This window comes from Setaria viridis, chromosome 8 (assembly GCF_005286985.2).
Source record: "Setaria viridis chromosome 8, Setaria_viridis_v4.0, whole genome shotgun sequence".
NCBI classification, from domain to species: Eukaryota; Viridiplantae; Streptophyta; class Magnoliopsida; order Poales; family Poaceae; genus Setaria; species Setaria viridis.
In genome coordinates, this window is record NC_048270.2 from 10497514 (window position 1) to 10569602 (window position 72089).

A 72089-nucleotide genomic window follows, 5' to 3' on the forward strand; every position below is an offset into this window, starting at 1 on the left:
AACCCTGTGTGCGCAGAGAAGTGTTCCCTTCGGGTGGAACTGCCTAGGGAGACGGTAGAGCCTGAGTCCTGTGTGAGCGTGGCTGGGGACGGTGAGGCTGCAGGCCGGGCTGGCCTGGTTCTGAAGCGAGCCAGCGAGGCATGCGGTGAGTACCGAGTAGGACTGTCACAAGCATAGCAGCACGTCCGGCTGAATCTTCGGTCTCACCAACCCGCAAAGATCCTGAGAATAGACTTAATTAAGGAATATACCTAATCACGCACCCGCGTGTGCTCGTATCCCCTGAATGCGACTCCGAATAGTAGCTCAATAGTGCGTAATAGTGAGTGAATAGTGGCTGAATAGTGCCGCCACCCGTAGGTGCTCCATCCACTCCCGGTGAGTGCTCGGGCACTATTCATATTCCCGAATTTGAATAGTAAGCTGAATTTAAATAGTGCCGCGAATTTGAATAGTGTTCGCCGAATTTGAATAGTACTATGAATAGTAACTCGAAATTTGAAATCCGAAATTTTTCAGGGTCGCTCGTTCCCTCGCCCTCGATCGAGATTAACATACCAGTATTGGACGAGGGGATAATACGATCAAGGGCGAGGGAACTAGCGACTCCGAAAAATTTCGGAATTCAAATTTCGATTACTATTCACAGCACTATTCAAATTCAACAAACACTATTCAAATTCGCGGCACTATTTAAATTCAGCTCACTATTCAAATTCGGGAATATGAATAGTGCCCGAGCACTCACCGGGAGTGGGTGGAGCACCTATGGGTGGCGGCACTATTCAGCCAATATTCACTCACTATTGCGCACTATTGAGCTACTATTCGGGGTCGCTTTTAGGGATACGAGCACGCGCGGGTGCGTGATTAGGTATATTCCTTAATTAAGCCTATTCTCAGGATCTTTGCGGGTTGGCGAGACCGAAGATTCAGCTGGTCGTGCTGCCATGCTTGTGACAGTCCTACTCGGTACTCACCGCATGCCTCGCTGGCTCGCTTCAGAACCAGGCCAGCCCGGTCTGCACCCTCACCGTCCCCAGCCACGCTCACACAGGACTCAGGCTCTACCGTTTCCCCAGGCAGTTCCACTCGAAGGGAACACTTCTCTGCGCACACAGGGTTCTCCTCAAACGCCGCTACCAGGGCTAACACGAGAACGAGACACGCAGAGGTTTCTCCTCTAGGGTCCCTAGCGTAGAGACATCGCCCCATAAGAACGAGCTTAAAGGAAGCCAGGGTTGCTACCAGGACAGCTTAATCCATTTCCAAGGGTCAAGCTTACATGCAGCTTTCCCTTTCGGGAAACCCCAAGCACTTAGCACAAACCTTGATTACCTTACAAACCGAGGGACGAGCTCCAACGGCCTCCCTTTATTCTAGTGGTGGTAGTAAAGAGGTGGAGTAATACAGCGAAGATTCTAAAATATGGTGGCTAATTCTATCTCTCTCAGAGAGTGGTGGTGGATGTCTTCATGAGTGGAGTGTGGGTGGAGGTCTTCGGTGGTGGAGTGTGTCTTCGTGATTCTTGGTGATGCTCTGGTTGTGGTCTGGTTGATGTCGTAGTGTGGTGCATCCAATGCTTCACCCGGTACCTCCTTTTATAGTCGCGGAAGAGGCTTCTGGAGTTGCTTCGAGCTTAGGGCTTCTGGTGCCTTCAACTATTCTCCTCTTCTGTTGCCTGGACACTTGGACGGGTCCGCGCTCCTCAATAATTGTCCTGGGTACAGTAGAGTTGCTGTTTATTCTTTTTGCCTTGTCCTCTATCGCGCACTGTCTCCTCGTGATATTCTGGATGCTGCTCGAGCGACTCCGAAAAATTTCGGATTTCAAATTTCGAGTTACTATTCACAGTACTATTCATATTCGGGAATATGAATAGTGCCCGAGCACTCACCGGGAGTGGGTGGAGCACCTATGGGTGGCGGCACTATTCAGCCACTATTCACTCACTATTGCGCACTATTGAGCTACTATTCGGGGTCGCTTTCGGGGATACGAGCACGCGCGGGTGCATGATTAGGTATATTCCTTAATTAAGCCTATTCTCAAGATCTTTGCGGGTTGGCGAGACCGAAGATTCAGCCGGTCGTGCTGCTATGCTTGTGACAGTCCTACTCGGTACTCACCGCATGCCTCGCTAGCTCGCTTCAGAACCAGGCCAGCCCGGTCTGCACCCTTACCGTCCCCAGCCACGCTCACACAGGACTCAGGCTCTACCGTCTCCCCAGGCAGTTCCACCTGAAGGGAACACTTCTCTGCGCACACAGGGTTTTCCTCAAACGCCGCTACTAGGGCTAACACGAGAACGACACACGCAGAGGTTTCTCCTCTAGGGTCCCTAGCGTAGAGACATCGCCCCATAAGAACGAGCTTAAAGGAGGGCAGGGATGCTACCAGGACAGCTTAATCCATTTCCACGGGACAAGCTTACATGCGGCTTTCCCTTTCGGGAAACCCCAAGCACTTAGCACAAACCTTGATTACCTTACAAACCGAGGGACGAGCTCCAACGGCCTCCCTTTATTCTAGTGGTGGTAGTACAGAGGAGGAGTAATACAGCGGTAGATTCTAAAATATGGTGGCTAATTCCTTCTCTCTCAGAGAGTGGTGGTGGATGTCTTCATGAGTGGAGTGTGTCTTCGTGATTCTCTGGTTTTCTGCTTCTCTGGTGGTTCGTTGTCTGATGTCGTAGTGTGGCTCTGATACCAGTATTGGAAAACCGCGGTCGAGAGCGAGGGAACGAGCGACTCCGAAAAATTTCGGATTTCAAATTTCGAGTTACTATTCACAGTACTATTCAAATTCGGTGAACACTATTCAAATTCGCAGCACTATTTAAATTCAGCTCACTATTCAAATTCGGGAATATGAATAGTGCCCGAGCACTCACCGGGAGTGGATGGAGCACCTATGGGTGGCAGCACTATTCGGCCACTATTCACTAACTATTGCGCACTATTGAGCTACTATTCGGGGTCGCTTTCAGGGGATACGAGCACGCGCGGGTGCGTGATTAGGTATATTCCTTAATTAAGCCTATTCTCAGGATCTTTGCGGGTTGGCGAGACCGAAGATTCAGCCGGTTGTGCTGCTATGCTTGTGACAGTCCTACTCGGTAATCACCGCATGCCTCGCTGGCTCGCTTCAGAACCAGGCCATCCCGGACTGCACCCTCACCGTCCCCAGCCACGCTCACACAGGACTCAGGCTCTACCGTCTCCCCAGGCAGTTCCACCTGAAGGGAACACTTCTCTGCGCACACAGGGTTCTCCTCAAACGCCGCTACCAGGGCTAACACGAGAACGACACACGCAGAGGTTTCTCCTCTAGGGTCCCTAGCGTAGAGACATCGCCCCATAAGAACGAGCTTAAAGGAGGGCAGGGATGCTACCAGGACAGCTTAATCCATTTCCATGGGACAAGCTTACATGCGGCTTTCCCTTTCGGGAAACCCCAAGCACTTAGCACAAACCTTGATTACCTTACAAACCGAGGGACGAGCTCCAACGACCTCCCTTTATTCTAGTGGTGGTAGTACAGAGGTGGAGTAATACAGCGGTAGATTCTAAAATATGGTGGCTAATTCTTTCTCTCTCAGAGAGTGGTGGTGGATGTCTTCATGAGTGGAGTGTGGGTGGAGGTCTTCGGTGGTGGAGTGTGTCTTCGTGATTCTTGGTGATGCTCTGGTTGTGGTCTGGTTGATGTCGTAGTGTGTTGCATCCAATGCTTCACCCGGTACCTCCTTTTATAGTCGCGGCAGAGGCTTCTGGAGTTGCTTCGAGCTTAAGGCTTCTGGTGCCTTCAACTATTCTCCTCTTCTGTTGCCTGGACACTTGGACGGCTGCCCGCTCCTCAATAATTGTCCTGGGTACAGTAGAGTTGCTGTTTATTCTTTTTGCCTTGTCCTCTATCGCGCACTGTCTCCTCGTGATATTCTGGATGCTGCTTGGTATGGTTTTCCACGCCCGAATGATTGACGTCGCAGACTTCAATCAAAACATCATGGCATGTAGTATTATTCTGCCCCGGCCGAATTGTTGTTAACACCTTAACAACAATGGAGACTTATTCCCTTGTGTGACAAAATATTCTTTTATGCGAGCTGTATTTCTTATTCTTCTTCTTCAATATCCGGTTCCTTGGTTGCCTCTTTTCTTGGTTATTCTTGGCTATCTCCACGGAAATCCATCATATCATCATCAGATATGGGTACTTCCATTTTCAACTCATAGTCTTTTTGCATATTTTTGAATTTCTCATCTATTTCAAGCCTTATTTCTTTCATTATTTCTTCTTTTAAATTATTCTTCCATTGAGGAAATAATGATTCAAGTTTTTCCTTTATCTTATTGTCAATATATTCCTCATTTGATGAGTCTGCTTCTTTCTTCAGAATTTCTTTATATGTTGGAGCCTTAGATGAACCTTCTTCTTTGATATTTATTCCAGATGGGCTTGGCTTAAGCTCTCTTATTTTTTTATATTTTTGGATATATTCCTTAGCAGCAGGTTCTAAAAAGTAGTTTACTCCTAACATATTTCTAGCATATGTAAGAGCTTGATCAATGTCAGTATATTTCTTCCATAGTATTCCTCCATCTTTATCTTTTTCTATTTTTTGTGCTATTACTTGCTCAAATGATACATAAATTCCAGGATTCTTTCCTTTATATATCACATATATGGCCTTTTTCTCTATATTTTCGGGTGACTCCTTTGGTTGTATTAGCCCATTAATTGTATGGAAGTATTCAGCTAGGCTATTTAAAATAGCTAGCATATATCCCTTATCTTCTCGTTTATTGTTGTATTGATACCAAAAATTGTCTAAAATGCATTCTTGTACTTTGTCTAGTACAATATGATCCCTTGGTTTAAATTTATATGTGTTTGGAGGAAATATTCTTAGCTTATTCTCTGCTCCAAAGCAGAAACAGTCAATCCCTGTTGGACTCACTCCCTTCTTCATTCCTGCAAAATAGATGAACGAGAAAATATATCAGGAAGGGTATTATCCTTTCCCTTTATATGCTCAAATATTACTTTATATCCATTCCCTGTAATTATATCTTCAAATAAAACCCATCTTCTAGTTGAACTTTTCTTACTATTAATTTTATTGCAGTATCTACATATAGCTTCGCAATCTGTTCGCACCGTGAACTCTTTAAATCCTAGATATAGTCTGAAAGCATTTAGCGCATTAATAACAGCTAAAATTTCTCTATCTGTATTATTTATTGCCTTTAGTTTATATTTCCCTGAAGCATACCTACATATTTTTTCTTCTGTTTTTGGGGAGTATTTATGAGGCTTTTGCTTTAATATAGCACCCCACCCTATTTCAGATGCGTCTGTTTCTATAATAAAATAATAGTCATCTAGAGGTAAATCTAGAGGTTTTAATTCTTTCACCTTTTCTTTTATGATTCTTACTAGCTTTATATCTTCGGAATTAAAATGTTTTTGCCCGTTTTTTCTTAATTTCGCATATAATGGCCCAGCTAGTTTTGCTAAATTTTCTATGTAATTTCTAGCATAATTTACTATTCCTAAAAATTGCTGCAAGGTTTTCTTATCATTCATGACATCAGGAAATTGCAAAATTTTCTTTGCAATATGATCTTGTAAATAAATTTTTCCCTCTCCTATTTCATGGCCTAAGAAATTTCTCTTTTCTTTGCATATTTCCATCATCTTTTTAGAAAGTATTAACCCATGCTGCTCTACCTTTCTAAAGAACGTTTCCAAATGAGCTATATGTTCTTTATAAGATTTTGAAAAAACTAATAAATCATCTATATAAACCAATATGAAGTCTTGATTTTCATTAAAGATATTCTGCATTTTTCTTTGAAACAGAGCAGGGGCATTTTTTAGTCCTAATGGCATTACCAACCATTCAAAATGACCTTGAGGACATGTGAAAGCAGTCCAACCTATTGATTCTTCTGCCATTTTTACTTGCCAAAATCCAGCTTTTAAATCAAATTTTGAGAAATATTTGCTTCCTTGTATTCTATTTATCCATTCTTGCTCATTTGGGATATTATATCCGTCATCTATTGTATTATCATTTAATCTTTTATAATTAATAACCATCCTTGACTTTCCTCTAGCTATTTCAGCATGATTTCTAACTATAAAGGCTGCTGACCTATGGGGACTTCTGCTTTCTCTTATTGCTCCTAACTTTAGTAATTCTTCAATATGCATCTTAAACTCCTCTATATCTTTAGGTGTCGCTTCTATCGGACTAGTCTTAATTATATAATCTGGATTTATTATATTAAGCTTGCAAACTATACCATTCTTATCCCAATATTTCATTGGTATTTCTCCTATTATTTGAATTTCTTCTAACCTTTGTACTATCTTATCTATGTCTTTCTTAGATTTTATATCTCTATACCAGTTTGGTGATAGCGATTGCAAACTAATACACTCTATGCATGTATTTGCTATATGGTATTCTTCTATACTTTCACCTAATTCTTCGTCTATATTATCAACATACTTATTATCATCATACTCTTGAGTTTCTATTTTAGCTTTTCCTTCATTAGAGCTTATAGTTTCTCGTACTTCTGTTATGTATGGAATATTATCTTGATATGGGATGAATGTAATCCCTTGCTCATGTATAATTGTTGTTTGTAAGGAATACTGTAAAAACCTTAATCCTAATATCATATCATCATTTATCATGGATAAGTCCCTTATTGTGATCTCATCCATTATATATTTTGTATTATTTATTTGTATCTCAATATTATAAGCTAACTGGTTATGAAGCTTTTTTATTCCTGACATATCAGTAGATATTTCTACTTTATCTTGATCTATTGTATGTACTATCTCTGGGCATCTTGCAAAATATTTATCATGTATAATATTTTTTGTACAACCAGTATCTACTAATGCTAATATTTTATAAGTGATGGTAGGTGTTAATTTTACTTTTACAGGTATCCTTATTCCTACAATTTCTTTAAATGGTAATCTAACTATGTATTTGCTGCCAAAATTAATTATAGCATCTTTTAATTGTATAGCCTTATCATTATTTTTATCAACTATGGCTTGATCTTTAAACTCAGTGTTGCCACTAACATTTCCTTCAATCTTATTATTATTAAATTCTATTTTACTTAGATCTTCCAACTCAGCTTCTAAGATATTTACTCAATTTTCTAAATTTCTAACTCTACTTGCTAGTATTTTATGTTCTGCTATTATTTCTATTTCTCGTCTCCATTTCTGATTAGCATTCCTTAAACATGAAGCACATGCTTGTTTTAAACATACACTACAAGTAAATCTATTATCTTGACTAGGATAATATATGCAAAAAGCACACTTGATATTATAATCACCTCTTCCTTTTATCCAATCATGCTCACAATCTCCTGGATCCATTAATTCAGTTCTAGCTTCTTTCAAATCACTTGTTTCTTCGTCTTTTATTTCTAGCGCATCCATAGCATTTTCTATGTTATGTATTTCCTCTTCACCAAGAGAGTTTATAAAATCATTGTGACTCTGCACATTATTTTCTTCTTCTTCTTCATAGCTTTCTAAAGGATAACTTTCATTAACCTTCGTTTGGGCTTCTTTATCAATAGTGGAATCTTTCATGATATCATTTTGCGGAACTTCTTTTGCTTTATGGCTTTTAAGGTCTACTGACTTCACCTTAGCTTTTTGCTCTTTTATTAATTGAGAGTTGATTTTTTCGTCATAAAGATCTTTATCCTTTTTTAACTTATATAACATCCTAATAAAATAAACTTCTTTCTCTCTAATAGCAGGCCATTCACTCAACATAGAGGTATTATATTCATGAGGTATTTTATTTAACTTTTGTTCATAGTGATGAATCTTGCTAACTAAACTTTCCATTAAAAGCAAGAACACTTACTTAAGGTTGTAACAGCTAATTCAAATATCTTGACTAGATATAGAAAAACCCTCAAAAACACAAATTTTAACAACCTCGGCTCTGATACCAGTCTGGGAAATCACGATCGAGGGCGAGGGAACGAGCGACTCCGAAAAATTTCGGATTTCAAATTTCGAGTTACTATTCACAGCACTATTCAAATTCGGCGAACACTATTCAAATTCGCGGCACTATTTAAATTCAGCTCACTATTCAAATTCGGGAATATGAATAGTGCTCGAGCACTCACCGGTAGTGGATGGAGCACTTATGGGTGGCGGCACTATTCAGCCACTATTCACTCACTATTGCGCACTATTGAGCTACTATTCGAGGCACCACACTACGACATCAACCAGATCACAACCAGAGCATCACCAAGAATCACGAAGACACACTCCACCACCGAAGACCTCCACTCATACTCCACTCATGAAGACATCCACCACCACTCTCAGAGAGAGAAAGAATTAGCCACCATACTTTAGAATCTACCGCTGTATTACTCCACCTCTGTACTACCACTACTAGAATAAAGGGAGGTCGTTGGAGGTCGTCCCTCGGTTTGTAAGGTAATCAAGGTTTGTGCTAAGTGCTTGGGGTTTCCCGAAAGGGAAAGCCGCATGTAAGCTTGTCATGTGGAAATGGATTAAGCTGTCCTGGTAGCATCCCTGCCTTCCTTTAAGCTCGATCGTATGGGGCGATGTCTCTACGCTAGGGACCCTAGAGGAGAAACCTTTGCGTGTGTCGTTCTCATGTTAGCCTGTGTAGCGGCGTTTGAGGAGAACCCTGTGTGCGCAGAGAAGTGTTCCCTTCGGGTGGAACTGCCTGGGGAGACGGTAGAGCCTGAGTCCTGTGTGAGCGTGGCTGGGGACGGTGAGGCTGCAGGCCGGGCTGGCCTGGTTCTGAAGCGAGCCAGCGAGGCATGCGGTGAGTACCGAGTAGGACTGTCACAAGCATAGCAGCACGACTGGCTGAATCTTCGGTCTCGCCAACCCGCAAAGATCCTGAGAATAGGCTTAATTAAGGAATATACCTAATCACGCACCCGCGCGTGCTCGTACCCCTGAATGCGACCCCGAATAGTAGCTCCATAGTGCGCAATAGTGAGTGAATAGTGGCTGAATAGTGCCGCCACCCATAGGTGCTCCATCCACTCCTGGTGAGTGCTCGGGCACTATTCATATTCCCGAATTTGAATAGTGAGCTGAATTTAAATAGTGCCGCGAATTTGAATAGTGTTCGCCGAATTTGAATAGTACTGTGAATAGTAACTCGAAATTTGAAATCCGAAATTTTTCGGAGTCGCTCGTTCCCTCGCCCTTGATCATATTATCCCCTCGTCCAATACAACCAAGGAACCGGATATTGAAGAAGAAGAATAAGAAATACAGCTCGCATAAAAGAATATTTTATCACACAAGGGAATAGGTCTCCAGTGTTGTTAAGGTGTTAACAACAATTCGGCCGGGGCAGAATAATACTACATGCCATGATGTTCTGATTGAAGTCTGCGACGTCAATCATTCGGGCGTGGAAGACCATACCAAGCAGCATCCGGAATATCACGAGAAGACAGTACGCGATAGAGGACAAGGCAAAAAGAATAAACAGCAACTCTGCTGTATCCAGGACAATTATTGAGGAGCGGAGAGCCATCCAAGTGCCCAGGCAACAGAAGAGGAGAATAGTTGAAGGCACCAGAAGCCTTAAGCACGAAGCAACTCCAGAAGCCTCTGCCGCGACTATAAAAGGAGGTACCGGGTGAAGCATTGGAGGCACCACACTACGACATCAACCAGATCACAACCAGAGCATCACCAAGAATCACGAAGACACACTCCACCACCGAAGACCTCCACTCATACTCCACTCATGAAGACATCCACCACCACTCTCTGAGAGAGAAAGAATTAGCCACCATACTTTAGAATCTACCGCTATATTACTCCACCTCTATACTACCACCACTAGAATAAAGGGAGGCCGTTGGAGCTCGTCCCTCGGTTTGTAAGGTAATCAAGGTTTGTGCTAAGTGCTTGGGATTTCCCGAAAGGGAAAGCCGCATGTAAGCTTGTCCCGTGGAAATGGATTAAGCTGTCCTGGTAGCATCCCTGCCTTCCTTTAAGCTCGATCGTATGGGGCGATGTCTCTACGCTAGGGACCCTAGAGGAGAAACCTCTGCGTGTGTCGTTCTCGTGTTAGCCCGTGTAGCGGCGTTTGAGGAGAACCCTATGTGCGCAGAGAAGTGTTCCCTTCGGGTGGAACTGCCTGGGGAGACGGTAGAGCCTGAGTCCTGTGTGAGCGTGGCTGGGGACGGTGAGGGTGCAGACCGGGCTGGCCTGGTTCTGAAGCGAGCCAGCGAGGCATGCGGTGAGTACCGAGTAGGACTGTCACAAGCATAGCAGCACGACCGGCTGAATCTTCAGTCACACCAACCCGCAAAGATCCTGAGAATAGGCTTAATTAAGGAATATACCTAATCACGCACCCGCACGTGCTCGTATCCCTGAAAGCGACCCCGAATAGTAGCTCAATAGTGCGCAATAGTGAGTGAATAGTGGCTGAATAGTGCCGCCACCCATAGGTGCTCCACCCACTCCCGGTGAGTGCTCGGGCACTATTCATATTCAAATTCGCGGCACTATTTAAATTTAGCTCACTATTCAAATTCGGGAATATGAATAGTGCCCGAGCACTCACCGGGAGTGGATGGAGCACCTATGGGTGGCGGCACTATTCAGCCACTATTCACTCACTATTACGCACTATTGAGCTACTATTCGAGGTCGCATTCAGGGGATACGAGCACGCGCAGGTGCGTGATTAGGTATATGTTGGGATACGAGGTAGGCTACATTAGCGTAAATCAAAATTTCTACCGCGTATAACCAGGAAGAACTGCCGTATAAGGATCACGGGATTACCACTCGACGCACTACTGGTGCGGAAGATGTAGATATGCGTCGATGCAGTGAAGACGATCACGTAGTCGTACGTAGTCGATCAACGTAGTCGTACGTAGTCGATCACGTCCAGCAGCTCCTCAGCAACTCGTCCACGTGCAGCAAGATCGCCTCCGGTACCGCGGCTCGTCGTCGGCTCGTCGTGGCTCGTCGGCGGCTCGTCGATGGCTCGTCCAAGTGCTGCAGGCGCAACACCTCCAAGGTATCCACACGTGCAGGGAGGAAGCGTCGCAAGCCGGACTGCTAGATCCGCAAGTTGCAACAGGCGAGGGCGTGGGAGGCGCGGCAGGTGTGTTTCGCCAAAAGGTGTAAACCCTAGGGCGCCCCCACCCCTCTATTTATAGAGGTTCCTGATGGGCCTCTGGATCCGAGGCCCATTAGTACTCCTAAACCTAATCCAACTCGGATCAGATCCGAATTGGGCTTCCAGCCCCTTAAGTGTGTGACCCTATGGGTTCGGATACGTATAGACATGGCCCGAGTACTCCTACTCGGCCCAATAGTCGGTAGCGGCCTCTAGCAAGACGTGCCAACTCCTATACGCACACGAAGATCATATCAGACGAACCATCACAACATAATATACATGCTATTCCCTTTGCCTCACGATATTTGGTCTAGCTTCAAGCCGACCGCTCTTTCTCGATCCTGTGATTCGGAATCCCTTTGTAGGTTAACTCTTAACCGTACGTAGCATGGCCATGCATTTTCGGATCTGATCACTCGAGGGGCCCAGAGATATCACTCTCAATCAGAGAGGGGCAAATCCCATCTTGACTGACCATGTCTCATAGCATGCTTCTTGACCAACCCGAAAGCTACCTTTATAACTACCCTGTTACAGCGTAGCGTTTGATAGCCCCTAAGTAGGTCGATCCACATCTAGAATACATGCGACAGTCTCAGGTCTAAGGACAAAGCGTATATGTTGTTTAAAGAGAGAACTACTTCTCGTGTTGGGTCAGTCCTAGCACATGTCTCCACATGTGTCCACATTATTAGTTCAACATCTGCATGTCCATGACTTGTGAAACATAGTCATCAACTAATACATGTGCTAGTCTAATATTCATGTGTGTCCTCACATGAACTCCGACTAGGTACAACTTTAGAATAACCATACAAGTAAAGAGTTTCACATACAATTCACATAATTGCAAATCAATTCAAGTAGCCTTCAATGGATATTCAATGAACACAACATACAAATCATGGATACAAATGGAATATCATCATCTCTATGATTGCCTCTAGGGCATACCTCCAACAGCTCCACCACCAAAGACCTCCACTCATACTCCACTCATGAAGACATCCACCACCACTCTCTGAGAGAAAGAATTAGCCACCATACTTTAGAATCTACCGCTGTATTACTCCACCTCTGTACTACCACCACTAGAATAAAGGGAGGCCGTTGGAGCTCGTCCCTCGGTTTGTAAGGTAATCAAGGTTTGTGCTAAGTGCTTGGGGTTTCCCGAAAAGGAAAGCCGCATGTAAGCTTGTCCCCTGGAAATGGATTAAGCTGTCCTGGTAGCATCCCTGCCTTCCTTTAAGCTCGATTGTATGGGGCGATGTCTCTACGCTAGGGACCCTAGAAGAGAAACCTCTGCGTGTGTCGTTCTCGTGTTAGCCCGTGTAGCGGCGTTTGAGGAGAACCCTGTGTGCGCAGAGAAGTGTTCCCTTCGGGTGGAACTGCCTGGGGAGACGGTAGAGCCTGAGTCCTGTGTGAGCGTGGCTGGGGACGGTGAGGGTGCAGTCCGGGCTGGCCTGGTTCTGAAGCGAGCCAGCGAGGCATGCGGTGAGTACCGAGTAGGACTGTCACAAGCATAGCAGCACGACCGGCTGAATCTTCGGTCTCGCCAACCCGCAAAGATCCTGAGAATAGGCTTAATTAAGGAATATACCTAATCACGCACCCGCGCGTGCTCGTATCCCTGAAAACGACCCCGAATAGTAGCTCAATAGTGCGCAATAGTGAGTGAATAGTGGCTGAATAGTGCCGCCACCCATAGGTGCTCCACCCACTCCCGGTGAGTGCTCGGGCACTATTCATATTCCCAAATTTGAATAGTGAGCTGAATTTAAATAGTACCGCGAATTTGAATAGTGTTCGTTGATTTTGAATAGTGCTGTGAATAGTAACTCGAAATTTGAATTCCGAAATTTTTCGGAGTCGCTCGTTCCCTCGCCCTGGATCGTATTATCCCCTCGTCCAATACTGGCTCTGATACCAGTCTGGGAAAACCGCGGTCGAGGGCGAGGGAACGAGCAACTCCGAAAAATTTCGGATTTCAAATTTCGAGTTACTATTCACAGTACTATTCAAATTCGGCGAACACTATTCAAATTCGCGGCACTATTTAAATTCAGCTCACTATTCAAATTCGGGAATATGAATAGTGCCCGAGCACTCACCAGGAGTGGATGGAGCACCTTTGGGTGGCGGCACTATTCAACCACTATTCACTCACTATTACGCACTATTGAGCTACTATTCGGGGTCGCATTCAGGGGATACGAGCACGCGCGGGTGCGTGATTAGGTATATTCCTTAATTAAGCCTATTCTCAGGATCTTTGCGGGTTGGCGAGACCGAAGATTCAGCCGGACGTGCTGCTATGCTTGTGACAGTCCTACTCGGTACTCACCGCATAACCACACTACGACATCAACCAGATCACAACCAGAGCATCACCAAGAATCACGAAGACACACTCCACCACCGAAGACCTCCACCCACACTCCACTCATGAAGACATCCACCACCACTCTCTGAGAGAGATAGAATTAGCCACCATATTTTAGAATCTACCGCTGTATTACTCCACCTCTGTACTACCACCACTAGAATAAAGGGAGGCCGTTGGAGCTCGTCCCTCGGTTTGTAAGGTAATCAAGGTTTGTGCTAAGTGCTTGGGGTTTCCCGAAAGGGAAAGCTGCATGTAAGCTTGACCCGTGGAAATGGATTAAGCTGTCCTGGTAGCATCCCTGCCTTCCTTTAAGCTCGTTCTTATGGGGCGATGTCTCTACGCTAGGGACCCTAGAGGAGAAACCTCTGCGTGTGTCGTTCTCGTGTTAGCCCTGATAGCGGCGTTTGAGGAGAACCCTGTGTGCGCAGAGAAGTGTTCCCTTCGGGTGGAACTGCCTGGGGAGACGGTAGAGCCTGAGTCCTGTGTGAGCGTGGCTGGGGACGGTGAGGGTGCAGACCGGGCTGGCCTGGTTCTGAAGCGAGCCAGCGAGGCATGCGCCTACTGGCCCGGCTCCGTCCGCCGCCCCGGTCCTCCTCCGTCCCTCCGCCGCCACCGGGGACAAGGATGGAAAGTGATGAGGAGGAGCCGGAATAAGCCACTTTTTTTTGCTTCCGGTGGGTGGAGAAACGTAGAGACCGCATTTTGCGGGGCTTCTACTGGTTTTCGCGGGTGAGCCGTTTTGCCTTCTCCCGTTTGGCACGGCTTCATCAAAAGCCACCCTAGAAGCCGCTCGATGAGCCGTGCCAAAGGGGCCCTAAGATTGTCTAAAACCTGAGGTTAATTTTTCGTCCTACGGTTGCTCGCTCCCCGCGCCCCGCGCCAGGCCGCCCTCGCCACGTGCCTCCGCCTAGCCGCGCCCCCCTCTCCCCGCGCCGTCGGGTGAACCACATGCGCCCGCGCAGGCCCGAGCTGCACGCCTCGCCTCCCGTGCCACATGCCACCGCCTGGCTGCGTGCGCCCACTCCCCGTGCCCTAACCAACGGCCCGCCGCTGGCCTCCTGCCACTGCCACCGCACCAAGCCGCCCTTCGCCCGCAGGACCTTGGGAGAGAGACGATCGAGAGATAGGTTGTGCCAGCCTCTGGAAGCAGTATGGAAACATAAGCGGCAACTTTGTCTTTTCATTGGGCTTCTGTTCTTTTTCTAATTGCTTTATTCTGCGTGCAGGTAACAGAGTTAAGGATAAAGGTAAATCGGAGCCTTCGAAAAGCAGGGTAAAATACACAAAATCAAAGATAATAGATAGGATAAAAGTTAAATGCACCGAGGGTACTTGAACTTGTGGGTTGTGTCATGTAGGTATATCAACTCTGAAAATGCATTTTTGTCCCCAAACTTGCTAACCATGGTAAATAGGTCCAAATCTACTCTAAAACGCATCTCTCTCCTCCAATCCCTCTCATCATTCCTATTAACGCTGCCGTGGACCCCTCCCTCTCATTCTCTCTCTTTCTCTCTCTTATCCCCCACCGCCCTCTGCTCCCTCCTCCCGTGCCGCTAGCCGCCCCATCGCTCCCTTTCCACCGGCCGACGCACCTCCCTACCCCCGCTCCGGCGGCCACCGCGCCTCCCTCTTCCCCCGCCGCCACCGGCCGCCCCCTCTCTCCCTCCTCTCTCTTCCCTAATCCCTGCGTCGCCGGCTCCTGGTCGGTGGCGGAGGCAGGGGTGCGAACGCCGCCGTGGTAGCGCAGGTGCAAGCGCCAGAGCCTGTGCTACCTCCTCTCTCCTCCCGCGCCGCCAGCCACCCCACGAGCCCCGGGTCCGCGGCGGCCTTGTGGTCGCTCCGCACGGTGTTGTGCAGCGCCATCTCCCCGTGCCTGTTCGTGGCCCGGGCCAGTGCGCGCAGAGAGGAGGACGAGGTGGAGAAGGTGACGAGGGGCGCGACAACCTTGTGCACCCCGGCGTGCACCACGAGGTGGAGCGGGGTATCGAGCGTGGCATTGCACGGGGCGAGGAGGCAGGGGGCGCGGCGGAGGAGGAGCGATGCGAGGTCCACGTGCCTGCCCATGGCCGCAACATGGAGGAGCGTGTTCCCCCGCCGTGGTGGCCGACTTGAGGTCCAGGGCGGCAGGGTCCGCCAGGAGCGTCGTGACGAACCGGCGCTCTTCGCCGCTGCGCGCCACGCGAAGCAGCGCGGGGCCCATGGTCGGCAGCGCGGCAGTAGCAGGCAGCGGGCGCAGGGTCAGGCAGGGGGACACGGTGGTGGTGGTGGGCATGGACGGCGGCGAGGCCTCCGCTGGCTCCGGCGAGGCCATCGTGCGAGCGAGAGTCGGTGGTGGACCAGGGGGAGGGGGGAGGCGGCCGGCGGCACGGAGTGAGGGCGGAGCGGACAGCAGCGTGGGAAGGGAGGAAGGAGCAGTGGCCGATGGCGCAGGAGAGGCAGCACCGGCGGCTACGCACGGGGAGGTAGTAGAGGTCGGTGGGAAGGAGAGAGAGAGAGAGAGAGAAAGAGAGAGAGAATGAGAGGGAGGGAGGTCCACATCAACGTTGATAGGGATGAGGAAAGGAATTAGAGGAGAGAGATGCGTTTTAGAGTAGATTTGGACCTATTTGGCACGGTTAGCAAGTTTGGGGATAAAAAATACATTTTCAGAATTCATATACCTACGTGACACAGTGCCACAAGTCAAGGGCCGCCGGCATTTAACTTATAGGATAAAATAGGGATAAAATCACAATTAGAATTCAAAACAGGGCAAGAACACGATAACCCCTTCCTTTAGTAATATATTCTTTTGAATAGAAATTCCATTAAACGTCTGACACGGCACAATAGCTGGCCACCATGATTTTGACGCCTGCTGGCGCTCCGTCCCAAGTGAGCGAGGTCAGAATTACATGGGGACATAAGAGGTTAGAGCCCATTGCCGCTAGAGTATGTGCTACCTTATTTTACATTCACGAGGGCAAAAGCTACAGAAAAAAAACTAGAAAAGTTAAGAGTGACAAAAAAAGTTACATACTATATAGCGTTTTATTTCTACGATCACTCCACCAGTTCGTGCCAAGCTAAAATATGCATTCTTTTAGAGCCGCTTTCACCAACAAAGAATCCGTTCCCAGCTCCAACATGCTGTATACCCCGCTCACTTGCTGCTTTGATCCCGGACCAACAGGCAACAGGTTAACAATTCAGTGGTGCAGACCGGGTCCGGTTTTCTGAAAGGATGCATGTGGGCTGGTCAACCCGTGGCATTGCCCAACTGAACTGGGCCTCCAAGACTAGCGCCGTCTGCAGGCCGGCCTCGTAGTTCATGGCGGAATGGCTTCCTGCTTCTTCGGCGCCGTGCCGACGGCGGCTGCCACAACGAGGCCTCTCGAGGAGTAAGGAATTTTTTTGTTTTCATATTTTTTTTTTCGAATTTGCAGAAATAAATAGACGATCCAAATTCGCAAAATGCACCCGTACCGCCGAATGAAACGATGATAGCTACGCTACTGCCAGTTGAAATGGCGGTTGGAGTGGTGGACCTAGCTACTAGCTACCGCCATTTGAATAACCGGCTACCGCCGGTTTAGATGGCGGTAGCTAGGCACTCCGCTCTAACCGCCGGTTGCGTTGTGTGGAGCCAGCTACAGCCAGTTGAAATGGCGGCTATAACTTAGTTTTTTTATTTTTGTGTAAATTTTTCTTCGAGATAAAAAAATATCAAGTTACATTAGAAGCATTAAATATTCGAATATGTTACTATTGGTTGCAATATGAAACTTTATAATTTGAGAGAGATAGAGCACTTCAAGGAAATAATTGAAAATGAATAACATCCGGCCATTACATACATAGCTGTTTCCAGCGAAATTACGACAGAAATTACGACAAATAGAAACAAAATTTGTGCACAACATACGAACACCAACAACTCGAGAGTGAACAATTAATTATAGATTGCAGGGGCATATGCGGCATGGATGCTATCCTAAACATGAGTCATTGCTAACCTAACATGCCTTAGGTAATTGAAATAGCCGGGGATAGAACCATCTCTACTTTCTAATAGAACTGGCTTTGCGAGAGCTGAGAGGGTCCAGCCTCATAGTAGCCAGCACCCCTAGAAGATGGCGGAGATTGAGGGTGATCCTTTTTATGGTGGTTGGGGCACTTGCACCATGGATCAGTACAAAACATTTGCAATGATCCTCATTCATATCATCTCGTCCGTGCCGGTGTATAATAGAATCGGCACGAACACCATGGACGGTTTACATATGGACTTAGAAATTCGTAACTTTTACATACAGACTGGGATGTACACAAGCTTTATAAAAAAATATATATTTCGACAAGATCTAAAATTTTGTAGTTGAAAGTTTTCAATTTGAAGTTGGTTAGATGCCCAGAATTATAACTTTAGCATGACTTTTGCATCCCTCATAATTAAAATTTCAAGTTTTATTTGGAAATTCGTAACTTCGTGATATAGATTCGCATAAAGACAAACTTTATATGAAAATTCTAGGTTTGGATATGATCTACAACTTTCTAGTTCAAAGATTTCAGTTTAAAGTTTTTCATATGTCAAATAATGTATATAATTTTAGCTTTGTTTCCGCGCTTGTAATTTGAATTTCAACTTGTATTCGGAAATTCGTAACTTTTGCATATGGGTGGAGACAAATTTTGTATGGAATTTCGATGAAATATACAACTTTGCAATTGAAAGTTTTTTTTATTTAAAGTCATTTAGATGTTCAAATAATGAATCAAAATATCAGTCAACAACAAGATCAAAAGGAATAAAACTTTCCTTTGTGTACAAGTATATGGTATAGCCGTATAGGTGGATAGTAAGGAGTTATCGCGCGAGGGGGCACGTCATGATTAGAAGGCTGGACATCCCACGTGCGCGAAATACGCCTAACTTGTGACTTCCAGTTTTTACTATCTGTGAGTCGTAAAATAATTTTTACTATTTGAATTTATAAATTCATATCTTTACTATCCGTGTGGGTGGGCACATTGGCACGTATAATCCTTCATTTGTACCAGCTTCGACGGCAGCACAAATAACTATCTGCATTCGTATCGACTTAGGGATGCTGTTCCGTCCACCCATGCGAATGAGGTTTTTGCATCAGCACGTATGAGATGCTCTGCAATAGTGGTGCAAAGAAGTTTTAAAAAAAAAACAGAATTCTCGTAATTAAATTGGATCTTCCGCCAAGCAAAGAGAACCATAAATTTGGGAATGACGATAGATATAAACAGTGAGCACCTGATGGGGGCTGGAACTTGAAGATATCCTGCAACCCTGAGGCGCTTACACATCAGATGCCCAGTTCCCGCGCCAAACGAAGCGGATATGGTGTTGAGGTGCAGTAGCTTGTGTACACCGCAAGTCCACAATATGAATAAATGATGTACTATGAGCATCTAGTAGGCTAAAGACGAGAAATACAGTCTTAACTGAAGTTTGACAAGCATTTCTGGCCGAAAGAAAGAACTACAGAGTGAAATTCTCAAGTGACCATACTTGCAAGGTATGCTCGTACATGTTCAAATTTGATGTAAATCTGCAGTTCTGTCCGAACAAATAATTTTTTAGCTGTGAACACTGCACAGCAACTCGCGAGAATTTTTTCCCTCAGCCTTTTTTATCCGTAGATTTTGGGATCACCGAAACGAAACATCGTGGAATGTGAGGCCGTGCTTTACAAAGCACTTTCTCGTTCCCATCGTGCACGCCTAACGTAAATGGAATCCCCATCTGCGACTGTGAGGCCCTGAGAATTGAGGGCCGAACTGATGGCGAGCGCCGCCACGAGCGTGATGGGGTCCATCATCTGCAAGCTGACTGCCATGCTCGGCGAGAAGTACCAGCTCGCCATAGACGTGAAGAAAGGGATCCGCTTCCTGAAGGATGAGCTGAGCACCATGGATGTCGTGCTGCAGAAGCTCGCAGACAAGGAAGACGACCAAATGGATCCAATGGCTAAACATTGGAGGAACAAGGTGCGTGAGCTATCCTACGATATTGAGGATTGCATCGACCGCTTCATGCTCAATCACAGCCATGGAGGTTCCAATGCTAACTTTGTTCGCAAAGCCACGCGTAAGGTGGAGATGTTGTGGGAGGACCAGGGCATAGCAACGGAGATCCAAGAACTCGAGATACTCGTGAGAGAGCAGAGTAAGCGGGCCAAACGCTACCGCGTCGATTATCTCGCCCCCTCACCTCAGCCGATGCGCTTGGATCCTCGAGCAACTGCTCTCTTTCAGGAGGCAAGGGATCCTGTGGGAATTGATGGTCCTCGCGAGGAAATCATCCAGTTATTACAAGTTGAAGAAAATCAACACAAGGTGGTGTCCATCTATGGTACCGCTGGGCAGGGGAAGACTACTCTAGCTATGGAGGTGTGCCGAAAAATTACAGAAGCATTTGATTGCAGGGCTTTCGTGTCTGTATCTCAGACTCTGGATATGAAGAAGCTACTCAGAGATATATTGTCTCAAATAGTAAGCACGAGCGAGTTTGACCAGTCGGAAAGCTGGGACACGGAGCAGCTCATACGCAAAATGAAAGACTACTTAATTGACAAGAGGTAACCAGAATTACTTTCTTGTACTATAATAATTAGCCAGTTCATCTAACTATGGCAATGTTGTGGGGTCTTTGTCGATCACATGAGCTCACCTAATTTATAGGCCATTTTACGATTGTTTCCGGAAATTATGAAACGAAGATTCAAAAATTTTACGGACCCATTCGAGTATAAAACTACCACATATGCATTTGTTATAGCTAAGAGCAACTCCAAAAGCTCTTTTTTATCAAGGAATAAAACAGATGAAGAATAGAACAGATACTCCGATAGCTTCCTCGAACTGTCTGCATTTTTACGCGGACGCGAAAAAAGCCACCGTTACTCCGCATATATTCGCAAGCCCTCCCCAATCGGCCTCCCGAGCAAAGCCCCGCATCCTGCTCCGCTGCTCTGCCTGGGCCTGCTCCGCCCAAGGCCGGCGCTGCACAAGGCGAGCGCATCTACCTACAGGCTACAAGCCGGTGCTGCTGATGGCGGCAAAGCAGATCCACTGCAGCGCAACGCTGCCGAAGCTTGCCTCGCGTGCGGAGGTGGCTTGCGGCGTCGCAATTGGAAGTGGCTGCGGCAGAAGGAAAAGCGAAGTTGTTTTCTCTCAGTAGCACACAAATTGAACTCCCACACTGCAAACAATTGCTAATTTACCATTATTTTTTAATTCAATTTTGGGAGCAACTCTAGCGGGAGCAACTCTTCCCTACGGTTGCTTTCCTTGCCTCGCAGATGCCACTTTGGCCTCGTGGCCGTCTGCCTTGCCGCGCGCCACCGCCCCTCAGCCTCCCGCGGGCGTGTGGGCTTGGGGTTAACTATTAGCGGTTGATATGTTTTTGGGAAAAAAAATTTAGAAGAACCTCCAATATATAGTTTTGGAAAGAATTTTTTTAGGAAATTTTTGAAGTTGCTCTAAAACAAGGTCAAGTCAACTGCCCCCGAAGGTAAGCGTATGTTGTTGGAGTTGAGCTGTACTGTACTATATAAAATGATTGTGTGCGAATGATATTTGAGTAAAAAATTATTTACTGAGTACCATCAAATAATTCCAGATTCAGTAAAATTATTTCTTGATAACTGCAACCATGTTTGTTTCGTATAGCCATTCTAAATATCATCCATAAAAATCTTCTTTAAAAATTAAGTATTCAAAGTGAATGCTTCTTGTTTTTCAGTGGGCCTCATGTGGCAGCTACTATTTTGGAGGTTGTAAACAGATTCTTTTCCGATAATAGAGGAAGTAGTTTCCAGCCTCTATTCCTAGCACGTGTAATACGAACTGACAGAAAAAATGAGCCACCACTATCCATCTCTTTACTTTTCTCCAATATCTTTCACCATGATATGCTCTATATGTTGAATAGTTATGGTGGCCTTGTAACATGATTCCTCAACCAATGCATGCAGGTACTTCATCTTGATTGATGATATCTGGAAAGTATCAGATTGGGAGCTTGTAGAATGTACCTTACCTCGCAATTGCAACGGAAGCAGAATAATTACTACAACACGCAGTAAAACAGTAGCCGAAACGTGTGCTCGTATTGATGGACAAATGTACAAAGCAAAGCCACTTGGTGATGACCATTCTCGCAGATTATTCTTTAAAAGGCTATTTCGCTCAACTGAACATTGTCCCCAAGATTTGATGGCAGTATCCAGTGATATTTTGACCAAATGTGGGGGATTACCATTAGCCATAATCAGTATAGCTGGTTTATTAGCAAACAGAAGCAAAACAAAGGAAGTCTGGGTCAATGCATTGAAGTATATTTCTGCTGCAGTTGACAAAGATTCTCACATGGATGAAATGAAAAGAATTTTTCTGCTTAGTTACTTTGACCTTCCTCTTTATCTAAAGAGCTGTATGTTATATCTGAGCGTGTTCCCGGAGGATTATTTGATTGATTGTAGACGGTTGATATTGTTATGGGTAGCCGAAGGACTGATTCCTGGACAAGGCAGAGAAAATATGGAGCAGCTTGGGAGGAGTTACTTGAATGAGCTGATCAATAGAAGCTTGGTCCAGCCAACCAAGGTTGGGGCAGATGGCACAACAGTGAAAGAGTGCAGAGTTCATGATGTCATACTTGAGTTTATTGTATCAAAGGCTGTGGAGGAAAATTTTGTTACTATATGGAATCGTAATGGGTTTTCTGAAAATTATTCTTCTAACAAGATTCGCCGTTTATCTATCCAACATGACATTTCTTGGCGGGCTGAAGAGATGGTCAAGATAAAAGAACATGCAGCTCATATTCGATCAATTAATACTTTTGGCTCTAATTCAGTGCTGGTTAAAAACACCTCTATGTTTTTAATTAGCCAAGTCTTGCGAGTGCTGAATATAGAAGATTGGGAGAAGTTACGTGAAGATTGCTATCTTGGACATGTCAGAAGTTTTGGTCAAATGAAGTACTTGAGGTTAGAAAGTAGGTTATCAGTATGCCACTGCAAACTCCCAGAAGATATAGAAAAGCTGCAACATCTAGAGATACTAGATGTTAGGTGTACCAGCATTGAAAAACTACCGGCTAGTATTATCCAACTGCAGAGATTAGTGCGTCTTCTTGTCGACTCGCGGACCAAACTACCCGATGAAATTGGAAAGCTACATGCATTGGAAGAGCTATCAGTGATCGGTTTGGGTTCTCAAACTATAAAGTTTATCCAAGGACTCCGCGATCTGACCAATCTGAAGGTACTTGGAATTGATTGGTGGTACACTAATGCAGTACATCACACGGACGTGGAAGGCCACATGAAAGCATGTATCTCGTCACTCTTGAAGCTTGTCACAACCCTTCGAGAACTGTATGTGGAGGATACTCCTGATGACACACTTTCATTCATGGCTTCGTGTGCCTCTACTCCACCACCCCTTCGGAGGCTCGTCTTTAAAGAAAATCTTGGACCAATTGTCGTGCCCCATCAAAGGCTCATCTTCAACGAAAATCAGGAATTTATTGTCCTGCCCCATCAAATCATCAGCTCACTAGTCAACCTGACCCGCCTCTGTATTGGACTAGTAAGCCAGGAAGGGATAAATATCCTAGCAAGTTTGCCCATGCTCCTCTCTCTTACTGTTCGTGTTTTCTTTGAAGAGGATGATTCTGAATTATCCGATGAAGAGGATGATTCTGAATCATTATCCGATGAAGAGGATGATTCTGATTCATTAACCGATGAAGTTGATGATTCTGAATCATTAACCGATGAAGTTGACGATTCTGAATTATTATCCGATGAAGTTGATGATTCTAAAATATTATCCCATGAAGAGGATGAAGAGGGTGCTTCTGGAATCTGGTATACAATCAGCAGTCATGGATTCCAGCGTTTAGTCAAGTTTAATTTCTACTGTTATTCTGAGGAGGCGTTGGAGTTTGAGCCAGGAGCCATGCCAAAGCTCCAAAGGCTCAAGCTGAACCTGGTGGCACGGGGTCAGTTCAATTATAAGCAAGGCGGCCTGGTCCGTGGGCTGCAGAATCTGGCAGACCTCAAACATGTTGCTCTTAGTATTAACTGTGAAGAAGCTACTCTTGACGAGGTGCAGGGTTTGGAGGATGACATCAGGGTTGCAGCAGGCGTCCATCCCAACCGTCCCATGCTCCAGGTCGAAAGAAGTTTTCAAGATAGTATGGCTGAAGGGTGCAGCAGGCGCCCACCCGACCATCCCATGCTAGAAGCACAATGACCAAGTAAACGCATGGTGTGAAGAATAAATATCATTATCAATGATGATCTTTTTTTCTGTTTCGAGAGTATGTTGGAATTAAACAAGGTTAATTCGATGTGTTTTCCTCTTAGTTTTTGCTTTATTCTCAGAGACTGCACCGCTGATTCATAAATATCTCAGTCCCTCACAGGGAGCATATATAAACTGCTTGTCCCAATCGGTACCGTAGCTTTTGTGTTTTTTTTAATACAAAAGGATAGTCTAAGAATCAATTGACAAGGTTGGGAGGCCAGACATGCATCATTAATAATCTTTATTGCTAAACTTTCACCCAACCATGGCAAAGATGTCCATACTAGCCTCCATGCATTGGCAAGCCGAACACATCATTTTTCTCATTTGCTCCTCCTGTAGAACCGACTAAAAATCTTAATCTTCAGTGCAAGTTTCAATTTCTCTGAGAAGTGATTAACACTCGTATGTATAGAATTAAGTGCAGCCCTGTACATGGAATGAACAGAGAAAACCCCACTATCATTCGAAGGCCACAAAAAAGTCATTTCCATTGTTTAAGATTTTTTTTGGAATAGATTTTTCTTTAATTTTCCTTCTTCCGTGGAAAAGACATAAAAATATGTACAGCGCAAGAAAAATCAGAAAGTAAGTTGGGGATGTAGCGCTCAACTGGTAGAGCGTTAATCTATGCATGATAAAGGTACAGGGTTCAACTCCTCGGACACGTCGCCGTAGCTGGAGCTCGCTGGCGAGACACTGGAAGCATACCCGTGAAGGTACAGGCATGAACCGATGTCTCATAGATCAATTGTGAGAAGCGGATGCTTCGATTTATTGACCAATGCAATTTATTATGTTTGGCATGATATTTTATAAGTTAACTCAACATATTGCAATTTCCCAAAATAAAATTCTTGCCGCCAAATCAATCTTTGCAATTCAAGAATACACAAAGTGTTACTATCAACACAAGATGAACACTGCCAGATTGACTGCTTGTCTATTTTGATTCTTGACATTTAGGGCGAGTATGCACTTAAAATTGTTACAGTTATAATGAACTTTATGTGTTACACATGATTTTGACAGATTTTCAAACATAGCGTTTTATTCCGAAAATCACAACACTAGTTGGTGCCGAGCTAAAATCTGCGCCCTCAAGAGCCGCTTTCACCAACAAAGAATCCGTTTCCAGCTCCACATGCTGTATACCCTGCTCACTCAGTAGAGATCGCCAAGCCCATGAGGGCCAACAATGGCGCAGGAGGCCCAGCAACACAAACAAACAATGAAGAGACCGGGATCCTATATTACTTCCGGTTGCTATTTTATTAATTAAAACTTATAATGTTTGAGATCCGTGCAACCTCATCTTAACCGCACAGCAGCTGGGGCGTGGACCAGGCATGCATGCATGCGCTGGCGCAGGTTGACCACCGTGGTTGCCAGTCGGTGGTTTATCTTTTGGATTTCAAACTTCAAACTACTTTTTCTCGCAAATCGTGAATTCATTTTCGAATCCATTTGTACCACTATGTTGCTAAGAATTAATGTAACATAATAAGATCCAATATAAATATATTTAAAATTAACATTTTGGATGATCCATGTCAACATTTTAAGTATTTTACTTCAACATTTTCATATCAAATGTTGAACTAGTTTATTTGAAATGTTGAACTTAGTTTAAAATAATGTTGAATCTAGTATTTAAAATGTTGAGTATATTAGTCTGATATTTTGAATATATAAAGTCACAAAATCTTTTGCAAAAATAATAAAATAAGAGTGCACGTTACCTAGCATGTACCCCTGCGTCCTCTAGCTGCTGCTGTCCTGGGAGACCAAGATATGTACTGGGTGCGTGCAATTGGGGCAATGAAGTGATTGCTGGGCTGTGGTGGCTTGATGGGCTGTGCGATGGATTTTCAGCTTTTGTGCAAAAAAAAAAATTCGAAGAAAAAACTCTGCAGCTTCCAAACCAAGTGTCCAAATCAAATTTCGATTGAACCATAGCATTTCTTACGAAGATCTACAAAATAATATCACACTTGACAATATTTTGAATCAAATTGTTTCTGAACATTTTTCGAATACACCAATATTTTATTTATGTTGACCCACATTTTTCTTTTTTGAACATTTTTTATTTATTTTTTACATGTAGCAACATTTTTTTACATTCACTAATATTTCTTAACATTTGTCAACATTTTCCCTAAAGCCGAGCCTAAGTTTCACAAATATTTCTTGATGTTCATTAATATTTTTTATATGCACCAACATTTTTATTCAACTTTTTACATCCACAGCTCACTTTTTTTTACACACACCAACATTTTTCTTCAACCTTTTTACATTCACCAACATTATAGCTAATCATTTGTTTTACACACACCAATATTTTTCTTCAACTTTTTTACATTCGCCAACATTATGGCTCAACATTTTTTATACACACACCAACTTTTTTTAAAAAAAATACTATTTCAACATTTTTTCTTCCAATGTATGCATGTTTAAGATATTACTACAATATAGTCAATATTTTAGAAGACTAGATTTAACATTTATATACACACTAGTTCAACATTTCCAATAAAGTAATTCAAGATTTAATGCAAAAATGTTGAAACCATATATTCAAATTGTTGAGCATGTATATTCAAATGTTGAAGAGCGTATTTGAAATGTTGATTTTAAAAAAATCAAAATATATTTATGTTGGATCCTGTTTTGTTGCATAAATTCTAAATAGCATCGTGGTTTAAACGAAATCTAAATTGTATTTACGGTTTGAGAGAAAAATAAGATTAAAATTTTGAATCTAAAAGGAATCTTAACCATCCACCACCAACCACCCATGACCCATGCATGCAGCCAGCCACCCACCTGTCCACAGCTGTATCCAAACTGCGTGTGTGCTCCCACCCGTTTTAATCTCAAACATTGGAAGATTGGTTGAAAAATTTCCTCCGGAAGATGGATAGGAATTCCGTGCTGACTCACTGGCTGCTTTGATCCCAAGCTGCCAGCCCAACGGGCTAACAATTCAGTGGCGCAGACCGGGTCCGCGTTTTCTGAAAGGATGCATGGGGTGGGCAATCCGTGGCCTTTGCCCAGCTGAACTGGGCCTCCAAGACTAGCGCCGTCTGCAGGCAAGGCCTTCTCCCTTTCTCGTAGTTCGTGGCGGAATGGCTTCCTGCTTCTTCGGCGCCGTGCCGGCGGCAGCTGCCACAGAGAGGCCTCTCGAGGAGTCGAGGGTCGAAGGCCTCAACCCGTCTGCGGCGCGGCTGCCCTTCAGTCACTGGTGCTAGCCCCTCCCGTAAATCAGTTCGTAATTTCTCCGAGTTACAAGATATTTTATTACTTTCTAGGTGATGAATTTCGACTGGACACTCCTAGATCTTAGGGATTCAGTTTCAACTTTCAACTGTAGGCGTGCAAATTTTCGCTTCACATATTATCAGTTCGATTCTAGATAGATCTTTGAGGACTCGAGACGGTGTTACAGGGCACAAGAATGCTTTTTGGGCTGTATGGCGGCATGAGCTACAATTTGCTGACACCCTGTTTATCTTTCATCCCCAGGCTCTGTCATTTGAGCTTGTTGTCCTCTTACTTCATGTAGGTTTAAGTGGAACGTGCTAGACAGCAAACAAGCTGATTGTGCAGACAGGAAGGCACCAACTGTCGGCTATTTCAACGAGTGGTTTATGGACCTGTATCATAGGATCATCTTACAGTGCCGCTGAGTTCAGTATTGCTAGATGCATTGTAGACTGCAGAGATTGCATCTAAATGCAAGGGTACAACATTAATAAATTAAACATTTTTGGCAATTGCATTTAAACAACGAAAGGTCCCAAGTCCTTGGATGGGAATCAAAATCTGAATCAATGGGGAAAAATATACCACAGCTGCGATGAGGCTGGGCACGCCCTGATCGCAGATAAAGTCAGGGTCCATTAAAAAGGAAATGCTAAAGCATGGCATAACTGCAATTGTAGTTGCATTAACAATGTCAAAGATCTGATGACTTATTTAGTTATTTGGAAAGGATTAAACGCCTGACGTTGCTGCGAGCAGATGTGAAGTGCATTTCTACTCCTGTGGTACACGTGTGCCACTTCAGATGCGGAGCTCTTGAACATACTGCATCTTCTGCTGCATCTTTTCGCTATCCCAATGACCTCTGAAGTCCTTGTGCAAACTCAGCAGCCACAGTTTCTTAAGAGAACGAAGGGATTCAATACCTTGGGGGACCTTGTCGAGCTTTAGAAGTGACACAACATATAAACCCTCAATCTGTTGAAGGGCACCGACTTTGATCTCCACCTTGTCAACATTGGGCATGCGCTTCAAGACAAGCGTCTTCAGCTGTGGGAAGCACCCTTTAGAAAGAACTAAGGTGTCTGCAGTACTCACCCTGTTAAGACTAAGATAGGTGAGATTCGGCACGTAAGGTGCAAGCAGCTGCAGTGGATCTTCCTGAAGGTGGCACCAGCTAATAGCTAGATATTTGAGATTTCTGCCACTGTCACGGAATACAGGGCACTCAAGTGTCTTATCTGCCCAGCACCCTCTGATTATCAATCTGTGGAAGTTTTCAGATGCTGGCTTCAGATCTTCCAAATGAAGTGTCTCGTTCTCATCACTTGCAGAGAGAAGCAAGCTGGAAAGAAGAGGCATCTTTGACAGTATAGAGAAAAGGTTTGCGCAATCCGCTGCACTTATGTTGTCAATCCACACACTCCTTAGTTTCGTAAGTTTTATCAGCTGCTCAGCCAGGTCCTTGTTGGCTTCCACAGTTTCTAGAGTCTGAAGTTCTTCCAAGTTGGATAGCTCTTTTGGTGCTTGCACTCCAATGAAGTACCGGAACTCTGACTGCTTCTCATCTGCAAATCTGTCTGCCAGAAGGTGCCGTAACTTCTTGATTTTAACAACACCTCTTGGTAGCTTCTCTATTTTTGTTGCCTTTATGTCCAGTGTTTGGAGGTTGGAGAGCTTTCCAATCGAATCTGGGAGTGATTTAACTCTTGTGCGACGCAGACCAATGTAGCGTAGATTAAACATATTTCCTATGGATGCTGGCACTTCACTTATTTCAGAATCTTGCAACTCTAGAACTGTCAGGTACGTGGATTCAGAAAGAACTGAAGATAACAACTGAGGGGAGGATCCAATTATTCCGAGTGCAACTGCGGTTCTAAGGCGTGGCAGTTGAATTTTAACTTTCAGTGAAGTTTTGTCCTGCCATCCACAGGAAGACAGGCGACGAACACCCTTGTCCATCTTCACCAATGTGCCAAAATCATACGCAAAACCAAACTTCTCCTCTTTAGCAACAGAAAGTGCCAGGTCACGCACAAGGTCATGCATCTTACAGGTGTGGACCCTTCCTAGCTCATCGTTCTCAACAGCTTCCAGCATATTCCTTTGGATCAGTTCCCTTAGGTATCTGTCGGCCACCTCCTCTGGTGTGCTTTGTTCATTTTGAAGCGCAAAACCTTCTGCAACCCATAGCCAAACAAGGCTCTCTCGTGACATTAGGTGATCCTCAGGGAACAAGCTACAATAAAAGAAGCAGTTTCTAAGATTTCCAGGTAAGTCGTGGTAGCTCAGATTTAGAATTGCACGAACATGATCATTGTTCGTCAGCTCATCCTGAAATTGCTTGTATGTTTCGTTCCAAACTTGTTTAATTGGTGGCAGTGCAGACAACAGGCCACCCATGGTTACGATTGCAAGTGGAAGTCCTTGACACCTATCCACTATATTGTTGGCCAGCTTCTCAAGTTCATCGGGGCAGCTGCAATTTATGCTGTTATAGAAAGCCTTTCTGCAAAACAGCACAAGTGCATCACCGTGATCCAATGGCTTGAGTTTGAGTTGACAGGTGGGGTGAGCAAGGACTGCCACCTGTTCCTGTCGCGTCGTGATGATAACACAACTTGCTTGGAGGTTCTGGAATGCATCCCTTATCTGAGTGTATGCTTCTTGATTCCATACATCATCCAGTACAATCAAGCACTTCCTACCAGCTAGTCTTTCCTTTACTTTTTCTTTCAAGTCATGGGCATCCAAATCCACTAGCTGTGACTGTTCTGGCTCCCCAATCTTCCTCAGCAGTTTCCTCAGCAATTCAACCACATCATAATTCTGAGATACAACGATCCAAGCATGAGTGGTGAAATTGTTCTTCTCCCGCTCGTACACATTTGTGACAAGGGTGGTTTTTCCCAATCCACCCATACCAGATACTGTTATTAATCTGGTAATTTGCTCGTCTGAGTTCAACCATCCAGTCAGCAGTCTCCTGTTTTCTTCAATTCCCACAAGATCATCTTGAATAACATCCAGGAGGCAGTCCTGCGACCGCTTCCTTTCAATATCAGCAAGTAAATTGGGACTGAGCTGGGACTGAGGTAGCCACCGTTCTTTTCGCTTCACAACATTTTCGATTTTCTTCTCTATCTTGGTAATCTCCTCAGCGATTTGACTGAAAACTGTGATGTAGTGAGCTTTGGTGAAGATCTTTTTCACCCTATTTTCTTCCTCCAATTTAAGAGCATGGTATGAATATTTGTCAATGACATCCTCAACATGGTGGGCTAGCTCTCGCACCTCTGCAATCCAACCCTTCACAAGCTCATTGATGAGGCTTGGAGTACCTATCTGTTTTATTAAATTGTCCATCATGTTTAGTTCTTTCCCTATTTCCTCAACCTTCCTTGGTAGTTCCTTAAGATTTGCAACTTTCTCTGATAGCTTGTTTACAACGGTCTTCGTGGCTTCCTCCGTTAAAATGTTTCCAATCTTTGAAACAACAAGGAGTACAGCTTCTGCCATTTGTTCTGAACATCATAAATGCAGATCATGTTACATAATGCAGTAAATAGATTTAAAAATAACAAAATATAATGCTGTTTCATGATCATAATGGCTGATTCTTGGAATCAGAAGAAACAAAAACAAGACAGGAAGAGTTCAGTTTATAAAGAATTGAACTTTACAATTTCAGTCAATTTCCATGTAACAATGAAACTAATACTGAATGTGCGCTGAAAATTTCAATCCCAAAATTTGACGGTAAAATAATTTTAGTTCAGTAAACTAAAGTATATACTCTAGATTTTACATTTATATTCACTTTTCAAATATTTGTTACATTTCATAGTTCAAAAACTAAAACATTTCATTGAGCATTAATCCAGAAGAAGCATAGCTGAATGAAATTATGAGCATGACCTACACTGTATGAGATATCAGATATTATTTCTTTGTAAAGCATCTAGTAAACTTGTTTGTTGTTCATCAAGGAATTCTTTCAAGTTGTTTATTATGCACTTCTTATGATCCCAGATGTTCTGAAGTTTCCATTTCTTAATTGTTTAGGTAGTTAGGCCTAGTGCTCAGTGTGTTCAACATTCTAGCTCCAGAACTTCATGCTGCTATAATCGATATATCCTCGCTTCATTGAGTCCTTGTGACTTTTGGATCTCTAGGTGGAGAATTGCAGTCTGCTTGCAGAGTTTCATGATGAATTTTCAAGTTGTGCGGGACATACATGCCTAAATTTATTTCTATGGAATAGTTTCTGAATCCATCATGCATCGAGGGGTTCTTACTGATGACACGGCATTTGCAAGGTTTATATTCAAAAGTGCTGCGGGCATAATGCAAGATGGAGCTTTTAATTTATTAAGCTTTTGCGGCAATGTCTGTGGCACTGCCACGGAGATGGCCTTTAAGGTTTAATAGTTGATTTGCCCCTGCCTTTAGGACAGATATTGCAGAGCGGCATGTTGGAATTTCTAAGGCTGCAGAACAGTTTGCTGTTCTTTGTGTGGTAAAAACTGCAATATGTGTAAATGCTTGTGCCTCTTAGAACTTGGGACATTTTTTTACACTAGGACGTATTCAGATGCATCCGCAGGAACAGACAATGTTCCCATCCAGAGGAGCTGTACTATAGTGTTTCGGCAAGTCTGTTGTGGTGGCTTCTGGAATTCATGGGCTTGTACAAGCTTGTTTGTAGCGTCCTAGTTGACCTGTTATTAGCTCTTCATTTTTTAGTATTTCCTTCTGCTAGTCTTTTGTAATCCTTATAATGATGCATGTACTTCCTCCGCCTCACGAAGAATGCAATTAAAGGACTCGAAATTGGTCCAACATAGAACGCAATTGTTGCTTTTACATCAGCTTATGGGACCCACTTAATTGTGCTCTTTACTTTAAACTTCTCGATTCACAATTAATTGTAGTAGGTTACAGAAACATCGTATTGTGACACCCGATCTAATTTAGTGGTCCAGTAGTGGCCTATTAGCGTTATATGCGCATGTGTTAGTACCACATTGCAAAGGTTTATAAGTTAGCTCTATGCCTCTACCCTTGCTCAACTACCAACATGGTACTAAACATACGCACGTACAACACTCATGAGCCACTACTCGACCACCAAATTGGATCGGGTATCACATGCCTCCCAAAAAAAAGAATCTGACTTTGGAGGACGACATGTTGCACATCTACATATGCATGTGATCCTTTCCTAATAGGGCTACCAAAGTCATTTTCCTTCTTAAGATTCCTAGAATTCCATTGTTTATGGGAACTAGGAAGTGTGGCTACGAAGAAGAAGGGCCTATAATGCCGTACACCAACCTTGGAAACGGGGGATGTTCCTAGAAGTATGATACTGTTTGCAATAAGTGGATTTTGTCTTGATTAAATCGTATATCCATGGTAAATAATCATATCACACCAACTCCACAGGCATAGAACCATATGAACGAAGCTGCAAACAGTTGGGAGCGAGAGTTCACCTGATGGGTACTGAGACTAGTAGATGGCCTGCAAACTGGACGCTGCAAGTCAGATTTCCAGTTCCAACTGTTTGGTCTCAAACCTGCCAAAAAAGAAGATGTTTTAGCCATGTATATTGTATACTGCAAGTGGAATATGTTCAAACACTATTAGAGAATTGAGCTTTAGTCCCAGTTGGTAGGGTTCAAAGGTCCCGAAAATCCATCCGGGATTAATTTTTTGAGACAAGGGGGTCCTTTAGTTTCAGAAAAAAAAATAAAAAAAGGCCACGTGGCCGGCCGGCCGCCACCCGCCTCGGCTCGTGCCCACACCCCCACCCGCCCGCCGCTCCGCGCCTGTGCCTCCGCTTGCCCGCCGCTTGGCCGCCCGCGCCGCCCGCTGCTTGGCCTCCCGCGCCTCCGCTCGTTGCTGGGCCGCCCGCGCCCGCACCGCGCGCCGCCTCCGCTCGTCGCTCGGCCGCTCCCCCGCGCGCCAGCCCTGCCCTCGCCCCGCTACCACTCCTCACTCCATTTCTTAATTGTTTAGGTAGTTAGGCCTAGTGCTCAGTGTGCTCAACATTCTAGCTCCAGAACTTCATGCTGCTATAATCGATATATCCTCGCTTCATTGAGTCCTTGTGACTTTTGGATCTCTAGGTGGAGAATTGCAGTCTGCTTGCAGAGTTTCATGATGAATTTTCAAGTTGTGCGGGACATACATGCCTAAATTTATTTCTATGGAATAGTTTCTGAATCCATCATGCATCGAGGGGTTCTTACTGATGACACGGCATTTGCAAGGTTTATATTCAAAAGTGCTGCGGGCATAATGCAAGATGGAGCTTTTAATTTATTAAGCTTTTGCGGCAATGTCTGTGGCACTGCCACGGAGATGGCCTTTAAGGTTTAATAGTTGATTTGCCCCTGCCTTTAGGACAGATATTGCAGAGCGGCATGTTGGAATTTCTAAGGCTGCAGAACAGTTTGCTGTTCTTTGTGTGGTAAAAACTGCAATATGTGTAAATGCTTGTGCCTCTTAGAACTTGGGACATTTTTTTACACTAGGACGTATTCAGATGCATCCGCAGGAACAGACAATGTTCCCATCCAGAGGAGCTGTACTATAGTGTTTCGGCAAGTCTGTTGTGGTGGCTTCTGGAATTCATGGGCTTGTACAAGCTTGTTTGTAGCGTCCTAGTTGACCTGTTATTAGCTCTTCATTTTTTAGTATTTCCTTCTGCTAGTCTTTTGTAATCCTTATAATGATGCATGTACTTCCTCCGCCTCACGAAGAATGCAATTAAAGGACTCGAAATTGGTCCAACATAGAACGCAATTGTTGCTTTTACATCAGCTTATGGGACCCACTTAATTGTGCTCTTTACTTTAAACTTCTCGATTCACAATTAATTGTAGTAGGTTACAGAAACATCGTATTGTGACACCCGATCTAATTTAGTGGTCCAGTAGTGGCCTATTAGCGTTATATGCGCATGTGTTAGTACCACATTGCAAAGGTTTATAAGTTAGCTCTATGCCTCTACCCTTGCTCAACTACCAACATGGTACTAAACATACGCACGTACAACACTCATGAGCCACTACTCGACCACCAAATTGGATCGGGTATCACATGCCTCCCAAAAAAAAGAATCTGACTTTGGAGGACGACATGTTGCACATCTACATATGCATGTGATCCTTTCCTAATAGGGCTACCAAAGTCATTTTCCTTCTTAAGATTCCTAGAATTCCATTGTTTATGGGAACTAGGAAGTGTGGCTACGAAGAAGAAGGGCCTATAATGCCGTACACCAACCTTGGAAACGGGGGATGTTCCTAGAAGTATGATACTGTTTGCAATAAGTGGATTTTGTCTTGATTAAATCGTATATCCATGGTAAATAATCATATCACACCAACTCCACAGGCATAGAACCATATGAACGAAGCTGCAAACAGTTGGGAGCGAGAGTTCACCTGATGGGTACTGAGACTAGTAGATGGCCTGCAAACTGGACGCTGCAAGTCAGATTTCCAGTTCCAACTGTTTGGTCTCAAACCTGCCAAAAAAGAAGATGTTTTAGCCATGTATATTGTATACTGCAAGTGGAATATGTTCAAACACTATTAGAGAATTGAGCTTTAGTCCCAGTTGGTAGGGTTCAAAGGTCCCGAAAATCCATCCGGGATTAATTTTTTGAGACAAGGGGGTCCTTTAGTTTCAGAAAAAAAAATAAAAAAAGGCCACGTGGCCGGCCGGCCGCCACCCGCCTCGGCTCGTGCCCACACCCCCACCCGCCCGCCGCTCCGCGCCTGTGCCTCCGCTTGCCCGCCGCTTGGCCGCCCGCGCCGCCCGCTGCTTGGCCTCCCGCGCCTCCGCTCGTTGCTGGGCCGCCCGCGCCCGCACCGCGCGCCGCCTCCGCTCGTCGCTCGGCCGCTCCCCCGCGCGCCAGCCCTGCCCTCGCCCCGCTACCACTCCTCACTCCATTTCTTAATTGTTTAGGTAGTTAGGCCTAGTGCTCAGTGTGCTCAACATTCTAGCTCCAGAACTTCATGCTGCTATAATCGATATATCCTCGCTTCATTGAGTCCTTGTGACTTTTGGATCTCTAGGTGGAGAATTGCAGTCTGCTTGCAGAGTTTCATGATGAATTTTCAAGTTGTGCGGGACATACATGCCTAAATTTATTTCTATGGAATAGTTTCTGAATCCATCATGCATCGAGGGGTTCTTACTGATGACACGGCATTTGCAAGGTTTATATTCAAAAGTGCTGCGGGCATAATGCAAGATGGAGCTTTTAATTTATTAAGCTTTTGCGGCAATGTCTGTGGCACTGCCACGGAGATGGCCTTTAAGGTTTAATAGTTGATTTGCCCCTGCCTTTAGGACAGATATTGCAGAGCGGCATGTTGGAATTTCTAAGGCTGCAGAACAGTTTGCTGTTCTTTGTGTGGTAAAAACTGCAATATGTGTAAATGCTTGTGCCTCTTAGAACTTGGGACATTTTTTTACACTAGGACGTATTCAGATGCATCCGCAGGAACAGACAATGTTCCCATCCAGAGGAGCTGTACTATAGTGTTTCGGCAAGTCTGTTGTGGTGGCTTCTGGAATTCATGGGCTTGTACAAGCTTGTTTGTAGCGTCCTAGTTGACCTGTTATTAGCTCTTCATTTTTTAGTATTTCCTTCTGCTAGTCTTTTGTAATCCTTATAATGATGCATGTACTTCCTCCGCCTCACGAAGAATGCAATTAAAGGACTCGAAATTGGTCCAACATAGAACGCAATTGTTGCTTTTACATCAGCTTATGGGACCCACTTAATTGTGCTCTTTACTTTAAACTTCTCGATTCACAATTAATTGTAGTAGGTTACAGAAACATCGTATTGTGACACCCGATCTAATTTAGTGGTCCAGTAGTGGCCTATTAGCGTTATATGCGCATGTGTTAGTACCACATTGCAAAGGTTTATAAGTTAGCTCTATGCCTCTACCCTTGCTCAACTACCAACATGGTACTAAACATACGCACGTACAACACTCATGAGCCACTACTCGACCACCAAATTGGATCGGGTATCACATGCCTCCCAAAAAAAAGAATCTGACTTTGGAGGACGACATGTTGCACATCTACATATGCATGTGATCCTTTCCTAATAGGGCTACCAAAGTCATTTTCCTTCTTAAGATTCCTAGAATTCCATTGTTTATGGGAACTAGGAAGTGTGGCTACGAAGAAGAAGGGCCTATAATGCCGTACACCAACCTTGGAAACGGGGGATGTTCCTAGAAGTATGATACTGTTTGCAATAAGTGGATTTTGTCTTGATTAAATCGTATATCCATGGTAAATAATCATATCACACCAACTCCACAGGCATAGAACCATATGAACGAAGCTGCAAACAGTTGGGAGCGAGAGTTCACCTGATGGGTACTGAGACTAGTAGATGGCCTGCAAACTGGACGCTGCAAGTCAGATTTCCAGTTCCAACTGTTTGGTCTCAAACCTGCCAAAAAAGAAGATGTTTTAGCCATGTATATTGTATACTGCAAGTGGAATATGTTCAAACACTATTAGAGAATTGAGCTTTAGTCCCAGTTGGTAGGGTTCAAAGGTCCCGAAAATCCATCCGGGATTAATTTTTTGAGACAAGGGGGTCCTTTAGTTTCAGAAAAAAAAATAAAAAAAGGCCACGTGGCCGGCCGGCCGCCACCCGCCTCGGCTCGTGCCCACACCCCCACCCGCCCGCCGCTCCGCGCCTGTGCCTCCGCTTGCCCGCCGCTTGGCCGCCCGCGCCGCCCGCTGCTTGGCCTCCCGCGCCTCCGCTCGTTGCTGGGCCGCCCGCGCCCGCACCGCGCGCCGCCTCCGCTCGTCGCTCGGCCGCTCCCCCGCGCGCCAGCCCTGCCCTCGCCCCGCTACCACTCCTCACTCCATTTCTTAATTGTTTAGGTAGTTAGGCCTAGTGCTCAGTGTGCTCAACATTCTAGCTCCAGAACTTCATGCTGCTATAATCGATATATCCTCGCTTCATTGAGTCCTTGTGACTTTTGGATCTCTAGGTGGAGAATTGCAGTCTGCTTGCAGAGTTTCATGATGAATTTTCAAGTTGTGCGGGACATACATGCCTAAATTTATTTCTATGGAATAGTTTCTGAATCCATCATGCATCGAGGGGTTCTTACTGATGACACGGCATTTGCAAGGTTTATATTCAAAAGTGCTGCGGGCATAATGCAAGATGGAGCTTTTAATTTATTAAGCTTTTGCGGCAATGTCTGTGGCACTGCCACGGAGATGGCCTTTAAGGTTTAATAGTTGATTTGCCCCTGCCTTTAGGACAGATATTGCAGAGCGGCATGTTGGAATTTCTAAGGCTGCAGAACAGTTTGCTGTTCTTTGTGTGGTAAAAACTGCAATATGTGTAAATGCTTGTGCCTCTTAGAACTTGGGACATTTTTTTACACTAGGACGTATTCAGATGCATCCGCAGGAACAGACAATGTTCCCATCCAGAGGAGCTGTACTATAGTGTTTCGGCAAGTCTGTTGTGGTGGCTTCTGGAATTCATGGGCTTGTACAAGCTTGTTTGTAGCGTCCTAGTTGACCTGTTATTAGCTCTTCATTTTTTAGTATTTCCTTCTGCTAGTCTTTTGTAATCCTTATAATGATGCATGTACTTCCTCCGCCTCACGAAGAATGCAATTAAAGGACTCGAAATTGGTCCAACATAGAACGCAATTGTTGCTTTTACATCAGCTTATGGGACCCACTTAATTGTGCTCTTTACTTTAAACTTCTCGATTCACAATTAATTGTAGTAGGTTACAGAAACATCGTATTGTGACACCCGATCTAATTTAGTGGTCCAGTAGTGGCCTATTAGCGTTATATGCGCATGTGTTAGTACCACATTGCAAAGGTTTATAAGTTAGCTCTATGCCTCTACCCTTGCTCAACTACCAACATGGTACTAAACATACGCACGTACAACACTCATGAGCCACTACTCGACCACCAAATTGGATCGGGTATCACATGCCTCCCAAAAAAAAGAATCTGACTTTGGAGGACGACATGTTGCACATCTACATATGCATGTGATCCTTTCCTAATAGGGCTACCAAAGTCATTTTCCTTCTTAAGATTCCTAGAATTCCATTGTTTATGGGAACTAGGAAGTGTGGCTACGAAGAAGAAGGGCCTATAATGCCGTACACCAACCTTGGAAACGGGGGATGTTCCTAGAAGTATGATACTGTTTGCAATAAGTGGATTTTGTCTTGATTAAATCGTATATCCATGGTAAATAATCATATCACACCAACTCCACAGGCATAGAACCATATGAACGAAGCTGCAAACAGTTGGGAGCGAGAGTTCACCTGATGGGTACTGAGACTAGTAGATGGCCTGCAAACTGGACGCTGCAAGTCAGATTTCCAGTTCCAACTGTTTGGTCTCAAACCTGCCAAAAAAGAAGATGTTTTAGCCATGTATATTGTATACTGCAAGTGGAATATGTTCAAACACTATTAGAGAATTGAGCTTTAGTCCCAGTTGGTAGGGTTCAAAGGTCCCGAAAATCCATCCGGGATTAATTTTTTGAGACAAGGGGGTCCTTTAGTTTCAGAAAAAAAAATAAAAAAAGGCCACGTGGCCGGCCGGCCGCCACCCGCCTCGGCTCGTGCCCACACCCCCACCCGCCCGCCGCTCCGCGCCTGTGCCTCCGCTTGCCCGCCGCTTGGCCGCCCGCGCCGCCCGCTGCTTGGCCTCCCGCGCCTCCGCTCGTTGCTGGGCCGCCCGCGCCCGCACCGCGCGCCGCCTCCGCTCGTCGCTCGGCCGCTCCCCCGCGCGCCAGCCCTGCCCTCGCCCCGCTACCACTCCTCACTCCATTTCTTAATTGTTTAGGTAGTTAGGCCTAGTGCTCAGTGTGCTCAACATTCTAGCTCCAGAACTTCATGCTGCTATAATCGATATATCCTCGCTTCATTGAGTCCTTGTGACTTTTGGATCTCTAGGTGGAGAATTGCAGTCTGCTTGCAGAGTTTCATGATGAATTTTCAAGTTGTGCGGGACATACATGCCTAAATTTATTTCTATGGAATAGTTTCTGAATCCATCATGCATCGAGGGGTTCTTACTGATGACACGGCATTTGCAAGGTTTATATTCAAAAGTGCTGCGGGCATAATGCAAGATGGAGCTTTTAATTTATTAAGCTTTTGCGGCATGTGGCACTGGCACGCAGATGGCCTTTAAGGTTTAATAGTTGATTTGCCCCTGCCTTTAGGACAGATATTGGAGAGCGGCATGTTGGAATTTCTAAGGCTGCAGAACAGTTTGCTGTTCTTTGTGTGGTAAAAACTGCAATATGTGTAAATGCTTGTGGCTCTTAGAACTTGGGGCATTTTTTTACACTAGGACGTATTCAGATGCATTCGCAGGAACAGACAATGTTCCAATCCAGAGGAGCTGTACTATAGTGTTTCGGCAAGTCTGTTGTGGTGGCTTCTTGAATTCATGGGCTTGTACAAGCTTGTTTGTAGCATCCAAGTTGACCTGTTATTAGCTCTTCATTTTTTAGTATTTCCTTCTGCTTTTACATCAGCTTATGGGACCTAATTAATTGTGCTCTTTACTTTAAACTTCTCCATTCACAATTAATTGTATTAGGTTACAGAAACATCATATTGTGACACCCGATCTAATTTAGTGGTGTAGTAGTGGTCCATTAGCGTTATATGCGCATGTGTTAATACCACATTGCAAAGGTTTATAAGTTAGCTCTACGCCTCTATCCTTGCTCAACTACCAACGTGGTACTAAACATATGCACATACAACACTCATGAGCTACTACTCGACCACCAAATTGGATCGGGTATCACATGCCTCAAAAAAAAAGAATCTAGCTTTGGAGGATGAGATGTTACGCATCTACATATGCATGTGATCCTTTCCTAGTAGGGCTACCAAAGTCATTTTCCTTCGTCATTAGTCCATCTTAAGATTCCTAGAATTCCATTGTTTATGGGAACTAGGAAGTGTGGCTATGAGGAAGAAGGGCCTGTAATGCCGTACACCAACATTGGAAACGGGGAATGTTCCAAGAAGTATGATACTGTTTGCAATAAGTGGATTTTGTCCTGATTAAATCGTATATCCATGGTAAATAATCATATCACACTCAACTCCACGGGCATAGAACCATATGAATGAAGCTGCAAACAGTTGGGAGCGAGAGTTCACCTGATGGGTACTGAGACTAGTAGATGGCCTGCAAACTGGACGCTGCAAGTCAGGTTTCCAGTTCCAACTGTTTGGTCTCAAACCTGCCAAAAAAAAAGATGTTTTAGCCATGTATATTGTATACTGCAAGTGGAATATGTTCGAACACTACTAGAGAATTGAGCTTTAGTCCTAGTTGGTAGGGTTCAAAGGTCCCGAAAATTCATCCGGAATTAATTTTTCGAGACAAAGGAGGTCCTTTAGTTTCGGGAAAAAAATAAAAAAAGGCCACATGGCCGGCCGCCTGCGCTCGCGCCACCCACCGCCTGCCTCGGCTCGTGCCCACACCTCCACCCGCCCGCCGCTTGGCCTCCCACGCCTCCGCTCGTCGCTCGGCCGCTCCCCCGCGCGCCAGCCCTGCCCTCTTCCCGCTGCCGCTCTTCACTCCCAGTGAGGGGTGAGTAGAGGGGGAAGGGGAGGGGTAGCAGAGGGGGAGGGGGCGGCGGCGACGCAAGGAGAGGAGGTGGCGGCAGAGAGGAGGAAGGGGAGGTGCCGGAGGTGGAGGGAGAGGAGGAGAGGGAGAAGATAAGATTGAGCAGAGCATTTTGTCGCAGCCGGAGCCACCAACCGAGATAAAAGCCCCTTTTATGCCGGTCAGTAATTTCAACTGGGATTTAACAAAAGCCTACTTTTATTCCGGTCAGTAATTTCAACTGGGATTAAATCTTTTGTCCTAGTTGAAATTTCCAAACGGGATAAGGGGTTTTTGTCGCGGTTAGAAATTCCAACACGGACAAAAGGGGGACGTTTATTTACAACCGGGACTAAAGCTCTTCTCGTCGATATCTTTTCTGTGTCTTATTTTTAACCCGGAACTAAAGGTAGTCCTAGATCCAAAGTTAGCCGGGATAAAAAGAGTTAGATAGAAGGTCAATTCTTTAATAATAAAAGCGATACCGAGAGCATACTTGTAAGATTGAAAACAAAACTGTGGTTAAATCAGATCTAGACAAGCACTTTTTTGTGCCAAAAGAAATCATTCGCCAAACAGGAAGGAGCTTGCCAACTGCGAAACATGCAAGGTATGCTGATCTACCTTCGAATCTGGTGTTAATTGCGAAGGAAAAGAAAAAAAAGAAGAAAACTGTTGCAAACAAGGAGTGATTTACTCGCAACACACACAAACACCACTGAAAGATTCGTTCTATCCAAGCCTCTTTGAGAGCAAAAGAACTCTGAACTAGCATGCGAACTGAATGGTTGATCAGAACAGCGAAGTAATCAGACCTCGAGAGAGCCCCAGGGGAGCTGGTTGCCTTTGGTTAACCGGCCGATCCGTCGAAGCGCGGCAGCTGTGTATTGTGTTTGAGCTGGTTATAGGCGTGTAGGCTTGTAGCTAAGGCTGAAGTACTCGCGGTGGAGTTCGGTGGTAGAGAAGACCACTGGGACTTGCTGGTTCAGATATGAAGTTCTGCCTTCACCAGTGGTTCAGATATGTTGTTGGTCGAGAAGACCCAGTGTCATCTCGCACATGCGCAAAGACTTGGCCAAGTCCACGCGTTCACTGTTTGGGAGCTACCCCATGGGAACCGGGTCCAGTGCGGCACGTTCTGAGTCCTTTCTTCCCCCTGAACTTTGCCTTGTCCAATTCAGTTGCCAACTTGTCCTTGGCCCCACCAACCATGTGCCCAGAAATTTACCTTTGCATCATTGGTCACGTCACAGTTCATGGTACAGTGCACGGTCAGTAAGCAACACTTGAACTGTCACTAATACCAACTGACAAAGCAAAAAAGGAAATCTTTTTCTTGAAAAAAATGACAAAAAAAGGAGGAAAGCAATATGAACCAAGAAATAGTAATAGGCCGCATCAAAATGATTCGTTTCAAACAACACACGGAGACCTTGCAGAAACCCACATGCTCAAGGCACCACGAGATGTGATGGGCATAAGTTTACATAAACGAGATTTTTTTTTTTGTCTAATTTTAGGTGGCAACCGGGTAAATATGCTAAGTCTCCTTAGTCAATGCCCACCTATTTCCAACTCGGAAAAAGCTGTCCAAAGGAACGAAGATTTTCTCCTTTTTTTCCCTCTTGTTGAATAATCCAACACACGGAGACCTGCACAAGCAGGCCGTCAACCGTCTTTCTCTCCCCTGTCGCTGTCCTCGCCGGAAGAGGAGGAGAGAAGCACACCGGAGATCTGCCATGGCCGCCGCCGCTGCCGTCGATACTCCTGGTACGTACGTGCTGCACAGACTTGACCATCGATCCCCCTGCCCATCTCTCAGGGCAAAAAATCTCCAAAAGAAGTTCTTTACAAAGTTTTTCTTTCCTTATATCTTCACCGGATCTACTGCTTACCTTGCTCACAAATCGTAGTAAAACTCTGAATCCCTCTGTGTTTCTTTCTGTGGTCTCCAAGCACAGGCTACTTCGTTGGCGCTCCATCGCACTACCAGAAGCCGCAACCGCGCCCGCCGCCGGTGCCGGCGCAGGCCGTCGACGAGCAGAACGCTATGAACACACAAGTCCCAGGTGCGTCCTTGCAGTTCTTGCTTGAACGACTGCGACTTCTTGCATCCTGCCCTGATTTCACTTAATTTTTCTCTTTCCTTTTTCCATCAAATTTCCTGTTAATTGTTAACGGAACTCGATTGGATTTTTGTTTTTCTTCTTTTTTTGGTGGCACGAGCAGGTTACTACTCTGGGCCTGTGCAAGGGAGGCGAGAACCTGCTGCAGAGCACAACAACCCTGCTGACACTGCGGTTCAACAGAGCCAAGAACAAGGCTTTCTTGCAAGATGGTAAATGGTTTGATGCTTTGATTGTTGTAGGGACTATTTGGACATCAAATCGATCTGTTTCTATGCCTGGTCTGATGGTTCTCCGTTTGCTGTTATCAGGTTTGGATGCTTCACCGGCAGAAGTGGAAATGCGAACTAAACCCAGGACATCCCTGCTCGGAGCTCAGTAGAGGACCAGGCATCTGGATGGGTTGCAGGAACCTTTCAGATTCTCGGTTCTATGAAACTTGTTCTTCGGCATTTCCGTTGTAATATTGGACCATATTACAGGCTCAATGAGGTTGTTCCTTGTGTTACCGTTGTTTTCACTGTGCCTACTTATGTAAACCAATGGAATTTCTTCCTATAGTACATGTCTGCGATGAATTGGAGCATCTTACGGAACTTTGTTTTTACGCCTTATGGGGTTCTTACTCTCTATATAGCCCTTATGTGCGTTGACATTTGTGCGATAAGTTCTTTTTATCAGAACACTATAGTGCACGAATCTTAATGTGCAACTAACGGTGAGACACCTGAGCCATCATCACCTTAAGGGCAGAAATCACTCTGCCATATTTTGTGAGCAAGTTGGTAAGCTCTCGATGTAAGCTTCCATCTTGAGTAAGCTTTGCAACGGTTTTCACATCCAATTTACCATCTTTTTCCAGAGCAAAAACTGATTTAGTATTTCTACATTCATAGCTTTTAGTATGTATCTAGACATAATGTATATCTACATATATAGAAAAAACAATGAAGCTAAAAATACCAAAACGATCTACAATTTAGAACGGAGGGAGTATATACAAACAGTTGACTACAAAAGTTATAGAACTAAACGAAGAGATAATCATATTAAAAAATTGGCAAACTCATAATAAAAAATGGCAATTGCACACTAGCAGGAAGCCAGAACACAGACCGGGTCAAAGCGTTTTCTTTCCTTCCCAGTCTGGACTAGATGCTGATTGCTGAAGACCAAGTCAGTATCCAGTGATGGCAAGGCGACTCCACACACTTGCAGAAACCCAGTAGCTTAGCTCAAGTTACCATGTTGATCACTGATCAATGATATCAAGTGGTAGGTGGCATCTCTCTGGTTAATACTATAAACTCAAGTCTCCTAAAAGTCAATTCCTTTCTGCCAGCTCGGAGAAAGCAGCTTCCCAAAAGGCATATCTCCTCAACTCCTCTCATCATTCCAAGCCAAGAAACGGAGACCGGCGCGCAGGGAGAAGGCGTCTAGCCGCCTGCCTCCGTCCGTCTCCTCGCTCTCGCCGGAGCTCCGTCATGGCCGAAGATGGCCCTGCCGGTATGTTCCTCCACCTTCGCCATCTCTGCCGTTCTGTATCTTAGAAACAAGCATGCCCAAAACCCAAAGGGAGGAAAGCAGCCATTCGCTCTGTTCTCTTCTGCGAATTCACTCTGTTCGGGGGTTTTTTTTTTGTCCTCTTCTTCCCGTGGGTGTAGGTTACTACGTTGGCCGTCCCATGAACCACGACGACCAGAAAACCCAGCCACCGCCGCCGTCGTCCCAGTCCCAGGCTGCTGACGAGCAAGTCAACGCCCAAGTTCCTGGTGCGTGCCCTACAGATCCGAGCGTTTCTTGCCCTGATTCCTCGTTCTGTTTCTTTCAATCTTTTTGAGCCTACTATTTCTGTTTGGCAAGGGCAGGCTACTACGCCGGCCGTGTGCCGGGCAAGAAAGCCGCCGGCGGCGAGCAGAGCTCCGCTGCAGATCAGCCGGGCAAAGAATCAGGCTTCCTTGCCAGCTGGTAAGTACTGCTCCTATAAACTCTACAGTGCCTCAACAATTGATCTCGAAATTAGCAGTGTTCAGAGCTTGAATCTACACGCTGCTGCTGCCTGCGTGCTGCCTGACTTGATTCCTTTGCTGACGGTTCTCTGTGCTTCATCTCTAGTTTCGGGTGCTTCTCCGGCGGCCAAACTGCAAAATAGATTCAGTGGAGGTCTGGAGGATTCAGGAAGTCAGGATGATGGATGGCACTGGTTGTTTGGGACGATGGACAAATGTTCAGATTTTTTTTTTTTTTGAAGATTTTTTGTTACGGCAGTGGTGATGTACAAGGATATGCAAATGCAGAGTCATTGAAACTATTCTGATCCGTCAATTTTACCGTGCTTATTGATATAGGGGACTTTTGGTTTCCTGCCTCCATTCGCCATGCCTAAATTACAGCGCCACTAAAAAAATCTTTAGCGCTGCTTGGTTAACACTTAACTTTTAGCGCGCCACACGGAAAACAACAGCGTCCTTCGTATTCTTTTGGCCACGGCCGTGGCGCCAATTTTGGACGTCACAAGCTGTGGCGCCGCCTCACTTGCGGCGTGGCAGGTTGAGGCTGGCAAGCAAACACGCCTGTAAATCATTCTCGTATGTTTTAGCTTATGGGAAGAAAAATTCATGTCTTTTGACGCCTTTGAGCTGTTTCCTCGTGCTCAAGCTCAGTATTACTCAAATCATTGAAAAGTTCAGTAGCCTTGCGTTGCCAATCAGAACACAAAGCTTTGATAGTCGGCAGTACTATATCTTTCCCATAGTTGAAACCAGCCCCAGATGTATACACAACCACATGAGCCTTAAAAAGTGTATACAAAACCATTGAAAATATCTTTGTACCAAATGTTTTAAATCAGTAGTCGTGTTTGTGAATTGCACTGAAAACAAGCTCCGTGCAACAAACATGCATTTGCCATGTATTATGTATTCTTATTGATGTTCAAGTCAAATAGCTTCCAAACCAGCTAACATGTTTCGTATATATGCACTAATAAACCATATAATAAAAGATAAGGACATTTCAATCACGAACGACATCAACGTACGAACCATTAAAAACAGAGTATAATTTCTCTTTGGCGTTTAGAATGCCATGCGGTCTACGAAATATGATGTTTGAAATAGCTGAAGGCATCTCATCTCATCTTCTCGAATAATAAAAACACATGGAGGCCCGCACCATTCTTTCTCCACTCAACCTTTCGTTCAAGGTTCAGTGGGCCCGATCTCTTCCTGTGGGCCGGTGGGCGCACGCTACCACGCCGATGGCCCAACGAACCTCGCGGACCAGAAAGTTTCGGCGCCGCCGGCACCGTTGGCCGTTGACGACAGACAGGTCAAGGCACTCCTGCAGTCCTGCTGTGTGTGTACACGGCACAAGGCTGCAGTTGGTGTTCATGCTTACTAGCAGATCAGTCTGGTCAGAGTCAGGCCAGGCCAGGTCGCAGTTCGATGGAGCCTCTGCAGGTAGTTTGGGGCGGTGATAAACGACTGTCTGGACCGAAATTGGAATGTTTTTATTACTGAGGGGTGTTCGTTCCTTTAGTCCCTCCTAAAATTCCTATCACATAGACTAATTATAAAATCAATTGCACAAATGGAAATTAATTTGTGAGACGAATCTATTAAGCTTAATTAGTTCATGATTTGACAACGTGATGCTACAGTAAACATGTGCTAATGATGGATTAATTAGGCTTAATAGATTCGTGTCGTGAATTAGCCTCCATCTGTGTAATTAGTTTTATAATTAGCTTATATTTAGTCCTCCTAAGTAACTTCCGAATATTTGATGTGACATGAATTTTAGTCCGGACTAAAGATCCAAACAACCTCTGATTCTTTACATAGAGATTATTTTAAGCAGTTGCATTGTCACTTTGTACGGCCTTCCGGAGAGTATATGTGTTACGCGGATCCTCACTGTGCTTACAAGTCTAAACCGTGTTGGCGTTGGTTGTCATGAATACTACCTGACCAAAGAAAACAAATACTCATGGGTTGATGTTTTTTTTTACTCATGAGTCTTCACTACGCTTATACAAGTCCACCAACCCTTCAGTCTTCACTATGCTTATACAAGTCTAAACCGTGTTGAATACGTGAGCTTTGCCTCTCACGATTCACGAATACAAACCGGCCAAAATAAAAATAATCTAAAAAATAGGCTCCGGCTACGACACATTTGTTTGTTCACAAGATGGCTCAAGCCACCTCAAAAACAATTGTGTTGGAGTTTGACGGCACTAGATGATGAGGACGACGAAATATCTGGGTGGCTCCTGGTTAACGCGTGACACACAGGTCTGCTCAGTCAGTTCCTCCGGTCTCAATGGAGAGTTTCATGAGAGTTCCATGACATTAATTCAATGTCACATTAGCAAAATTGTTGAGTTTCATGAGAGTTCCATGACATTAAATTCAATGTCACATTAGCAAAATTGTTGACTTGTCAAATAATTAATAAAGGGAGTTTCATCAGATGAGAGAGGAGTTTCATCCCCATAATACTCATCTGGCGCAGTTATCTAGTTCTCAGTATAGGTAACTGTGCAATGAAACTGTATACTGAGACTGGCCTTAGTGCCGACTGCCGACTGAGAAAGCTGGCTGAAGAACAGAGACTAACACACCGATTAATATAAGTGATATGTTTAATTAATGGGCTAAAAAGGGACACAACCCAAATCTTTATTTATTGATGGGAGTGCAGCTTTTTGCTGGGATAGGGTTGACTAGAATGAGGTAGTTTTTTTGACAAATGTCAACCCGCGGGCTTTGTCTCCTAAGCCTTGTTCACTTCCTACAAAACTCCCAACTTTGGCACTATGCAAAAAGAAGATTCCCCATCACATCAAACTTGCGGTACATGCATGGAGTACTAAATGTAGATGAAATCAAAAACTAATTGCACAGTTTTATTGTACTTTGCGAGACGAATCTTTTGAGCCTAATTAGTCAATATTTGGACAATAATTCATAAATACAAACGAAACGCTACAGTGTTGCTACAGTAATTTGGCACCTCCCAAATTCGCAAAGTAAACAAGAGTCTAGTAAAGTTGCAGTAAAATGAGAGCGACCAACTTCAGCATAATGTTCTTTGAAAATAGTGACGCTACGTTTCTTTAGTTTTAATGGAGGGTTTCTTCAATTTAAGAATCGTTTTTTGATTGTTTATCTGACCTCGTCGTAACAAATAGCAGTGTGCTATGTTTTATAATAAATTTGGACTGAACCTAGAGAAGGGTACCGAAGTCGGAACTACTATTCATTATCTGAAAAAGGAACACACAAGCTCAAGCCACCCTCTATCGAAAGCATTTAGATAGTGTTTGGTTTGTGCTAAGGTAATGTAAACGTATAGGGAATCAGATTACAGTGTATTTAGAGGTGGAATAGGTGATTGCCCTCTTTGTTTGGTTGCACTCTGGTAACGTAATCAGATTACTGTGTGGGTGCTATATCTGATTACGGTGGGGGAGGAGGGGTAACAAGCTTGTATAGATATTATTTAGGTAAGGGATTCGATTACAGTGTTAATTAATTACAAACCACCGCAACCAAACATATGTAATGAGATTCGTTACCTTCAGTAATCAGATTACATTACATTTGAGCTAACCAAACACTACCTTAGTTATTTCCTTTCGGGGGATAATTTCTAGGTTGCTTCTGGTTAGTCAAATTCCTTAACGCGGGACTCGGAGAAAGCTGCCTGCTGAAGGCAGCTCTTCCACACCAGTCCAAGAAGCAGAGAGCCAGAGACCGGAAAAGCCGAAAAGGACGCCGCCTGCTCTCCCTTCCTCCGCGTCTCCGCTCCACCGCCGGTCCGCCGCCACGCTCTCGCCGGTGGAGGTGCCAGCAGCCGGAGCGGAGAGCCGCCATGGCCGACGCCCCTAACGATCCTGCCGGTATGTCACTCAGCTTTCGCATCTACCTCCCATTTCTGAAAACCAAAAACCCAAGCTCCACACAGAACAAGAACAAGCGTGTGCATGCTGTTTCCTTACCACTCCGCCGGATCTTCTCCCATTTCTGTTCTGCAAATCACCTTGTCCGTTGGTTAATTTCCTGTGGTTTCAGCTGGCTACTACAGCGGCCGTCCGCTGAACTACGACGGGCAGCAAGCTGAGGCCACGGCGCCACAGGCACGCCCGCAACCAGCTGTCGGTGAGCAGGCCAACGCTCTGCCGGTGGCGCCGCAGCCGCAGCCACCGCCAGACGCTGGGGAGCACGCCAACCACACCCATGCCCATGGCGTTCCTGGTGCGTTTCAGACAGATCCAAGCGCTTTTTGTGCAAATTTCTCGCTTGTTTTGATTTTTTTTCCAGAATCCTGTTTGATGCCAGTAGAATCTGCCTGAAACGAACATACTCTGTTTGTACCTTTTGCTTTGGTGCGAGCAGGATACTACAAAGTCCGCGTGAACAGGACGGACACTGCTGCAGTTCCTCCTCCTCCTCCTCCAGCTGCTGTTGCTCAGGCTCCGGCTCCGGCTCCTCCTGCTGCTGGAATTGAACCGGAAAAGGAACAGAGCTACATTAAAAAACTGTAAGCAGCACACAAGCTCCAATTGCTCATGAAAATGCTAGCACCTAGAGCTTAAATGTACTGACTTCTGTGTGTTCCATGAATTCCTTTGCATGATGCTCCGGCTGTGATACTTCGGTTCCTATCTCAAGTCTGATGTGCTTCAAGGGCCGCAAAGACAAGAAATAGGTCAAGATGATACAATACCCGTGATTGGCATTCAGGGCAGGACTTAAGATTGCAGGGTTGTGGTTATTTTGATCGAGAGAGAAACATTGATATCTTTCCTTTTTGTAGAGACTTTGTCCCTGCTATTCATTTGTACAAATTGATCCTGATGCAGAGTCAATGAATCTATTCATGTTATCCATGAGTTTGTACTCTACTTCATGATATAAATCAGAGTTTCTAATTTGCTTTAGCTTATAGGACAGTACTATAAATCTATAGTCTCTTGTGAGCATTCCCATCTCCTCAACCTCAATTTCAATGATGCCTTTTGATTCAGAAGCCATAGACTGCCATCAGATCCCATATCCTTCACAATGGATAGTTGGGAGTAGGAACCAGCTTCAATAATGGGCATCCAATGTATCATCTTTCCCATAATTTCTGACTACCGGAGTGTTTATTTTCAAGAAGTTGAGTATGGAAGTTCTCTTGCCAGCATAAGCAAAAAGTTTTCTTTTGGCTATTACTTAAAGACCGACTGAGCACAAGGAATATCTTAAGAAGAAAGGGAACGTTGCTGCCAAGTTATAATTGCGTACTATGCCTGGCAGCAATAGAAGAAACAACAGAGCACCTATTTTTTCATTGCACCTTTGCTCAAGACTGCTGGAATCTGATCAGTATCGCTTCAGATCTGCAAGGCGATTGCTTTGACATCATTACAGCCTTCAAACAGCAGCTTCGGGTGCCCTTCTTCTTGGAAATCATCGTCCTAATGAGCTGGAGCATCTGGACATCCCGCAGTGACCTTATTTTCAGAGGGGGAACAGTCAACGATTGCTAACTGCAAAGAAACCTTCAAGAAGGAATTCGGCCTGCTTTTGCACCGAACGCAATTCTTCCCAAGTATTAAAGCAGGAGTGCGAGTACCAGCAGCGCGTCGACGGCGCCGTCCGGCCGTGCATCCTGCCGGAGGCCCTGCGGGAGGACATGGAGGGTCACCGATCGCGTCGAGAGGTGGTACCACGGCGAGGGCTTCGCTCTCGCGTAGGTTGTGTGCTTCCGGAACCCCAGCTCCGGCGAGCTCGCGTGCGAGGTGCGCGAAGGGGACATCAACAGGGTGGAGTACAAGTTCCTGGATGAGCTCGGTTTATCATAAACAACTGCACGATTAATTTTCGAACTAAATTTATCATAATAAAAATAAAACTTAGCATGCAACTCTCTAATATACTAGGCAACAGCAAGCACAACATCATGATCTCAGAAAACATTCTGAAATAACAGATCGGATCACGGCGTACGTACTTAGCGGGTGCAGCCGTGATGACAAGCGGTGCTGATGGAACGATAACGGTGTTGCAGACATAGCGCAGCAGATGATGTCGAAGATGATGGTATGCTGCAACGCCAGACTTGGATGGAGGACAAGTCGTGGTGAAGACCTTGAGTAGTCGCGCGGAGCGCTTCCCAAAAATCTTATTTGTCCTCTCCCGGTGCAGGATCACAAGAGCAAGAGGCTGCTCTCCCATTCGCCGGTGCACGCCGGCGCTCGAGATGGAGTAGACTACGGTGGCGGCGCAGTAGCGAGAAGAGGCAAAAACCCTAGCTCGATTAGATGTATTTTCGGTAGAGGTCGATAGGTTGTATATATAGGAGAACCCACGATCTCACGTCGCGATCGTGATCTAAACCGATTAGACTTCCATAAATCAGGCTAAGTAACACAAAATAAAATAGCAAAAGGACATTGGAGCATAGTGCCAGGGGATCAAGGGCAACCAACTCTTGTAATGTACCTTTGGATTCGCATCCTTTTGTTCTCCACAGGATCTGTGCTTAGCATGCAAGGTAACATTGCCAACGTGGTCTCGTGGCAACTTTTGTTTTTCTTAGGCATCCATCAAACCTGGAGGAACTGTGTCGTTTGGGCACCGCAACATCTCTGGTTTGAACAGGCCTCTCGCGAGTTCAATTGCATCCAGTTTCTCCATTCTTGGATGATTCTCTAGCTTGTTTGCAGCTACAATACTTGTGATCCTCAGAGTCCAAATGTGCATTCACTTACCCGTGTCTTTTTTGGGGTGACATTAGGATGATCTCTCGTTCAATTTTGAGTATGAGCACCCTTATGTGGATGGTGTGGAGAACTTTAGTAGAAACCGCACCTTCAAAACTAGCTTCTTCAACACCAGGAAATTAAGTCCTATCTTTGTTGCTGGTCCCAGCATGGATGCAGCTCCGCCGATATGGATTGACAGAGTTGGACTAAAAGTCAATATAACAGAGGTTAGCACAGATTGATGTTTGCTTTTGTACCTTTGATTTTTTATAGCTGCTTCAAGAATCAAGATATGTAAAATGTTGAAACTGGACGATTGGATTTTTCTTTCAGAAATTCACAAAGCAGAGCAAATTTACATATGGCCTCGTGTTAGAAGAGATTACAGCACGCGATGAAAAGAACAACATATGTACAAATGGTTCTTGAATATTGCCTAACGGCGCCTTAAGGATGGATGGACCTCCCACAACCTTCAGTGGTACTGGTGTAGATCGAATGGAATTTCTACAAGCTAATATGACTCGAGATAATACAGAGTTTGTAAATGGTGCGACTATTGGGGACAGATGTATATTCCAGGTATGCTGGTTTGTACCAGCTGGTGCCTGTTATAGACATGAAACTTCATTCATTTGTCAGGCTGGTGGCACTAAACTAAATAGGATTATTGACTACCTCTTTTGTAAAAATGACCCTGACAGGCTCTTAATATGATTGATTCTTATGATTTTTTTTAGTATTGTTCATCATTTGATTGAGGCTTTCGGCACATTTTAGGCTATATATAATTTTGCATTAGAGTTTGGACATTTGTTTCTAGAAAAGAAGGAAAATGTGCATGGCCCGTTTTTCTTTTAATTTCTTTGCAGATGAGCAAGTTTACTGACATCTTGGTAAAGTGTGGGTGCTTTCAATAATTTTTCTTTTATGCTGAAGGTGGACCAAAGTCTGGGAATTGGAAGTGAAAACCCGCTGTTCAACCGTCATCAGCTTTCTGTGACAAAGTTCATAAATTTGAACAAGCAGGAGAAAGGTCCTGGCAAGCCACCACCAGCTGTTTTGGCCCTTCATTGTCGTTACGCAGGTTGTGTAGGAGATCTTCCAAGCTATGATGCATTTGCACTTGGAGGACCTCATTCAGTTAGGGGCTACAGTATGGGGGAACTGGGTGCAGCCAGGAATCTCCTTGAGGTGAGAGTATTATCCAGCAGGAAATTTGTAGTTTTTTTTTCAGAATTATGATGCATCATTTTCAATACTGATCATGTAGGCACATTGTTTTTTTCCTTCTGATTTATTTTGTTTTGATTACCAATGCAGGTTGCCACCGAGTTACGCATTCCTGTCACTGTGATGGACAAACAAGCAACGGGGCCTGTTTGGTTCCTTTGCTTATTTTTAAGCACGTGTCACATCGAATGTTTAGATACTAATTAGGGATATTAAACGTAGACTATTTACTAAACCCATTACATAAGTGGAGACTAAACGGCGAGACGAATCTATTAAGCCTAATTAATCCATCATTAGCAAATGTTTACTGTAGCAACATATTGTCAAATCATGGACTAATTAGGTTTAATAGATTCGTCTCGCCGTTTAGCCTCCACTTATGTGATCGGTTTTGTAAATAGTCTACGTTTAATACTCATAATTAGTATCTAAACATTCGATGTGATGGGTGCTTAAAAATAAGTCAGGGAACCAAATCAGGCCTTACGCATTTGCTGAGCATGGCACTGACCTTGGTAGCTCCAAGGATGTGAAAGGAAACCCAACAGAGTTGTTCCAACGTGGTCCTCCTATGGCGTTGGCATCAAGTTTGGCGCGGTAAGAGCAGAGTTCACTATGGATGACAATATTGGTACTGGAGCATTCTCGTTGGGATTTGGCGAGAGATTCTGAATGATAAACCTCAGGGGCATCTGACAGTCTGGAAGTCTTGTAAATTTTGAATGTATAATGGCGAAAAACCACGTAGCAAACAACGCCATGCATAATTTCGAGTAGAGAGTCGGAATTATTGCCATGCGTTTTTGTCAGGATGCTTAGACACACAATAAAACAAGTTTCTCGCTTGCTACCACCCCTGTTCTTGTGTATGTTAAGCTTGCGAATGTGGTTTCCAAATGGTATGACCTACTTTGACTCGGGTAGTGTAGTTAATTATGAGCACAAGTATTCAAGGCTCAAAGGTCATGCGTGTGAAAGCACATCTGGTAACTGAAAGGTGTCAAGTCTGAATGCAGAAATAGCAAGTCGGTTAGTACTCCCATAGTGCATACAGATCCTGAGCTCAAATACAAAGCACCACACTCACATAGGAATACATGCTGCCCCCTGTCACTTGCATATACCGCATTTAACATTGAAAAAAGAAATACTCCCATATCCATTGAATGGGAGGAACTTGAGTTTGAACCCGACAAATGGTACATTGCTGTTGCACTGGGCTGTACAAGGGTACATTGCTGTTGTACTGGTGTAAATTAGGCTGTCAACAAGGCGGGCTCCAGATAACCTTGCAAAGTTGCAAGTGGAAATAACCCAAACGAAGTGGCAGCCAAGGGACAGTGGCAGCGAACAAGGCAGGCTTGTGCCTTTGCGGTGGCCTGCTCAGCATGTTTGGATGGGGCGACATGGAAAGGTGGCCACGCGCGATGCGCCCTGCAGGGATCTGTTGGATTAGACTGAAAGCGGAGGAGTTAGAGCAAGATTAATAGTTGAGCCAAGTGCTTGGCTATTGGACAAGCCAACTCATCATGCTAGCCCAGTCATACAACAATAGATTCATCCTTGTCTTTAATAAATTTATTAATATTATTTTTTATTTCGTACGCTGGACCCACTTCTATCCCATCCTATCTTTCTCTCTCCTATTGTTTTAGCTCTTGTTTACTTCACCCCCAACTCCCAACTTTAGCACTATGCAAAAAGAAGATTCCCCATCACATCAAACTTGCGGTGCATGCATGGAGTACTAAATGTAGCCGAAATTAAAAACTAATTGCACAGTTTTGTTGTACTTTGCAAGACGAATCTTTTGAGCCTAATTAGTCAATGTTTGGACAATAATTCACAAATACAAACGAAACGCTACAGTGTGCTACAGTACTGTAACAATAATTTGGCACCTCCCAACTTTGACAAGTAAACAAGGCCTTACTCGCCATTGGATAGCAGGTAGTCTACTATCTTGGTTATCGTGTTGAGACCGTCGCCAAGCTTCCTCCGTCCCCCCTCCATTCTTGCACAAGGCTTGAGACGATTTCTTCCTTGGTGATGAGTGATTGGGGATTAATTTGGAGGTTATTGTGGCCGGCAACGCAGAAGGATTGGAGATGGGAGTGATCGGGGAAAAAGATAGGTGCAGTACGAGAGTGAAATATATGAAGGTAGGGCGAGCCGGAGATTGGCGCGGAGACGATTTGGGACTTGGGAGCGCGCCAAAAATTCCAGGCCTGCCGCATGGGAGAGGCTCGTGCGCGGGAGAAGCAGCTGCGCGGGGCGGGCCATGGCGGCGGCCGGCAGAGGCACGCAGGCGCAACGGATCGGCATGGCGAGGAAAACACAAAGGGGAAGAAACAATGCGTCGACCCAACGGTGATTTTTGATGCGCGCGCCGACCCGATGTCCTGCGTACGACACCGCTTCCATCTTTTTTTTCTTCTCTCCCCTCTTCAGCGTTTTGCTTAGTTGCTACTATAATTAATTCCACAGAGGAGGGTTGGGATGGCTTTATCTCTCCTTCCCTTTTCTCTCCAGCTCAACAAACGAACGAAATGAGGGGCAGTCGAATTGACCATTGTTGTACTTGCTTTACAGGGCTCGCTTGCCGAATGGAACAAGCAGCGAGCGGCCGCACTTGTCTTTGTCGTGCCAGCTTTAAGAGAAAACTGATAGGTCACATCTTATTGACAGGAATGGCACGGAACGACGAAAGGCTTGCTAAAAAGTTGAAATGAGTGTACTCGTGTGTTGGTGTCTTCACTTTCCAGACGAGCTGAATGTATATAAGCACAAATTCAAAGGTGTAAAAAAGCCAAACTCCTCCTTAATTATGGGGAAAAAAATAACTCAGTCTCTACGTCTGAATGGTATGCAATAGAAACATGAATAGCAGATGGGTTACTCACCAGCCACTTGTATCATTCAAAGGTCACAAATAATGTGCCACTTGTTATAGAGCTATTAGTAGACACTATAAATAAATGGAGAAAAGATAGTAAAGTTTCATGAACTCATACTATTACAAAGTAGTTTCAAATTATAGATCGTTTTGGCTTTTTTAATTCATAGTTTTTCTCTGCGTGTAGACATAGTGTATATCTAAGTGCATAGTAAAATTTATGAATTAAAAAAACTAAAATGACGGGATGGAGGGAGTACACTGTATCAAATCACTAAGGGCCTATTTGGTTTGAGGTAAACTTTAGTCCCCTTTAGTCCCTAAACTGCCAAACACCCTTACTTATTTGGGCTAAATTTTAGGAGCTAAACTGCCAAACACCCTTACTTATTTGGGCTAAATTTTAGATCCTGAAGTTTAGTCCATAAACCACTTATGGGAGCTAAAAGGTGCCCTGGACACCTCTGCCCTCGTTAAATGCATGTCTGACCTGTGGCACCCATCCGCACCCGCAAATCTCCTTCCTCCGCACGGTTTTGCGCAATCCCCGCCGCCGCACACTATCCCCGCCGCCACACGCCGCATCCTCCTTCCTTCGCACAATTCTGCGCAATCCCCACCGCCGGCTCCTCCTACGCAATCCCCGCTGCCACACGCCGTCCCCTGCGCCATCCGCTGCACGCCATCCCTGTTGCGGCCTCCACGAATCCACCACCCCTCGGTCCTTCACCTCCGTATCTGTCCCACACGACGCGATCCCCTCCACCTCCTTCCCGTGGCCGCTGCATTTCCTACCTCCTACTCCGCCACCACTCGATCCCGCCGGGACGCGGTGGTCAGCGTCTTGGTCCCCTGCCTCGCCGCCGCTCTCGCCCTTCATGGCAGCTTAGTTCTGCGCTGCCGTCTCCTCGATTGTCGCCTCCCTCCTCGCGCGCCTAGGGCCCGACCCAGATCTGGCGCCCAACCTCCATGCCTACTCCTTCCCGACCCTCCTCGCCATCTCACCTCTGGCGTCACTCGAGCTCCTCTCACTGCTCCGGCCCAAGCTGCTGCTCGGCCTCGTGACCTTTCGTGCGCTGGAGAATGACTGGCGGTGCGGGCCACCTAATGTGGACTCGTACAATATCCTCATCGCTCTCTTCGGTCGTTCCCTCCTCGTTGACCACATGGAGGCCACGCTTAGCGGGTGTTTGGATACCAGGGGCTAAACTTTAGCCCTGTCACATCAGATGTTCGGATATTAATTATGAGGACTAATCATAAGCTAATTACAAAACTAATTGCAGAACCCCGAGGCTAAATCGCAAGACGAATCTATTAAGCCTAATTAATCCATCATTAGCGAATGGTTACTGTAGCACCACATTGTCAAATCATGGACTAATTAGACTTAATAGATTCATCTCACGATTTAGCCTAGGGATTGTGCAATTAGTTTTGTAATTAGCTTATATTTAATACTCCTAATTAATCTCCAAACATCCGATGTGACAGGGGTTAAAGTTTAGCCCTATCTCCCAAATACCCTCTTAGTTCGCTAGATGCTTCTGGGCATCCCCGCACGATTGGTACGTATAATGCAATCATCGCCGGATACTTCACTGAGCGGATGTGGGATAAAAAGGAAGCAGTGTTCCAGGAAATGTTGTCGGGTCATGTTGCTCCAGATGCTACTACACATCTCTTGATGCTGAGAGGATATGGTCAGGATGAACTAGCGTCAGGAGGAGAATTCGTGCCAGGTAGCTAATGGCTTCGGGAGCTAATGGCGCCAGGAAGCTAACGGCGCCAAGCGCCAGGAACCTGTGGCGGGAGGGAAGCAGCCTGTGAGGAGGGGAAAAAGGAAGAGGTAGCAATGATTAGGAACAAATAGTCATTGTTCAACTCATTAAATATTATTTAGCTTCTAGAACTAAATATGTAGGATTAAAGTTTAGTCTCTTCAAATGCGCAACTTTAGAGCAATCTCAAACTAAACAGGCCGTAAATAATACTGACATAAAAAACAAAGATGATGGATGTAAGAAAAGGATAAGGAATCAAAGTCAACTGTCGATCCAAATATCCAAGTGCTCCTCTCACGGTTGGAAGCGTAACGCGGTGAGCCCTCTGCCACGGCGACAGTGACGGCCCATTATTGTTTGCTCCGGTGGTGCACGCATGACACATCTTCGCCCAGTGAAAGAGAGCGCGCTAAGATGCTCCGCCGCCGGTGCTGGTCGTCGCCGGTTCGTCGTCGTGTGTGATAGCTTACTATAATGACACGGCTGGTGCGAACTGCCGCCAGCCTGGGGCCGCCGGAAAAGCATCTATCGTGTCGCGCTCACCCTGGTGATAAAACGTGAGGCGAGGGCGGTCGATCTGCTAGCTGCTTCGTTCGTTCGTCGCCCCCTGTCGTGGCCTCGTCGTCGTTCAGCCTCAGGTCATCTCTCCTGCGACCGATCCGCCATGGGCGACGTCGATTATGCCAATGTCCCCGGCGGTAAGTGCTCTCTCTCTCTCTCTGTGTGTGTGTGTGTGTGTGTGTGTGTGTTTGTGTGTGTGTGTGTGTGTGTGTGTGAAAGGCTTCACCGGCTCCGAGAGCGCGAAGGCCAATGCCTTGGATCGGAAACGGCGGCCGTTCGCGGTCCCACAGGATGTTCTATCTTGTTCCTCGCTTCCTCTGTTGAACATCTCTTGTTTCCTGCTCTGCTCTGCACAGGATACTTCATGGGCCCGCCGGCGAACGCGGCCGCCGCCGAACCCAAGCCTGCTGCCACCACACAGACTCCCGGCGGTACGCCATACGCTCCACTGATACACAGCAACGAAAGCGCATATATTCATAGTCATTCTATTGATCTTCTGTTGGATCGTTAACTTTGACCTCTGCTTGGCACCAACAAGATTACTTCATCGGGACCCCGGAGAACCTCCGGCAGCAGGGGATGGAGGCTGAACCAGCACGGCCAGCCGGCGAGCTGAAGAGATCGAGGAGCTTCATGGAATGGTAATGATCCTGTCGTAGCACACTGTTAACAACTTTTGTAGGTCACTTTGATGTAGTTGAACACACTTCATGATTTCAGCTGCTTACTTTCTTTCCTCTTATTAACCCCAGGTTCCCTTGCCTCCGCGGATGACAAGTTGCAAACTAGAGGAGCCGTCGGGCAAGCCCGGCGCCATGATAACTTGAGAAATACGAGGCCTCGTCTGTTATCTCTGGATGATGTTCTGCTTTTGCTCGATTTGATACCTCTTTTTCGTTCCACTCGGAAATGAGAATTCGACGATGAAGGCCTGCTATGCAATCTGTATTATTATACATGTTTGTCATTGAAGTGTTCTGATTCCTCATTGGAAATTGTTAACTGTGTATGCACAAATTTAAAGGTCTAAAAACGGCACTCCATTTTTTACATGAAATGAATAAAATAATCTAGTCTCTACTACGTCCGGCAGGTATGCATTAGAAACAAGAATAGCGAATGGGTAAGTCCTCCAATAAATATTTTCAAATAACTAGTTAACGACATCCGCACACTACACCAGAAAAATTTTGGGTTGGCGGCTAGAACACATTTGTACTAGTGGGTATCGCACCCGCCAACAACTTGAGCCAGCACAAATGCCGTCTGTGCTGGCGGCAACGTTAGCCACCCGCCAGCACATATGGTTTCTGTGCTGGCGGGTACTTATGCTGCCCGCCAGGAATATGTATATTCCCATTCAATATTATATTTTTCGTAAATTATTTATTATTTTTTTTCCTGTCAGTTTTTAGCTATCAAATTGAAATATATATCTCCAACCACATAACAACAAACTTGAATAATAAATAATTCACATTATTAAAAACTGCATTGTACATAATATATAATTCATATTATTAAAAATCCAACTTTTGGAATAACGATGAAATCCAGTGGTCCCTGCATTATATTAAAATAATTTATATTATAGATGGCATTAAATAGCACCTAGTATATATATATATATATATATATTAATTAAAACTAGCTTCCTCAAAACCGTAAAGAGCCATAATATAATCCTTATCAGCCTTTTTCTTCATTACTTTTGCAATATATACGGACACTTTGTGAGGGATATGAGCATCCCATGAGTCCAACCAATCAGGATATTGGCTAGATCTAACAAGTGGGCCCGCCCGACCAGGGTGTGCGAGCCAAGGATATGAAGATACTTGGAGTATACGCCAAGGCAACTAGACACACCAAATCTGCCCGGATATCATGGAACGCGTATTGTAGTCCGACTCAAATTACTTTCCATGTAGCTACCGAGTAGATTAGATTCACACCGACTTAATAACTCTCGATCGTCAGCCTATATAAAGCGGTCAAGGGCACCCCCGAGGTTATCCAATCCTAGCATCGACCCAAACATTGAGCAATACAATCCACCAAAATACAGAACATAGGGTATTACTCTCCGGAGGTCCAAACCTGTCTAAAACCCTCGTGTCCCTTTATATTCTTGCGATCACTTTCGAGTTCTTAGTCTCGCAATCGTCCTTACCTACAAATCAACCACTCGGGGAACCCCCTGGTGGATTGCCGGGCTACTAAATCCGACAGTTGGCGCGCCAGGTAGGGGTGGTTGCGAGACCCTCTTGGTGACCTCGATGTCATCCTGTCTCGGCGTTATGTTTCCTGAGAGCATGAAGGACTTCCTTGCCAACTTGATCCAATTTCGCTTCGAGACCATGCCGGCAGATTCCGATTCGACCGCTTCTTCTGCCGACTCGGCATCTTCCATCAACTCGGCGTCCTACACCAGCTCAACCTCCATCGGATCTGCTCCGATGGGACAAGTTCTTCACCCAAGGATCCTCACGCCTCAACTCGGCAAACTCTCTCTCTCCGAGAGGGTTCCAGATCTACTCGCCGTCACCCGCCCACCCATGCCCTCCGACCTGATCACGGGGCTAGATCGCATCAGCAACACTATTGCTGAGTGCATAAATTTATCTGAGGCGATATTGTGTTCAACAAGGTCAGCGCAGGGTTCATCCTGCATCCCCTTCGGTCTGCGGAACTCGACCGCCGAGTACTCTGCCAAGCTCAACCAGATTTTTCAGATCCAATCTGGAGACCCGCCCAAACCCGCCCAGTTTCCGGACCGTGGTGAATTCCAGGTGCCCCGTATCGTCCTGACGCCAAATCCGTATGGAAGCGACGATGAGAGCAACTCCTCAACGCCCGTTCGCAAAGCTTTCGTGGTCTCCGCTGATGAGCCACTCTGAGATGGGGAAACACAATCTCAAGAAGAAGGCCATAACACTAGGAACCAGAACCGAGCAGCACGGCGCCAATAAGAGCAAGCCAACGCCCAGCAGTAACCTGCTGCTAAGGCAGATGCAGTTGGCGACCAATGCTAATAGCCGCACAACGACCGCGACAATGCTGACCAAGGCAGTGCTCGGGACAGACGCAGGCGCCTTGTACGCGCCTGCAATCTAATAGCCGACCTTGAACAGGCCAGCCACAACGTCTTCACTACACCCCAGGCCAACCTGAGAGCTACCTTCGCCGACCTGGAAAATCTTCCAGATTTGGACCAAATCCGACGGATCCAGCGCGACTCCACGTCGCCAACGCCCAGATTGAGAAGCAGATCAACAACTGACCTGCACACTCTCGGTCCACAGCTACCCGGAACTCTCGGAGCCGATCCGGGCATAGCAGGTCCGACCACCACCGAGGCAACCGTGCAGGAGGTTGGATGGAGCAAATCTGCGAAGAAGAGGTGGACTAGAACACCAACCCACCTGTCAACAACAACGCCAACAACGATCGACAACGTGACAACAATGACAACCGCCCCCGTGGCAGGAGAGGCGATGATGAGGACCGCGGCCGACCAGATCGGCAACGTGATCTCCGGATGAGTTGCGTGACCTTTGCCAGCGCCGCGACATCTGCCCCGACGTCAACAACCGTCATAACGAGCGTGATAAGTATGAGCTCCTCCGCCGTGCCAAGTACAACCATGACTACGGCGCTCCTGGACACAACCACGATTCTGAACGCCACGACCTCCGTCTCATGGAAGATGAGATGCACCGCCACGCTGACTACAATCGCGTGTACGACGCCCCTGAAGATGCTTACAACCCGGCCAGGCTAGACTATCGTGGATGCCCCAGGGCTCCGCTCGTCCAGTACTACCTCGACAACGACATTTTGTGCTTTTTTTATAGCATTTTTCTCCACTTGTGTCTCTGCTGCTTCTATTTGTACTTTGATCGTTTCCATTTTTTTGAGCTTGTGCTCTATCTCGGTTAATTATCCTAGGTCAAGGTACGCTACAATTTATACATATTTATTATTCATGAATTTATACATATCAATACATATTAGTACACCAAACTTTTCCTATTATAATTTATAAATATTTATTATTCATGAATTTATGCATATCAATAAATATTTGTACGCCAAACTTTTCCTATCACAATTTATACATATTTGTTATTCATGAATTTAATTTTAATACAATATAAATTTGTTGAATAATCATGATAATTGGCATGTAACTACTCTACCAGTACACCAACATGGACCAAAAATAATAAGACAATTTTGAGATAGTGTAATAGTACGTCCATCCTAAATGGATATCCAAGCCATAATCACCCTATAACTCATGAGGTGTTTCAACCTATAGTGTATGTGAACTAACTAGTCAAAACATTTGTGTTATGTATGAAAATATATTTTTTTACATTCACTATATAACATTTATGTTCATGTATAGAAGTTTGAAACAAGTTTGAACTCATTTAGCAAGTATTTAAATTGTTTCAAATTTGGTGAAAACTCTATGCTGGCATCGCAATTTGGACACTTTTCCAATGTTGCGTATTCACCGCGGTACAATATGCAATGGTTCTTGCACGCGTGTATTCTTTGCACATGCATCTTTAATGGATTGATAATCTTCTTTACTTCGTATGTATTTTTTGCACAAAGTTAGGCTTCGGGAGCAACTTGCCTAGTAGAGTTAGGAGATCATTGAAACAATTATCTGACTAGCCAAATTTAGCCTTCAGGATCAGAAGATGAAGGATGAAATGCAACATTATCCACTCCTTCCAACATCCCTCGTACATACAGTCCTTTGCTGTCTTCTTGAGTGTCTCGAAATTCTCTAACCCTTTAGCACTACCTAGCAACACTTCTGGTTCAATGTGGCGTAACATGTCCTCCATATCAACATCACGTTCCTCGTCCACCTATGGTTCCACACGTGCATCTATTTGATCACCATTCTATCTCCATGGTCATAATCATCATCCATCATAACATGATCATTTTCATTTGCATCATCACCACCCACTTCATCAGAGCTAGTATCAATATCTGTGTTGTTGAAAGTACCTCCTACCTCACCATGGTGGGACCAAATTGTGTATCCATCAACAAAACCTCGCTTTATCAGATGCCTCTTAATGACATAAGTATCCTCTCATACAATATTGTTGCTATAGTGAAAATACATACTTTGTATTTGCTTTGTCTTGCAAATGCAAGGGTGCTTCTCAGCAGCCTCCACAAACTTTGATACCTCTGACATGAATGTATGCGAATATCTCCATATGCTATACATCCATGCTTTATGATCCATCTTTGATAGCTTATGACAACAACTCTATATTATATTAACTAATTTAATGAGCTATGGGTCGTAATTATATAAACTCAGTTAAATTATGGATGTAGTACCTAATAAGTAGGAAGAAATATAATATTAAAAAAAATCTATATTACCCTAAATGAAACTCAATTAAAGCATGGTGTAATAATTAATAAGTAGAAGGAAAAAATCAAACTCAATTATATATTAAATTCAATCAAACTCATTAATTAAAACTATAAATGTAATAATTAATAAGTAGGAAAAATATAATCAAACTCAATTCTATATTACATTAAAATGAAAAATATAGCATTGTGTTGGTGTTTAAACCTAGAAACCTACCGAGGATGGTGCTCGAGGTAGTGTTTTTGTTAGTGGGGCTCACTGAGATCAAGAACTTGAAGGTAAACGCAGACACACGATTTAGACAGGTTCGGGCTGCTGAATAGCGTAATACCCTACGTCATGTGTGTTGGTTGGATTGAATTGCTTTGGAGGGGGTCCCTACCTCACCTTATATTGTCAGGGGCAGGGTTACAAGTCGGTTGGTTACAAAAATACTAGTCGGATACGACTAGAGGAGTTCTACTCTTGTAATTACAAGTACTTTTCCTAATCCTCAACTAGTTTCTTTCTTTCTATGTAGACTACATCATCTTGCGCCATAGTCTCCATGTCAGATGCGTCTCGATGTCCAACCCCATATTTAGGACTGTCCAAACCTTCTGGTGGGCCCATAGATGTATGTACGACAAGCCCCCAAGTACTTTTTAGTCAAATGCAGCAGTTCCGAGTACTTTTGTAGACTTCACCGACTAGTTTTAGGTGCTCTTTGAGTACTTCATCTGGTTGAATCTTCAAAGGTATCCAAAGACTACCATGCGGCTAGAATGTACTTAAGCCTCATTCAACTCAGTCTTATATCCTTTAATCTTGAATTTTATGTGGAAGTGCGATGAAAGTGCCACTTCATATGGAGTAGCCCCCGAGCTTTAGGTTGAATCGAAGAATCAGGCTAAGGATCAATCTGTAATTTGCATCATTTTCCCCTTAACACCCAGAGAAAAAACTTCTTGTCGATGGACACGTGGCACACAGCCCATGAGCCTTTAGCTGACTAGTTTGGTGGGTAAAAGGGTCAACCTTTGATCAACGTGACCATCTCTGAAAGGAAATCTTATCTCTTCTTGAAATAAAGGTAACCACCAATAAGGTGCCCAATATTCTGGGGATATTTTAAATTAAAATCACTTTATTTGTGCCGTTGTTACTGTGCCGCGGTGATAAATATTGAAGGAAATTATCTGTTCTGTTTTTTTCCTTTGCTATTTGCCTTTCCAACTTCCACGCTTGAGCCCCAGCACCGTTGCTGCCTGATCTCCGAGCGCGAGCGCCATTGTCCCTTGCCACTTAGCCACCGAGCGTATGCGATAGAAGAAGCTCGTGACATCAAGGATGGGGAGGAAGGCTGCTTCTGTCAAGCCTACAGAGGAGGGAAAAAAGAAGAAAGGATCTGGCAAGAGAAAAGATCTTCAGTTGCTGGCGCCCAAGTGTGGGAAAACCAATAAGACCGCACTGCCAACTCTAGCTTGCGCTTGGAAGCGGTCACCCTTGAAAAAGGAGGAGATCAAGGTGCTTATGGACGCCAAGTTGCTCCAAAATCAAGATTTCATTAGTTGGCGATCCACCTATGGCAATCCGTGGCTATTGGAGGAATACCCCCAATGAAATGGTAATGATCATGCTGCGACCATTCAAGCCACACCAAAGAGACTGTTTGCTACCATCAAACCGTTGCGCCTTATAGGAGAACCCTCGTTGAAGTTGAGGAGATCTACAGGGTATGTCTTGTTGCTCCTTTGAGTACTAATTGTAGCTCATGATTGACTTGTTCAGTCTCTGAAGCTTTGTCTTATGTAAGAAATCTTCTGATATGGACCTTAGAGGTCCTAGCTTGAGGCCCGTGACTGATGGTGGTAGCCTCTCAGTCCAGGTTGTTGCCCCAGCCCAAGCAAGTCCATAGCCGGAGAATCAACCCGTGATGACGAGTAGTCCAGGTGCTGTGTCATTTGTAGTAGCATTGACTTGCTTGGCGGTGACTACCTTTGGCACCGTGGCTACTCTCATAGCCCCCGAGCCAGAGGTGGAAATTGAAGCGGCAACAGTTTTGAAAGTCATGGCTGCCAACGTGTCTTCCGAGCCCGGTCCATCCACAAAACTTGTCGTGGTTCCGCTTAGCACAATTGATTCCGAAGCTCATGCGGATCCTCTGTCGGCTGGAGAAATTTGTCTTGAAAATATCCAACTGATTGACGACCCTTTGCTGCATGTTGATGTGGATGCTGGAATGATGGAGATGCACCACCGTATTGACATTTATGCAGAGGTATGCTTGATCCAGTTTCTTCCATTGACACATAACTTGCAATTAGTACCCATGCCTTGATATGAGTACTTATTGTCTTAGATACTCAAAAGCTATGGGGACACAATACTCCATGCTGAGACCCTTGAAAAAGAACTTGCCAAGGAAAGGGAGTACTCCTCTCGAGTGCTGATGAAATATAATGGAGCTGCCACTGAGTATCATAACTGCATCCAGCAACTTGAGGAGGAGAAAGACCGTCTCAAGGGGTGTCAGTGGTTTAGACCAGCAACCCGCCTAGGGGGTACCCTAGGTGGTCTTTTGTGCGGTAAGGGCTGTTGGGTTACGAGGTAGGCTACACTAGCGCAAATCAAAATTTCTACCGCGTAAAACCAGGAAGAACTACCGTATAAGGATCACAGGATTACCACTCGACGCACTACTGGTGCGGAAGATGTAGATATGCGTCGATGCAGTGAAGACGATCACGTAGTCGATCAACGTAGTTGTACGTAGTCGATCACGTCAATGTCCAGCAGCTCCTCAGCAGCTCGTCCACGTGCAGCAATATTGCCTCTCGTGCCGCGGCTCATTGTCGGCTCGTCGTGGCTCGTCAGCGGCTCGTCGTGGCTCGTCGTGGCTCATCCGAGTGCTGCAGGCGCAACACCTCCAAGGTATCCACACGTGCAGGGAGGAAGCATCGCAAGCCGGACTGCTAGATCCGCGAGTTGCAACAGGCGAGGGTGTGGAGGCGCGGCAGATGTGTTTCGCCAAAAAGGTGCAAACCCTAGGGCACCCCCACCCCTCTATTTATAGAGGTTCCTGACGGGCCTCTGGGTCCGAGGCCCATTAGTACTTCTAAACCTAATCCAACTCGGATTAGATCCGAATTGGACTTCCAGCCCCTTAAGTGTGTGATCCTATGGGTTCGGATACGTATAGACATGGCCCGAGTACTCCTACTCGGCCCAATAGTCGGTAGCGGCCTCTAGCAAGACGTGCCAACTCCTATACGCACACGAAGATCATATCAGACGAACCGGCACAACATAATATACATGCTATTCCCTTTGCCTCACGATATTTGGTCTAGCTTCAAGCCGACCGCTCTTTCTCGATCCTGTGATTCGGAATCCCTTTGTAGGTTAACTCTTAACCGTACGTAGCATGGCCATGCATTTTCGGATCCGATCACTCGAGGGGCCCAGAGATATCACTCTCAATCAGAGAGGGGCAAATCCCATCTTGATTGACCATATCTCATAGCATGCTTCTTGACAAACCCGAAAGCTACCTTTATAACTACCCTGTTACGGCGTAGCGTTTGATAGCCCCTAAGTAGGTCTATCCACATCTTGAATACATGCGACAATCTCAGGTCTAAGGACAAAGCGTATATGTTGTTTAAAGAGAGAACTACTTCTCGTGTTGGGTCAGTCCTAGCACATGTCTCCACATGTGTCCACATTATTAGTTCAACATCTCCATGTCCATGACTTGTGAAACATAGTCATCAACTAATACATGTGCTAGTCTAATATTCCTGTGTGTCCTCACATGAACTCCGACTAGGGACAACTTTAGAATTACCATACAAGTAAAGAGTTTCACATACAATTCACATAATTTGCAAGTCAATTCAAGTAGCCTTTAATGGATATTCAATGAACACAATATACAAATCATGGATACAAATGGAATATCATCATCTCTATGATTGCCTCTAGGGCATACCTCCAACAGTCTCCCTCTTGCACTAGAGTCAATCTAGAAGGTACCTAATACCCATAGCTCTTACATGCGCATCATGCTTAGCCTGCGGGAGTGGTTTTGTCAACGGATCAGAAATGTTCAGATGCGTGTGTATTTTGCATATCTTGATCTCAGCCCGGTTAACGAAGTCTCGAATGAGATGAAATCGCCGCATTACGTGTTTGTTCTTCTGGTGGTTCCTTGGCTCCTTTGCTTGCGCAATTGGCCCATTATTATCACAGTAGAGATTCAATGGGCTGGACGCATTCGGGAACACACCAAGCACAATGAGGAAATTCCTTATCCAAACACCTTCCTTCGCGGCTTCCGAAGCCGCGATGTACTCGGCTTCTGTCGTAGAATCGGCCACCGTCTCCTGCTTGGAACTCTTTCAACAAACAGCACCACCATTTAGCGTGAACACAAATCCTGATTGTGACTTTGAATCATCTCTGTCGGTTTGGAAACTAGCATCGGTGTAACATGTTATAACGAGCTCCTCCTCACCTCCATAGACGAGGAACATATCTTTAGTCTTTCTCAAGTACTTAAGAATATTTTTCACCGCTGTCCAGTGACTCTCACCTGGATCAGATTGGTGTCTGTTTGTCATACTTAGCGCATATGAATAATCTGGGCGAGTACTTATCATTGCATACATGATAGATCCAATAGCCGAGGCATATGGCACTCTACTCATGCGATCCCGCTCATCAGCAGTCGAAGGACACTAAGTCTTGCTGAGATGTATGCCATGTGACATAGGCAAGAACCCTTTCTTTGCCTCTTCCATGCTGAACCACTTCAACACTTTGTCAATGTAAGTATCTTGGCTTAAACCTATAAGCCTTCTCGATCTATCTCTATAGATCTTAATGCCCAGAATATATGCCGCTTCCCCTAAGTCCGTCATCGAAAAACTATTTTTCAGTGAAGTCTTTACGGACTCAAGCATAGGAATGTTATTTCCAATCAGTAATATGTCATCCACATATAAGATTAGAAATACTACAGAGCTCCCACTAACCTTCTTGTAAACACAAGACTCTTCTTCGTTCTTGGTGAAGTCAAACCCTTTGACAACTTCATCAAAACGAATGTTCCAACTCCTAGATGCTTGCTTCAATCCATAAATGGATCTCTGAAGCTTGCATACCTTTCCAGCATTTTTCGGATCGACAAAACCCTCGGGCTGTATCATATACACGTCCTCAGCTAGGTTTCCATTCAGGAAAGCTGTCTTGACATCCATCTGCCATATCTCATAGTCGAAATATGCAGCTATAGCTAGAATAATCCGAATGGACTTAAGCATCACTACGGGCGAGAAGGTCTCGTCGTAGTCAACTCCTTGAACTTGTCGAAAACCATTTGCGACAAGTCGTGCTTTATAGATGTGAACATTTCCATCCATGTCCTTTTTCTTCTTATAGATCCACTTGCACTCTATGGCTTTAACACCATCAGGCGGGTCAACCAAGTTCCAAACTTGATTGTCTCCCATGGACTCTATTTCGGATTGCATGGCACTCTGCCATTTTTCGGAGTCTGGGTCCATCATTGCTTCTGCATATGTCGCAGGCTCATCATTGTCCAACAATAATATTTCCTGCATTTCGTGGAGCCTTGCCGACCTTCGTGGTTGTGGCGGTGCTTCTCTTGCCATGGGTATCCCAACTTGTTCTGCTACGTTAGCATCACTCATTGATTCTTGCCCGATCGGCTCATCTTGAACTTCTTCAAGATGCACTGTCTTTCCACTCTTTTCTCCTTTGAGAAACTCTTTCTCTAGGAAAACCCCGTTCCGAGCGACAAACACTTTGCCTTCTGATCGGTTGTAGAAATAGTATCCCAAAGTTTCCTTTGGATATCCCACGAAAATGCACTTATCCGACTTGGGTGTGATCTTGTCCGACTGAAGTCGCTTGACAAACACTTCACATCCCCAAATCTTTAGAAAAGACAAACTAGGAACCTTTCCAGTCCATATCTCATATGGTGTCTTAACTACGGATTTAGATGGTACCCTATTAAGTGTGAAAGCTGCTGTTTCTAGAGCGTATCCCCAAAATGACAACGGTAGGTCCGACTGGGTCATCATTGATCGAACCATGTCTAACAAAGTTCGATTACGTTGTTCGGATACACCATTTCTCTGAGGTGTTCCAGGCGGCGTAAGTTGTGGAACAATTCCGCAACTCTTTAGATGATTGCTAAACTCATGGCTCAAATACTCGCCTCCACGATCAGATCGTAGGGCCTTAATTTTCTTGCCACGCTGATTTTCAACTTCATTCTGAAAGTCCTTGAACTTTTCAAAGGTTTCAGACTTGTGCCTCATTAAGTAGACATAGCCATATATACTAAAATCATCAGTGAAAGTTATGAAGTATTGGAATCCTCCTCTAGCCGTCGTGCTCATTGGTCCGCATACATCACTATGTACGAGTTCCAACAAGTCTACTGCTCTCTCAGGAAATCCTGTGAAAGGCGTCTTGGTCATCTTGCCTAGCAAGCAAGCCTCACATGTCTCGTATGATTCAAAATCAAACGAAGTTAGAAGTCCATCAGAATGGAGCTTCTTCATGCGCTTTTCACTTATGTGACCCAAACGACAATGCCACAAGTAGGTAGGACTCAAATCATTAGGCCGATGCCTTTTAGCACTTACGTTACAGACAGGTGAACCATCAAGATTTAAAACAAATAATCCATTCACAATGGGTGCAAAAGCCATAAACATATCATTCTTAGAGATCACACAACCATTGTTTTCACTCGTAAATGAATAACCATCCTTCATCAAGCATGAAGGAGACAAAATGTTTCGACTTAAACTAGGAATGAAATATCAATTATTCAACTCCATAATAAATCCTGACGGGAGGTGGAGTTGCATCATCCCGACGGTCAATGCAGCAACTCTTGGATTATTGCCCACGCGGAAATCAACTTCTCCTCTTTCCACGCTTCTACTTCTTATCATTCGCTGCATCGAATTGCAAATATGAGCAACCGATCCGGTATCAAATACCCAAGAATTAATAATTGTATCAGCGAGAAAAATGTTGTCTATAACATTAACAACAAGCGTACCTGACGTAGAAGTACTCTTACTTCCGCCATTCTTCAACGAAGCTAGGTACTGCTTGCAGTTTCTCTTCCAGTGACCAAGTTCATGACAGTAAAAGCACTCTTTGTCTGGAGCAGGTCCAGGTCCAGCTTTAACCTTGGGCGCTGGGTTTGGCTTGGACGTTCCAGCCTTGCCCTTCTTCTTCCAAGAATTGCCCTTTTTCTTAAAGCTAGGCTTGTTCTGTATAGCCATCACATGGCTGGTACTAGCGCTTTTCTTGATGTCTACCTCTGCTGTCTTGAGCATACCACACAGTTCATTCAGACCCTTCTCCGTCCCATGCATATGGTAGTTCGAGATGAAGTTCCCATAGCTAGGCGGAAGAGATGAAAGAATGAAGTCAGTGGCCAACTCTTTGCCCATTGGAAAGCCCAGCTTCTCCAATCGCTGAGTGTAACCAACCATCTTGATTACATGTGGTCCTACTGCTGCGCCTTCTGCTAGCTTGCACTCCAGAAAGGCTTTGGACACATTGAACCTTTCAGTCCTAGCCTGTGTCTGGAACATGTCCTTGAGCGCCACGATCATATCGTGTGCCTCATAATTTGTTTCGAACTACATCTGCAGCTCGGGTTCCATGCAAGCAAGCATAAGGCAGCTTACCTCAAGATTAGCATCAAATGCCTTCTTGTAAGCAGCCTTAACGGCAGCAGATGCATCATCAACAGGTACTGGTGGTAGTGGGGTGTCTAGAACATCTTCCTTTTTATCGGCCCTGAGAACAATTCTCAGGTTATGGATCCAATCCGAGTAGTTTGTTCCATTCAACTTGTCCTTCTCAAGGACCGAACGCAAAGCAAACGATGTGGTGGTGTTGCTAGGTGCCATTTAATCTACAACAAAAGTAATGCAAAATACACTAAGACAAATGTATCCATGATAGAGCAAATCACATTAAACTATTTTAACAGAATCTACTCCCACTAAAATCAATATCCCTTTATTGAAACTTAGTGATTCAGGATCCACAACTAACGAGTCTACTAGTGAGCTTTAGCATCACCGCTAGCAAACAAGGTAGATCGGTAATCAACTTTTGCTAATCATATCACATATGACTCCTGTTGTTGGGTGACATCTCCATGTCTCGGCGCCCAACCTTTATGCCTCAAGGTCCTTAACCGTTAAGATAACCTTGTTAAGCAAACCAACCCTTATGCGTGTAAGTGTCCAACACAAACCCGTCTAATCAAGGAAAACTAGTGGCACCCTAATTTCATAGACCCACCACTAATTGTACAAGACATGGGACGGTGCAAGTTT

The 72089-nt window shown here is 44.9% G+C and overlaps 3 protein-coding genes and 1 pseudogene across 3 annotated transcripts; 3 read left to right on the top strand and 1 right to left on the bottom strand.

The window, feature by feature from the left end:
* The first annotated feature begins 16031 nt into the window (after positions 1–16031).
* Positions 16032–24458, top strand: LOC117866482 (disease resistance protein Pik-2). Its single transcript, XM_072290231.1, has 2 exons — positions 16032–20203; positions 21596–24458. The coding sequence occupies exons 1-2, from the start codon at positions 19407–19409 to the stop codon at positions 23889–23891; spliced, it is 3093 nt and encodes a 1030-aa protein (XP_072146332.1). The 5' UTR covers positions 16032–19406; the 3' UTR covers positions 23892–24458.
* Positions 24459–27709: 3251 nt separating this feature from the next.
* Positions 27710–41996, bottom strand: LOC117866990 (disease resistance protein RPM1). Its single transcript, XM_034751297.2, has 7 exons — positions 41729–41996; positions 40463–40545; positions 38597–38679; positions 36638–36720; positions 34679–34761; positions 32720–32802; positions 27710–30745 (listed from the first exon to the last, which is right to left on the bottom strand). Exon 7 carries the CDS (start codon positions 30738–30740, stop codon positions 28020–28022), a length of 2721 nt encoding a protein of 906 aa, XP_034607188.1. The 5' UTR covers positions 30741–30745; positions 32720–32802; positions 34679–34761; positions 36638–36720; positions 38597–38679; positions 40463–40545; positions 41729–41996; the 3' UTR covers positions 27710–28019.
* Positions 41997–48734: 6738 nt separating this feature from the next.
* On the top strand, positions 48735–49988 carry LOC117866741 (uncharacterized). The gene is made up of 4 exons (XM_034751025.2): positions 48735–48947; positions 49120–49302; positions 49444–49588; positions 49720–49988. The coding sequence occupies exons 1-4, from the start codon at positions 48920–48922 to the stop codon at positions 49754–49756; spliced, it is 393 nt and encodes a 130-aa protein (XP_034606916.1). The 5' UTR covers positions 48735–48919; the 3' UTR covers positions 49757–49988.
* Positions 49989–50728: 740 nt separating this feature from the next.
* LOC117834290 (protein TOC75, chloroplastic-like) lies at positions 50729–53870 on the top strand (annotated as a pseudogene).
* The last annotated feature ends 18219 nt before the right edge of the window (positions 53871–72089 follow it).

Excerpts from the sequence above, each read along its gene's own strand:
- LOC117866482 (XM_072290231.1), top strand. The coding sequence starts at position 19,407 with ATGGCGAGCGCCGCCACGAGCGTGATGGGGTCCATCATCTGCAAGCTG. Across the intron at positions 20,204-21,595 it reads GACTACTTAATTGACAAGAG|ATGCAGGTACTTCATCTTGA; the intron begins GTAACCAGAATT and ends CTCAACCAATGC.
- LOC117866990 (XM_034751297.2), bottom strand. The coding sequence starts at position 30,740 with ATGGCAGAAGCTGTACTCCTTGTTGTTTCAAAGATTGGAAACATTTTA.
- LOC117866741 (XM_034751025.2), top strand. The coding sequence starts at position 48,920 with ATGGCCGACGCCCCTAACGATCCTGCCG. Across the intron at positions 48,948-49,119 it reads CGCCCCTAACGATCCTGCCG|CTGGCTACTACAGCGGCCGT; the intron begins GTATGTCACTCA and ends CTGTGGTTTCAG. Across the intron at positions 49,303-49,443 it reads CCATGCCCATGGCGTTCCTG|GATACTACAAAGTCCGCGTG; the intron begins GTGCGTTTCAGA and ends TGGTGCGAGCAG.